Genomic DNA, 72,089 nt, shown 5'->3' on the forward strand with positions numbered 1-72,089 from the left:
TGCATGCGTCCCATTCATACACCGAAAAATGACTACTTCCGACCAAGCGGTCACTTCTCTCGACTGTACGTCCACAGTCTATCTGTAATTGTCAACACAACTGACGAGATGTCTATCGTCTCTCTGATAGGTTGCTTACACACACAGTAACTTCCGACCAGCGTCCGTTACTCACGCACTCACTCTTACGTTCCCCCTATCTCGGTCTCTCGGGTGATCAATGGTACCTCATGACCCCCTTCACACTAGTTGACAATTACTCTGGGTGTCCGATACACCCGAACCACTTAAGCTCTCCTTGAACTTAAGATTTCCACCGGTTGCGCGCGCTCACAACCTGTTCCACAGTCTCTCTACAGACATTCAACTCCGCCAGACATTACAACATAGATACAATACAAAACACCGCAATCTAACACGCATAACCCTTTATACTCACTCTCGACCGATACTGCTGCTTTTTCTGTCTCACGTCATCCGGATCTTCCTCAGCGGGCTGTTCTTCCGATCATCGATCTCTAGGGGCCTTGGGGTAAGCTAACCTGGCCTAGGTCACCGTCCTCAAGAAGGCAACCATCCTCTATAGCTACCAACTGAAAGGGCGAGATTTTGATCGATACCTTATATCTATTGATCCAAACCTCGATCTGGTCGACTGAACCTTTATTGCCTGTCTGTGAGGAAAGAAAGTGCACCTATTTCCAAGTTAGTTCACCCAATAAAGGACTCTACTCCCAAAGACCACAAACAACTTCTAGCTTTCAAAAGTTTATTGTAAAGATATGATAAGCTGCAAATACAGGCATCTCAGAATGAGATTCACGAGATACACAGGTCCAATTACATACATGTGCTCTCGAAAAGCCCTCAAACGAGCAACAGAAATCACTAACACAAGTTCTAAGAATAATAAAGCTATCAGCATTGACGCATATCTCTCCTTCATTTAGGTTGGAGGAAAACGCAAAGGTTAGGCTGTCCCTACCCTGCTCTAGATGGTATCCCTACTTAACCAAATCCCAACCTAACAAAGGTGTCAGCAGTGAATGACCCCCAAGGGAAGTCACTCACTCTAAGTTTCTTGGTGAAAACCTATAGTTCTCCAATCATGACCCCTCTCTGCCTACCCATCCGCTCTCTAAAGGGTCCTCAGGTATCTGCTCTAACTCCACCCAGGGGTGCTGTCCCTAATACAAAACAGTCAACAACATTTGAGACGCCCCTTGCGGAACGCCCCTCACGTGGTGCAACTTCTGGCTTTTTCCATGATGCTTTGTCTTGGGCCTCATACATTAGAGTTGACCTTGCTTCTCAGACTCTTCTCCGGCCCGCTGATACCCCTCAAACATTCCAGAACCCTCCTCCATGTCTGGGCCGTCTACTGAACAGGCCTCTATTCATTCATTTATAATTGGATCCCCCCTTTTCCTTTGCAGACAGATATCTGTAGCCAAGAACCCAACTCTCATAGACTTCTAAAAAGAAAAAACTTGCAACATTTCTCAGCCCAGACATGTACGTGTAAATCAATGCTAAAACATTTCAGGCCTACAATATTTCTCATTATGATTATAGCATTCAACTTCTTCATTTAATTAAAGCATGTTAATACTCTTATTCTATTATTTAATAAACATTTCTATAAATCATGGCCTATTTAATGCAATGGCCAAAACATTAATACAATCTGTGTCGTGAAAAGAAACACCTTCCCTTTTAGCTCTGGCCCTGAGGCCTACCACATTCTGCGTTTAACCGCATACCATCTTATGTTTTAACAGCTACACGACATGGATTCAAAAATAAACACATCTACTAAAATCATATAATGTCACACATTTCTGTATTAGTTCCACTTCTACTTAAATCTCTACATTATCTATACATTCAGAATATAATTGCAGATACTATTAGCACTCATGGCATTTCTCCTCATGATTTGTGCTTACTACAGGTAAGTGTGATGTACTCATACATTTAAGTCAGTTTGCGCTCTCTCACTGCTGTTTGGGGAGCAATAAAAGGGATTATGCATAATATTGGCTTCCAGGCCTTGCTATAAAATCGCGAATGTTACTCTTTAACTCCTCAAGTTTGAAACACACCTGGATTTTGGGTGACTTCTTTTCACTGATTGGACTTCCCATGTTCGTTTCAGGAACCACAGCCTTCGCCACATACTCGTCTGTTGTTTTTTCACTTTGGCGCTTTAATCAACAGTTATTCTCTCTGTTGCACGGTGTACCAATATTTTCAACCACAGTTTATACTTTCTTTTGATCATGCGTTCACCCAACTCACCAACGAGTTCACCCATACATTGTTGAAGAATCAGTTTATTATCGCATGTTGTTTCCTCATTGTATGTCACATCATATTTCATTTTACTTTGTACTACAGGTTTATCCCCTGAAGAATGGCGGCAAGCCCAAAAGACATTGGGATGTGTAGAACTCTGGATAATGTAATCCACGCTTGACTTTTAAATTTCTGGTGCAATGCATCATGGAGATTATAGTCTTCTGGATTAAGATCTCAATCTGATTTTGAAAAATGAATGCATCATTGTGAAGATAACAATACATTCAGATGTTCATAAACATTTTTTTTCAAATCCCTGACAACTGTGGTCACTTTTGAGTTCAGTCATCATTAATGAAACCCTATCCAGGATAGGACTGGTGCCTAGGGGGACACACCCCAATTTAAGGGGGGGCTACATTGCTTCATTTTCTCCACGCTCTGATTTAGAGAGTGATATCCCGGGAGCATCTTACACACTAACAAAGGCCTAAATACTTTTCTCAAGAAAAAAATGTGAATACTAGCTGTGCACGGACTTCAACCTTTTTGTTATGCTACTATGCCTGTACCACATTAGTTAAGATAGGCAGGGCTGAGTCACCATTGTGCCCCAAAGGATGTAGTCGGGAGGGTATGTTTTTCCACATGCTGTGGGACTGCCTGGTACTCGGGGCTTACTGGGTTGCCGTAACCTACAGTATTATGGCAATGTGTGGAGCGGACATGGTGGTCTCGGCAAAGTGGTGCCTATTAAACGTATGGGAGACAACAGATCTACAGTTGCAGATAGGCTCTGGGTTACACTAAGCTTCATTGTAGTCAAACGTAATACAGCTAAGATGTGAAGGGCAGCGCCCCCCTGACTTTGGGGGAATGGAAGGCGGATATGGATTGGTGACTGCAGGCAGAAAAGTTGGTGTATGAGGGCAGAGGATAGACAAAGGTCTGGGAGAGGTGGAATGAAAGCAGGGGAAAGTTGTGCACACCTATTGCTAGAGTCGATCCCAGGGAACTGGATTGAGGGCTGCTACATGGAGGGTCCTGCCACTGTATTATTGTAGCACAGACCATGCAAATTTAATTATATGAAGACTATATGGAACTCATCTACTGGTATAATGTATGTCAACAGCTTGTATACAAAGAGCTGTTGTCATCGCTGTTATATGCATATTCACGGCAATAAATAAAGTCGTAAAAAAAAAAGAATGAGTAAATCGTCAGTGTATTGGATCATGGGGAGTCTGTAAGATCCGATATTAGATGGAATTGTATTTGCCTTAGCAAGTGTGCGGCCTATGCTGGAAGTGTAAAGGTGGAACAACATAGGAGCTAAGATGCCCCCTTTTTTTAATCCCCAACTATTCAGAATTTGAATAGTGGCAAAGTTCTCTTTACCTGTGTTAATGCGAACTCATATATCTGAGTAGAGAGAGATCATTGCCTTGAGTAAGGTAGAGGGGATTCCCCACTCAAATCTACTGAATAATCCACAAAATGCGTAAAGAGGGGCAGTCGAGAGGGTTAGAAGGCACATTACACCAGTTATGACGTAGTGATGGTGTTATCAATAGTAGAAGAATGTTGTCTGAATCCTGTTTGAAAAAACAATATTATGTTTGTTTCGGATGCCCATGGCTCAAGTTCTTGTATTAAAAATGTTGCTTTTTTTTGCCTTGACATTTAGTAATACAATTAGATGATAACTGCCTGGATAGCATTACTCCCTTTTTATGTAGATTGAATTAAGGATCAGTGGTGTAGCTGGGGGCGTGGGGACGGTCCTCCTCGGACTGCACTCTTTTGGGGGGTGGCAGTAGGTCAGAAGGGTTGACCCCTTCCAAAATTGCGGGACCACAGTATATTGGACACTGCCCACATATAGGGGAGTAAGCAGGTCAGCCCAAAAATCTGTGTCTGCTTTTAACAATGATCCCAGTAAGCTGTTAGGGCCAGGCGCCCCATTGGCTCTCATGGATTTAATTGCCTTGTCGACAGTTTCCCTATTGAAAACCTCAGAGCAGTGCTTCTTGTGTTCATCACTGAGTGCTGCCATCTGTAATCACATTTATACTGCCCCACAGGTCTTCTTCAGCGTAGAGCAGCAGGACATATTCAATCCATTTCCCCTTTAGTACTCCATTCCCTCTGATGGTAGAATATATTGTTTAAAGTGTTGATGTATAACCAAAATGTGCCCTGATTTTTGCAGGCGTGAAGGGAATGTACATGTAGCCAGCCGCGGTCCCTGCAGGTTGGGCAGTGGGGCCGAGTTAGGGGAGATTTTGAGGGACAATGCAGAGGGAAAATTAAATAAATAATGAATTTTCCCTCAGCATCGTCTCTCGAAATCCCCCTTTATATGGCCCCACCGCTGTTGCCTGCACGGTTCGCGGTTGCATGTAGCTATTCTGATTCCACATATTTCACTTTTTGTATTTAACAACAGGATGTAATAAGCTGTTTAGGGCTCGGGCCTACGTCACACTGCTTCAGCAGTGTGGGCGGAGCCCAAGAGTCCTGTAGTTAGCGTTTCCAAAAAGCAACCTAAAAATTCCTGGCTGCTCGTGAATTTTTCGTCCTTTGTTTTGGCAGCTGCATTTCAATTGGGCTTCTCTTGCGTGTCTTTTCGGAAGAGAGCACGCAATAGGCTATAGTCGGTAGAGTATCTCCGCCTATTGCATATTCCTTGCGGACACGCGCAGGAGAAGGGCATATTTCTTCAATTATCGCGGCTGTCAGGGGCCGTGGTAATTAAAGACAGATACTGGATGCGCTTGCACCAGTCTCGAGTTTTTAGGGCTCGGGGCTACGGGCGCGCACCACTGCTAATTGTTTTTTATTCTGACTTTCGCCCTCCCTCGTCAGTGCGATCCTTCAAGGTGCATTACTTATATTTCTTCACTGTCCCGCCCCTCAAACACCACTTGCGGCAATTGAGGGCGCTTCTTGTGTTTATTTCCTGTGTGTTTTATCTTTAACACGGCGCCCGCATTTACATCCACACAACACGGGCGCACACAATGATGGCGCTGTGGCTCACAGCCCCTCATACCCGTCCCGCCCTCTGGCGCTGCGCTTAATGTTTCAGCACTGCGCCCGTGTACAATGGGTCACAGACACTATCAGCTCTTTTTATGTGTCTTCCTGAGCCTCGGTTCACTGCTCTCCCCGGGCCACCCTGATGCAACCGTGTTACTTTCGTGACTCGAGCGTGGCGCCAATAAATGACCCCACGCTTTTTGTTTCAGAAACACTCCTCGATTTACGGCCGGCCGCCGGTGCTATGAGCAAATTAGTTGTACACTGTCCTCTATTTGATGGTAAGCCAGCCTTCTCATGGAATTGGGTGGATCAGGGATAACACACAAGCGGAATACAAGAAACGTCACATCTCACAATGCGGAGCTTCCAGTTCCATTGTAACATTTTCGGTCTATTTCCATGTATGGGGGAGCTGCTCCGGAGCCCTACGTACCATGCAGGTCTGCGCACAGACCAGTGGTCACCTTGCCTCTTACAAGGAGGCTGACTGTCGCAGCTCTGTAGAGTTACTGTCCGGGGGCTCCCGAGACAAGGGCTGAAGGCCGGGAGAATGGAGTGGAGATTAACTCGAAGGCACAGGTCATCTTTGCATCAGTTCATGCGCTTGAAATAGAAAGAAGGAATGGCACCTAGCCCACAGATGCCTACTAAATTAATCCTCACTGTTACTCGACCTGGAGTCAATCCTGAGGTCCTAACCCTTTCCCTCTTGTTGGCGCCGCCGGAACTCTTCATAAATCACTTTGTCATTTCTATCGCTCGCTGCACTGTGCTGCCTTCAGGTCTACAAATATATAAATAAATACAAATCCTTAGCACTGCTGAAGGTTACAGGTGGTCTACAACTTCTGCCGCTGCGCCGGTCTGAAGTGAGAAATATGACAAACTAATTTTGCTTTTAACTCACACTTGTACAGCGCACAGTGATTTCAGAGGGCGGGCATCCCTGCAGCCATGGTGTGACTGTTTCCAAATGCCTCCATCACAGACCGGAGCCTGATTAGGATTTGTGGAGGTTGTGCGGGCGCTAAAATGAGTGTGTGTGCTTAAATCCGTTTTAATTGTTGGTGGGTGGGAGAGAGGGGATTGGTGTACTAAACTGCTTACAGGAGCCCATTAGCCGTCGATGCATATATGTGTTACGTTGTTGATGATAGCAACTGCTATTTAATGCATAGCTGCCAAGGTCTCAGATTGCCATGTGTGACATTTTCTGAATTTCCATGTTATTAAGAGTGATATTTGAAGGACTATGAGTGACACTTTCTCGTGAGCAAAATGAAGCAATGAAGATGAGGGAAACATATTATATCACAAATTACAACCATTTGTGCAATGAGACACTATACTAGGTCATCAGGAAACCCCTGCTGCCCTCTGTTGCAGGGGGTACAATGTCTAGTAGGCATTACTGCACTGTGTGAGGTGGACATCAGTGAAGTTTGAATGGGAGCATCTGAAGGCTGTGAAAGGCCTAGCGTTAGGAAGCGCTGATGTGCACACTCCAAAAGAGCGACAAAGAGGCAAAATGCGTGGATTGAGACACTCTGGGACATATATACAGTAACAGACGCGTTTTTACAGACACTGGGATTTAGAGAGAAAGACATGGGGGCATAAAGACATGAGCAGACTGTCACTACAACTTAATACAGACACAGGATGGAAAGGTACAGGGAACTCACACCAAAAGGTAGGGACGCATTAATGGGGCATAAAGGTATGGGTGACTTGGCACTGACAATTACAGAAAGATAGAAACAAACTTAGAGAAACTGAAAGAGACCGATAACGGGGTAAAAGGCTTAATAAATGAATGCGGCCTTCCGGTAGTGAAAAATGAGGACATGATGCCAAAATCAACTGCATGACTATTGATTGCCCAGACCCAGTAACACGAGCCGTTTTGTTTAATCATCACATGAGGCAGCACTTCCTAGGCTAATGTTTACCCAATGTCACCAGACAATTATGCTACCAAAAGTCACAAAACAATACATTGTTTACTAGCGACACAGCCAAACACTTCTCAAAGTAAGGGAATAGGTAAATCTTAAAGCAGTCAGATACATCGCTCACCTGACTGGAAAGCGGAGTTCCAACTTCTGTTAATACTACAGCTGCTGGAAATGGTTTAGAGATGGTAATGGGGTATGTAATCGGCAGCCCCTCGCTTACTTACACTCCATCTGCCGTGTCTCGACCTTTCTCCTTGGCTCTGTCCATGAGGCCTCAGCACCTTAAGCTGATTTGATTCCCACATATTTGGGCCTTAGCATAACACAGTATGTAGACAATGCGCGCTCGGCAGGCTATGAGGTAATTGGACCTGCAAAACATTCAGATACCCTACTCTGCCCGGGCCTAAAAACTGGTGCTACTTTAAGTGTTTATTCAGTTCAGGCTTACACAGTAAAATGGAAAACTGTAAATGAAACAGTTTAAAAGATTTTTCAGCACTGCAGCAGCCCTTTGTGTTAATCGAAACTCGGGTGGGTGGCTGGTACTTACTTCGAGTCTTTACCTGACCCGCCTCCTTAGTCCAGGGCTATCTGCTGTTGTCCAGTGTCAGATACTGTCCTGGGCTACCTCTGCAACTGCCGGTCACAAGCTCCATGTGAGCTCCTCGGCAATTAATAATTGAATTCACCGCAGGCATACAAGTCCTGTACTGTACTTGATGGCGGCCCAGCCAGGTGGGAAGCAGCAGCAGGCCGTGCTGCGAGCTCTCCGGCGCCATGCTGAGTTGGGCTGCCAGGCCTTCCAACGCAGTTAATATAGCGCTGCGCAGCCTAGGGCACTAATGAGATTCATAATTCCGACGCGGACAGCACACAGTGACTTCTGCCAGTGCCCGGCACGCCTCCACGAGTCCCCGCAGATTCCTGAATCCTATCCGGCCTTGCCTTCCTTCCAGACCAGGACGTGGGGTCACATCCCCCGGTGGCGCCAGCCAGTACTCAACCACTGATGAGAGCAGGCCCCGCCCAGGTTTTTCGGTATTCGGCCTAGCACTGCCTGGGCCGGGTGATGTCAGCACGCACATTAACATACATTGTAGCAGGCTGCAGCACTGATCATTAACCATTACTGTGCCTGTGCTGGTGGCAGGCCCCGGGTGAGAAAGTTTGCAAGGAGAAGCAGGGCCCGCGCACAGATGTCACAGGCGTCTGCACGGGCGCTAAGAGACTGAGACAATGGCATTAAAATGCGTGACAATGCATTTCAGTGCGGTGTTGCGAAACACCACACTGAAATGCGTTAGTGTCACGTTTGATGCGTGATACTTGACAGTTCTGTTAATGCCTTAATCACCAGTTAATTCAAATGCAGACACTCTTGGGTGTATGTTAACAACTATGCGGCTGTTTCGTCTCTGCAGCTTTTTACCATCTCTCTCTTCCCTCTCTGTCAGAAGGGGGAGGCACGACAACCTCTGGCAGACACTCTTTGATTGCATTGCGAACAGAGGGACAGCAGTGTGTGACTTTGAACGGCTTGTTGGACTAGCCGGTGGCCTCCCCCTCCTCCAGCAAGAAGGGAGCGAGAAGGCCAAACAAGGCCAGAAATACCTTAATGCAAGTCTGGAATATTACTGAATAGGACATGAAAACACTGACCACATAGAAGCAGCAGGGCAGTGATACCCTACACTAATTGTTTATGGACGTGACTGAGCATAAAGGCAAGACCAAGCCTATGCCAGGCCAGCTAAAAAGTATCAATATAATAAATACTACATCGCAAACACTCAAAGGCCCATTACAAGGACGCTTTGCTCTTCTTTAATCGGATCGTGTTATCATGGTAGCTCTCCCATTCCAGTGGAGAAGGTGTCATTGTGAACGCCTTCGCTTTCCCACTTAGTGCTGTCACTTTAGGTGTAATACTAGACCTGGCCATCAGGTGTCCCCCTTACAATAGAATGGGCTGTCCCTCACCCTTGTTGCAGGGTTTCTGTACTCACACAGAACTGTGCACAGAGGAGTGGAACCTCGGCAAATTAGGGTGTCCCAAAACTTACCTTAGCAACCAACTCACCCCTTACCGAGCTAGCTACAGTGTCTCATTGGACATATCAAACTCCCAATGTTTAGACAAACCAGAACATGAACTTACAGTACCTCAGGGTACGTGGGACTCATGAACACTCTTTTGTTATATTATCATTACAAACCAGAACATGGAGTAAAGAAGACACATGTGCATTTGAAATGTTTATTTACTAATGCCGTCTTCTCAGGCGCAGTATCTTAGATAATACAAGTATACTTATTATCAGTATCAAAATTATCAGCATAGTTACTAAGACATAAAAAGCGAATGGTGACAGCATGTTAACATGCTGTAATGAATAAGAGTTAACAACACTTATCTCTCACCCTCCCTAACACATATATTATATTATTAGCTAAGAAGGTCTCTTTGGGTTGTTTTAGGGCGGGCCCATACCTTAGTGTCCTAGCATGAAGGAATCACATCAGCATACACCAGCTCTCTCTGCATGTGCACCGCATCAAGTGTGTTAACAATTCTCGTGCAAAGCAATATCAATCCCGCCTCAAGCCCAAGTTGGCAAAGGCTGCACTTGTGTTATGACTATGAAGGCGTGGAGATCAGACCTCATAACAATTCCATATCGTGTTGCTCCTGAAACTTCAGCACTCTCCGTGCAGACATGGTTTATTAAACAAAACTGATATCAGAGCAATAACATATTATTCTCACATACACCACGGCAAACCACTAGGTTGAAAGCTAAGTCAACAATTAAGGGTCGTGTGCAGAAGTTGCAAGAAAGGAAAAATGGTATTTAAATCTCAAATGTACCTATGCTAACTTAACACGATATAAGGATATATAGGAGCTATACAACACCCCCCCATGATCCGAGAACGGACTAAATAAGATAACAGAAGTGCCATCACATGAGAGCAGAATCCAATTATAAACGAGCATGAATAAAAATTCAATTATAAAAACTAATGCTAAAAAATAGCCCACAAGTATAATGTGGCTCAAGCCAATAGGCAAGCAAAAATAAAATGTCTTGACCAAAAGTCAATAAAATCAAGGAAATGCTATCAATCAGCATGTCAATTTGAGGCAGTGTCTATGATAAGACTGTATATGAAAAGTAAGCCGCAACAGCCTCCAGGAGGAAGTCACTGTCCTCATCCGAAAACAGTTCAGCCATCCAATTTAAAAGATGAAAGGAACATACGTGATCTTCCAGCACCGGATCCTCTATAACCATCAGAGGACAGCTCGGTGGGTTCTCAAGAAAACTTCGTTCCAAGAAATTTCGCGCTGCCGACAACACATCCCAGGGACCCATTAGTCCATGTGCCACCGCCAAGGCCATAATCCTTTCGTCAGAACAAACCAACTCGTGAGCAATGATAGGACTCATCAGTTGATCAAAATCGACGTCAGAAGATATTGGTCCGCAGAGACACAAATCAATGGCCCAAAGGAAATCACAGGTCAGGCAGCGAAATACAGGCTGGACACAGGTGAAATAGGAGAACCGAAAAGATAATCCAAACGCCGTGCTTAGAGTCGCCAACGGCAGTGTGCCATAATAATCAAGCATGCGGTTGCGAAACCGCGTCAGTAGCAGCCGAGCGTGGTCTTGCACAGGAAGGGCATCCATATTTAAAAAGGCAGAAAACCACCAATGCGCCAGCCGCTAATGCAAGTAAAAACGGGAACCCTCCAAATAAGGATGAAAAAATAGAATGGAAGAAGGCAGGGATGACTCCAAAAATCTTCTCAAAGGAAGTCACGAGACCACCGCTAACAACTTTAAAAAAATGTGCTAGGCCCGTTGTGGAGGATGCGTTAAAGATAGAACGGACCATGGCTCCGAAATGCAAAGGCAAATCAGTATTTAAAAGAGCCTGAACCTCCGTACGGGTGTTAGCAATGTGAAGCACGAAAGTTTCACGGGCCGAGCTCAAGGCCACCTCTTTCTGGGACAATAGAGCTCTTATTCTAGCCATGCCGCTGAATTCTGCTCCCAAGGTCGGTATCTGTGGCCAAATGGAAGACTCCCTATGTTCACGTGTGGGAGGATAAAGAACATTTCTGCAGCAAATAACTCGCTCACTAACCGTTACTATGAAAGCTATACCTTTAATTAAACCACAACAGTTTTCATTATTGAGCATTAAATAACTACCATTCTCTAACAATTTAAACGTGGGGATGATAGCAGGAACTGGCGTGCCCTGTAAAACGCAAGCCATATTCGGTCGGTCCTTGTTACATGAACCGTGTAACTGTATGTGTCTGCACATTAAAGAATGATCTGGCGTCTCAGTACACTCATCCCCTGTTAGATAAACTTCTTGTTCATCCTTGAAACATCTGTATGTGTATGGGAGTGACCAGACCTCATGAAGAAAACCGCTACCTAAGGGTTCAAAACGACCTATTGGCACATATTTCATACAATTTGAAAACTTATATAAAGCAAAAGGCAGTGTTATTAAACCGTGGATAAGCCACGTAGCAGCAGTGGCTTCTGCCACAGAAAAAGGTAAAGACTCCAATCTTTCAATATGGAGCATAGAAAAGGAAGCATCACGCATTGAAAGCAAGCGTTGTTTGTCTGTCAAATTAAACGGGGAAAATAAAGAGGAAACGTTCATGTATCCCCAGGGAACTTTACCCATTTTCAGAGTTTGAAGTGTCCATGCAAACTGCATGATTGACCGTAATTGATTTTGACCATGGTATAATACTGACACTTCATCATGCACAATATCAACAACAGACGACACAATATTATCTAATGTGTAAATTCTAGAGGAAAGCACGTTAATGCTATTGTCAACAACTGCAAGCACTTTCTCAAGATTCGCCTGATCAATAGCCCTAAGGCGTGAAGCGGCCTCAATCTGTGAGAGTTTCCAAATTTCATTGTAAACCCCATATAACCACCTTTTCGACCTGCCACTAGCTGGGCCTTTAATGAAATCATTCAAATCCACGTCTGCATTCAGTTTGGAAAGGTGATACTTAACCGCAGGTAAAGTTGAATGTTTCAGCCAAGCTTGACACAGCTTGCCCACAGAGTAAGAGGTGACAGTATGACTCAAATCAAACCGGGGATCAGATCTAACAGTCTTAAAACCGTCAGATATATTTAAAAACCTTTTTTGGCAAGAATCAGCACTACGGTGCCAAAGCAGCCAACCCCTGGGATTCATACTGGAAATGTTAAAGGAGGAATTAAGAAGCAGAGCCTGTATATCTTTAATGGACAATTGAGTAAAATTACTCCAATTCTCATATTCCTCCAACTCCGGGAAAGACGGGGTGTTTAACCTTTTAGATGTAGCCAATCCAAAGCATGTGGTCTGGGAAATGGTTTCATTTAAAAACAACATATGATTCGGGATGAGACATGCACGGTGCAAAGCCTCAGTGCCTCGTACCTGCCAGGCCCTTGAACCCCAAACCGATTTAAGGTCTATTGTTTCCTTCCATAACTCATAGCCCCCAGTAACTAATTGATCTAGGAAGGCCTTCGAATACAACAATTTCGTATCGGTAAGTCTAACCTTGGACAGTGGCTGTTTTTGAAATTTAAAATAAAAGGACTCGGGATTGGACTGATTAAAGTCAGTGAAATAAGTATACTTTTTAAGAAACGTTTCTGAACTCCCTTGTGTAGGTGCCGGGCAATGTTCCCACTGAGTAAAATTAACAGCATCCCTTCGGGAAGATGTTTTGTGTAAGAAGTGATTGCCATAATGTTGGTAACAGAACAATTCACCATAATTAGCAGATTCTAAATATAAATCCTCAGCATCAAAAGCAGCATAGTATTTCAAATCAGAAAACAAACTTTCCACAGCATTAACATCCCAATCATCAGAACGAATGTTTTGTTTCACCACATCCCCCATATTAACTCTTAGTACATTAGGAACATTAACGACTTCCGTTGGGCCATGAATCTGAAAACGAACTGCATCCCACGCGATTCCATCCAGAACAGGCCATGCTGTGATGTTAACCAAAGTCAAGTCTCTTTTTAATCTGTGTGTAGAATGTGAAGAGGAAAGTGGTGCCAATGTTCCATTTAAATGAGTAATGCAAGTTCTCTCCTCGACATAGTGTCCATTCATAATTCGAAAAAAATAAAACACAAAACCAATTGACATAAAAAGGTAAACCGAAAAAAGGACCAGCCAAATGTATATCCAAGGAGGTATCAAAAAATGTTTTTTAAACAGGCTAGCATATACTGCAATTCGAGAGGGTTTTTTCGAGGCAAGGGAAGCAGAGTCAAATGAAAATCTGGATTCCGTGGCTAAACGAGCTTGCAGGTCAGGCATGGACAAATCAGTTGGGTATGTATAGTCTGTCTCATCCATGTTAGTTCCGGGCAAATTATTTAATAATGGACTGGAAACAGCAGGTAATTCGATGGCCACTTCAGGTTCAATATTAGAGGCAGTGGGCATAATTGAATTTCTCACAATGGAAGGACAGGAAACAGCCGGTGTCATGCTAAGAAGAATCGGCCACTCTGTGTATCTTGACATTGTCAATAGAAATAAACCTGTTTTCCTTACGACCTGGAAGTGGTGGTAAAATGACTGTTCTTGTGCCCTTCACTCCAAGCACTGGGACCGGAGCTCGATAGGAGGGACCAAACTCTTTCTTGTTGTCGATCTTCTCTCGAACCAGTTCTCCAACTTGGGGTAGCCAGCCAACTACCGGGATATGCAACGCATCATCCGAAGTGGAGGGCAAATGTTCCTTTGCAAGACTGTCTCTGGTCTTTTGTAGATTCTGTAAAACATTGCAATGTTCATCTGCGTCAAAGGAAGTGGCGCGAACCACAGAGTCTAGACCGTCAAGGTCAGGGACGTACATCTTGATGCCAAAGAGCATTTCGTATGGGGTCCGCCCACCCAGAGACCTTCTAGGGAGATTATTAAGAGCACGCTGCACGCCATAGAGGTGAGCCAGCCAGTTTCTGCCAGTGCCTATAACTCGGGCTGTCAAAGATTGCTTTAAATCACGGTTCATTCGTTCAACTACACTATTACCCTCAGGTCTGTAGGGTGACGAAAACTTGACTTGGACCCCCATCGAAATCATGGCATCCTTATACGCCTTAGAGGCGAAAGCCGGACCCTGATCCGAATGGAAGGTACCACAGGCAAAAATCCCTATAAAGATACGCAAATCTCTAATGACAGTCCGTGAATCAGCGCTGCGATGTGGCCATACCCACACAAAGCGTGTGCATGAGTCAACTGCTACTAAGATGTACTTATACGCAGTATCAGATGAAAAAGGACCGCAGTGATCTAAATAAACACAGCCTAGTGGTTTATTAGAAATGTACAACTGAGTCTGTGGCGGACGCGTAGCAGTTGAAGGTTTAATCTGCTGGCATATGTCACAAAGAAGGACATAATCACGCGTCTGTTTGTACAGTCCCCGCCACCAGAAACGTTGTTGTAGTTGCGTTACAGTGGCTGAGACGCCCGCATGCGCAGACGCCACACCTTCATGAGCCGCTGTAATCAAGTCTGTTCTGCGATCCGAGTTGGGAATCAGCCGTTCCCCAACATCAGGAATTGTCACAAAAGGAACCTTTTCGGGACTTAAGTGGTATTTATACTTCGAAGGGAATCCAGCAGGATGTTTACTTCCCTTCTCAGAGGCAGCAATCGCTGCCAAGATGTCGCTATCAATCTTGGTTTTAGACCTAGTAACTGCTGCAACTAAGTATGTAGATACTGCTGATTTCGCTGCTTCATCAGCAAGCGAGTTGCCAACAGCGTGAACTCCTACGCGCTGATGACCGAGAGTATGAATCACATAAACGAGTGGCAACATAGCCTTAAGCTCTGCCACTCGAACCCAGATCATTTTATGTTTTATTGTGCTACCCTTGGAATCATGAAAATCATTTTGAATCCAAAAGAACAAGTTTTCATTGTAAGACTGGACACAGTAGTAAGAATCACTTACAATTAGAGTAGTAACACTTGGATCTGCGTACTCCAGAGCTAGTAAGAGAGCACGAAGCTCTGCCAATTGTGCGGTGCAATCGCCCAGGGGCAACGTGTGTACCTCCCTGGAAATGAACTCATCATTCAACATAGCACCGACCACAATGGCGCATGCGGAAACGTAGGCATGTTTAGAGCCATGCGCAACCTGCGCCGACCCATCAGTGTAAATGATGCAATGGAAGTCCTCCAAAGGTCGCATCGCCAGAGGAGCAGGATGAACGAATTCATACTGCAAGTACTCTTGCGACCGTAAGGAAGCGTCAAAAATAAACATGACATCCGTGGATGACAATGATGCAGCCCACTGAATCCACCGAGGGTGCAAAGCCTTTGAATTTGGTACACTGGCTTTCGTGACTGCCTCCAAATGAGGACAGGGTGTTACCACTAGCATGCGTTTCCCCTGTGACAGAGCTCGTTCTTTTAGAATTGCCATCTGCACAGCAGTTAAAACTTTTTCCACTGTGGGAAACCGCATCTCAGCCGAAGTGTACAAGTGTGACTTGTAAGCGATAGGTACTGTGTCACCTTCATTAAAAGTGAGGTATGTGAAACCCACCGTCCCGGGAATTATTCTTATTACCAGGTTGGTGTGGTTATCACGAGTCAGTAAATATTTAGAAGCGAGCAGATCAGCCTGCAAGGATAGCAAAATGGCTGAATGCTCAGGCAGCCAGCATGATTTTGAGAAAGTTGGTTGTATCAAAGCATACAAAGGCTTGATACGCTGGGCATATTCCGGAATGTAAGTTCTGCCGAAATTCAAAAAGCCCAGTAAAGACTGTAATTTTTTCAGTGTTGTTGGAGCGCGCAATTGTGCGCACTTCTCTAAGAAGTGAGGAGCCAAACCTCTACCTTCATTGTTGAGCTCATAGCCCAAAAACAACACTGTGTGTTCAGCAATGTGCGATTTTGCAAAGTTAAATTTGTAACCCATGTCTGCGAAGTTGCAAACAACAGAATTTACACGACACAGATGCTCCCAAATATCGTCGTCTGTGAGATATATGTCATCCACATACGAAAAAGCATCAGGGTCGAGTGCCTCCAGAATAGAGACAATTCGAGCGGTAAATATACCAGGACTATTCTTGTAGCCCATTGGAAGACGCCGGAATTGCTTTTGGACTCCAGCGCTCGTAAAACTGGTCCATTGGGAGCTAAAGCTGTCCAATCTGTGGGCATAAAAACCATTGGATATGTCAAGCGTTGTCTTGAAACGCTTACGCACGAGACTATCCACTAGGGCAGAGCCGTGGGTATTCTGTACAGCACAGTTACGGCAATGCGAGTTTAAATGCCGGTAATCCAAAACCAAACGATATGATCCGTCAGGTTTGTTCACAGTAAAAAGGGGATTATTCATCGGTGACACACACGTTTCAATAACTCCCTGATATTCCAATTGTTCAAGGATTTCCGCGACGGAAGATTTTGCTTCACGCCGAATGGGATATTGAGGTTGAGGCTGCGGCTGAGACCGCAACGGAATTTCGTGGCAAGGCGACAATCTATCCCAACCACATTGGTTACGGTACAGAGCCGGCGCGAGAGCCCGAGCCCACTCTTCTGCAAAATGCTGCGCATGCTCTTTCGAGACAGTGTTCGCGAAACTGGGTAGGATCACCTCCTCCCCTCGCGGCGCCGCGAGCACAAAAGGTGGGGGCCAGTCAGCCTCCGAAAGTAAAATATCATATGTAGAAGACAGATTCTCCCAAAATACACCTTTAACGGTACGCTGTATGTCACCTTCAATTAACAGGACAATTTCATAAAGTCTTTCAGGGGGAGCAAGTCTCGTATCCGCTGTTTCTATCACAACGTAGACATCAGTCGCTGTCACCCTCAGTAGTGGACGCAGCGCCTCTCTGACTATGGTTATCTCCGCCGCGCTGTCCAGCAAGGTCAGAGCCCACGTCAGATTCCGAAGCCGCGTTCTCACTATCTGTGGCATATCGATGCGCTGTTAAGGCTGCGACTTTCTTTTTCGCAAACTGCGGACGCCTAGGCGTAGAATCCTCCTGCTTCACTGCGCCGTCCGTCTGGCGGGACTGACCACGTCCTTGTTGGCCACCACGTCCACGTCCACCCCCTCCTCCTCCACCGGTCTTCGGGGCCGATGTGTCCTGAAAGGAACGAGGAGAGCGTTGATCAGAACCCTGAAAACGATCAGGCGATTTAATCATCGCGCGGTCGCGCAAATCATAAACTTTTTCGGGTGGCGCAGGAGCTTGTATTGCAGGAAAAGTACCCTGAGTCTGCGTTGTCTGCTTCCCCTGTGTCTGTTTTTTAGGCCAATTCGGTTTCTTGGACTTGGGCTGGGCATCTGTCACTGCAGATTGTCCCTGTGGTTGTTTTTTCTCCTTTACTGGAAAATATTTTAGACCTCTACTTGTGCGGCCAATCGTTTTATAAGCGGCCACTACAATCTTTGCTAACTGGCGGGGCTTGTCGGCATCGGGCAGAGCAGCCAAAGCATTCGACACCTGAAAGTTAACTGCATCTCCTTTAACATTGGAGAGAATGAGATCACTTACAATCTCAAAAGAACCACACAGGCGCATACCCAATTCAACCGCTGCCTCTGGACCGTGATCATTCTGAACACGTCTAATGATATCAGGCAGGGCAGTCATAGACGGGGTGCCGAAGCACCTTGTATAAACTGCCGCAAATGTTTTTCCCCAGCTTTCACAGTCAGCAAGTTCAGGAGTAATATCCTTCGGTAGAGTAATCGTTAACATTCTATGTTTATCAGCAGGAGTAGAATTCGGAAAAACCGCCTCCAGTTGATCAAACTTCTCTGCTAGCCAGAATGGGAAGTCATCGTTGTCAACAGGACGCGCACCAAAAACCGAATTTACCATCACTGGATTGAGACGCATTCCGCCTCGTTCCATGGGAGCGGCTGCACCCCCCTGGGGACCACCAGGAAGATGTCGACCGATGTATTGCACTAAAGCACGAATCACGGAAATGGAAACTACATGTAGCCTGCGAATTTCTGCCAGGGTACAAGCCCCGTGATTCGGGTGCGGGGTAAAGCCACCCAACGCAGGCCAATTAGTACCTGGAATTGAGAGTGGACCTAACCTCGCAGGGGACAAAGAGTGGGGGAGGGCGCCATCAAACCAAACTCGATGCTGCCAATGATCAATAGGTATTTCCAATGCCCTGTACGGCGTATATTCAGCCGGGACATCCGAGGCGGTGTAGGAGTGGAACAAACCAGAATTAGCGTCCACAGCCGGAAACGTAACCCAAGAGTAAAACAACTCGTAAGGAAACGCCGGATCTGCACAAACCACGAAAATCACAGCCATCCCATCTACTGGGACTTGGTACGTCTGAAGATGGTTGCGTACCGCTACGCGACTATGCTGCGCAATAGCCACCGCCGCCATGACAACACTGGAAACAAGAAAACACAAAGAATACTTTGTAGCACAACTGGGTAGTAATTCAAAGAAACCGTTTAAGAAAGAATCAAGCTTGAATAAAGACCTATTTCAAAAAATAGGTAGGTTTCACCGACACCCCGTTTTCCGGAAACGGATGTGAAGGGGTTAAGGCATGAACGATAAACTACTCGAGTGTCATGATATAAGTCCACCGAAAACGTTGGGCGCCATGTTGCAGGGTTTCTGTACTCACACAGAACTGTGCACAGAGGAGTGGAACCTCGGCAAATTAGGGTGTCCCAAAACTTACCTTAGCAACCAACTCACCCCTTACCGAGCTAGCTACAGTGTCTCATTGGACATATCAAACTCCCAATGTTTAGACAAACCAGAACATGAACTTACAGTACCTCAGGGTACGTGGGACTCATGAACACTCTTTTGTTATATTATCATTACAAACCAGAACATGGAGTAAAGAAGACACATGTGCATTTGAAATGTTTATTTACTAATGCCGTCTTCTCAGGCGCAGTATCTTAGATAATACAAGTATACTTATTATCAGTATCAAAATTATCAGCATAGTTACTAAGACATAAAAAGCGAATGGTGACAGCATGTTAACATGCTGTAATGAATAAGAGTTAACAACACTTATCTCTCACCCTCCCTAACACATATATTATATTATTAGCTAAGAAGGTCTCTTTGGGTTGTTTTAGGGCGGGCCCATACCTTAGTGTCCTAGCATGAAGGAATCACATCAGCATACACCAGCTCTCTCTGCATGTGCACCGCATCAAGTGTGTTAACAATTCTCGTGCAAAGCAATATCAATCCCGCCTCAAGCCCAAGTTGGCAAAGGCTGCACTTGTGTTATGACTATGAAGGCGTGGAGATCAGACCTCATAACAATTCCATATCGTGTTGCTCCTGAAACTTCAGCACTCTCCGTGCAGACATGGTTTATTAAACAAAACTGATATCAGAGCAATAACATATTATTCTCACATACACCACGGCAAACCACTAGGTTGAAAGCTAAGTCAACAATTAAGGGTCGTGTGCAGAAGTTGCAAGAAAGGAAAAATGGTATTTAAATCTCAAATGTACCTATGCTAACTTAACACGATATAAGGATATATAGGAGCTATACAACACCCTAGAGCGGCTACGTCAACATTCAGCCCTGAAGGGATATGCCATTGTAGAGAGTTACATAAACAAAAGGAATCCTACTCAAAGTGGACAAGGACAGATGTGGGAACACTCAGTGTTTTGTAAAATACCCCTCACACACCAACAGGCCCCTTGGTGTCATGCTTTATCATTGGGGTCTTCGCACCCCTCTAACGGTATGCGGCGTGCTACGACCTACGACTACGCGGGAGCACTGAAAGTATAGACTATGTGTGGTGTGTGTGGTGCAAGTGATGGGGTATTTTAATGTGAGTGGTGGGATATAGTGAAGGTTTAAAAAGTACCTGGCTCGTAGGTATTCAGGAAAACATTTTTTATTCACAACCCCGGGCTGGTACTGTTAAAAGAAGTGCAGTTTGAGGTAGTTAATTGTCGTAACTATGGACAGTACCTCTGGTGTGCGTCAACATGTTTCGGAGCTTGTGCTCCTTCTTCAGGACGGGGGCACAACTTCTCCACCTTACTCACGTTTTTCTAATTAAAGTGTAAATAATCAAAAGTGCAGGACTATTTACAGTGTTTCAATGATAAATTAAGGCTACAATGTGCCTACAGCGGTATAAGAACATGCAGTTGCATGATCTGAAAAACAAAAACCAAAAAAGTAAATTGTTTACCCTCATTAGGGTGGCTCAAATAGGTGCAGTCACCTGGAACACCAATAGTACACTGGCTCTGTAAAGGAAAAAGACACACAGAACACACAACGAAAATAACACACATAAAGTTAATGGAAAAACCATTGGTCATACTCATTGTGTAAGGTTGTCTTGCTTCATGAGCATTTCAAGAAACGTCTGGGGTTGATTGCTAATTTCGCAATCTAGATGAATAAAGAATCGGTTTCAGTATTTTGTACTCACTTTTTGGGTGGGGAATGGTGTTTTTGTGTACCCAATACTTACAGACTCGGGTCGAGTTTTCCTCTGTGTTACCCCATACGCTGCTCCGCTGGTAATGGCTGTCGAGGCTAGCCCTGTCATATTTATGCTCGAGTTCTGTAATTGATTTGGTAATCATTGGCTAATTGTCGGATGCGCACTAAGCCCATACATGGACCATCCGTTCAGTGACTGGTTAAATTGCACACCTTATTTGGTATGTCAGGTTCGCGTAAGCAATCCGCTTCGATGTAGTGAGGGTGGCTTGAGAAGCGCATGCGTGAAGGTACATCGATGTGCGCATGCGTATGCGAAGTAGCCACTTATACCTGCAGCGTCTCGAGAGGCGCATGCGTTTAAAGACGGAGCACAAGCTCCGAAACATGTCGACGCACACCAGAGGTACTGTCCATAGTTACGACAGTTAACTACCTCAAACTGCACTTCTTTTAACAGTACCAGCCCGGGGTTGTGAATAAATTTTTTTTTCCTGAATACCTATGAGCCAGGTACTTTTTAAACCTTCACTATATCCCACCACTCACATTAAAATACCCCATCACTTGCACCACACACACCACACATAGTCTATACTTTCAGTGCTCCCGCGTAGTCGTAGGTTGTAGCACGCCGCATCCCGTTAGAGGGGTGCGAAGACCCCAATGATGAAGCATTACACCAAGGGGCCTGTTGGTGTGTGAGGGGTATTTTACAAAACACTGAGTGTTCCCACATCTGTGGTTAACACTATCCTTGTCCACTTTGAGTAGGATTCCTTTTGTTTATGTAAACAGTGCCCGTGGAGTAAGAATCTTATCTCTGTACTCTACCTCCCCTCTGTTGTTATTTTCTTCATTGTAGAGAGTTACACTACTGAATATTGTAGAATCATGAAATCCCGACCCTGTTCCAAATTGTTTCCACTGCATTGCAGCAGCCAGTCATTCCACTGCGGTTATTGAGGGGAGCAGCCAGAAAAAATGCGGACAGTAAGTATTTAATTAAAAAATATATTTTTGGGCACTCTCCAAGAACATCCCTCTAGACCCTTTCATTCAATTTAAAATACAAGATTGACTGTGCTTTCAGCAGCAGATTGTAACATAAAAAGGATCAGAAAATCTTCTGAATATGTTCATAATTGTGCCACCAAAAGATCCACAGAGTCGCAGTGTTTGTCAAGTCCACTTAAACAATGCTGCCTGACCCCCGTTTCCCCTTCTACCTCAGTGTCAGTATTGCTGCTACTTCTTTCTTTCTTCCTGCTGATGCTGGTTTTTTTCGTTTTTTCCTTCTTTCCACTCACCCTCCCATTGTCTGTGTTAATTCTTTACCCTAGCTCTCACTCTGCCATTGTGTTACTCCCAACCATAAATAAAACAAGCATTTGCAATGTGTTAGGTCTCTCATTTGCGAAATTTTGTGCTATTGGCATTGTAAATGACAATGCCTTTTATTATTGTGTGTTTTTTAAACATATAAATGGATTTGACAATGTTTATCCTAACTGGCAAACCAGTATTTACACTTAAGGAAATATCTCGAAAGACGTACTTATTCTGGGATGCTCTCCTTTGCTCAGCCCAGGTGATTAAAGGATAAGGAAAAATAGGCAACTGTTAGCAACCTCATGAGAAATGGTACTTGTGTATAACAGTTGAATACAATCAGAAAACAGCAGAAAAATAATACAAATGACATCAACACAGTGCATACAAATATGTTACATTTTTATGTCTGCAGTCCTTGCAAATAAAGTAAAGCAACAAAATATTATTCATTTGCTTATTCTCGTTCACAAAATTCCTCTGTTTTGCATCTGCAAAATGATATACAGAAAAATGATGTGATCAGGGAAGGCCCTCTAGCACCTAATTCACAGATATAGAGACTCTTCACTGTGCACTGTGAGTGTGACTGCAGAGTGAGTGCAGAGTGAGTGCAGAGTGAGTGCAGAGTGAGTGCAGAGTGAGAGTGACTGCAGTGTGAGTGCAGAGTGAGTGAGAGTGAGTGAGAGTGAGTGAAGTGTGAGTGCAGAGTGAGTGCAGAGTAAGTGCAGAGTGAGAGTGAGTGCAGAGTGTGAGTGAGTGCAGAGTGAGTGAAGAGTTAGAGTGCAGAGTCAGTGCAGAGTCAGTGCAGAGTCAGTGCAGAGTGAGTGCAGAGTGAGAGTGAGTGAGAGTGAGTAAAGTGTGAGTGCAGAGTGAGTGCAGAGTGAGTGCGTGTGCGAGTGCAGAGTGAGTGCAGAGTGAGTGTGCAGAGTGAGAGTGCAGAGTGAGTGCAGAGTGAGAGTGCAGAGTGAGAGTGCAGAGTGAGAGTGCAGAGTGAGTGCAGAGTGAGTGCAGAGTAAGTGCAGAATGAGTGCAGAGTGAGTGTAGAGTGAGTGCGAGTGAGAGTGCAGAGGGAGTGCAGAGTGAGTGAAGAGTGAGTGCAGAGTGAGTGCAAGTGTGAGTGCAGAGTGAGTGTGAGTGCCAGTGTGAGTGCAGAGTGAGTGCAGAGTGAGTGCAGAGTGAGTGCAGAGTGAGTGCGAGTGCAGAGTGAGTACTAGTGCAGAGTGAGTGCAGAGTGAGTGTGCAGAGTGAGTGCAGAGTGAGAGTGCAGAGTGAGAGTGCAGAGTGAGAATGCAGAGTGAGTGCAGAGTGAGTGCAGAGTGAGTGCAGAATGAGTGCAGAGTGAGTGTAGAGTGAGTGCGAGTGAGAGTGCAGAGTGAGTGCAGAGTGAGTGAAGAGTGAGTACAGAGTGAGTACAGAGTGAGTGCAGAGTGAGTGCAGAGTGAGTGCAGAGTGAGTGCAGAGTGTGAGTGCAGAGTGTGAGTGCAGAGTGTGAGTGCAGAGTGTGAGTTCAGAGTGTATGCAGAGTGCACTGGTTCCAGCAGTACAGAAGCACGCAGTGTGTGAGTGTGCAGGGTGAGCAGAGTGTGAGTATGCAGGGTGAGCAGCGTGTGAGTATGTAGGGTGAGCAGAGGGTGAGTATGCAGGGTGAGCAGAGTGTGAGTATGCAGGGTGATCAGTATGTGGGTGTCCAGGGCCAGCAGTATGTGAGTGTGCAGGGTGAGCAGTGTGTGAGTATGCAAGGTGAGCAGTGTTTCAATATGCAGGGTAATCAGTATGTGAGTATGCAGGGTAATCAGCTTTTCACCAACCTCACACACACCACCAGCCGTCACTGCATGCTTTCACCAGGGGCACACACACACACCACCAACCATCAGTGCACACTTTCACCAGGCATAAACACACCACCAGCCGTCAGTGCACGCTTTCACCAGGCATACACACACCACCAGCCGTCAGTGCACACCAACAGCCATCACTACACACATCAATTGTTAACGAATCCACAACTAACTATTGTACCAATAGCAGTATTGCAAACTTTACTTTTAAACATAATCATCTAAAGCTCAGCATGCTACCATTGCTACAATTCCAATCCAAACCACATAATTCCATTACACACTACATACATGCACTCCATAACGCATGGCGAAAAGACATTGCCATTTACAATGATATTTCCTCTAATTCAAATAAATCCGAGACCTATTGCATTTCTAATTCTTGTTTTTTTTTACTCAGCTGCTGTTATGCAGCCTGGTTTACTTTATTTTTGCTATATTTTCTGACTGCTGTATTTAAGGCTGCTTTGTTTTTCTTTAGCTCAGTAATATACCAGTGATCCTTGAATTTCCAGACCGATGGTGGGCTACAATTTCACTTTCTCTCTAAGTTACAGTATACTGAGGGGGATATTTACAACAGAAGCAGCGGAGCGTGATTTTGGGGCAAAATGGCTGGATTTTGGGGCAAGATGGCCGCTGTGCTCACCCTAACCTGCTCCTATGATTACGGCACTAAGATATGTTTTGCTAAGAGGACAGAAAGACAGGCTGTGTGCCCACTTACCTAAGGAGTCCCAGCATGAGACAGATTTCTTGCGGCAGGCTTTACATGCTCCTGGGCTTTCTCGTCTACTTCAAGAGAGCTCGTTGAGTAACTGCGCTGCTGTATGGCTGTATGGTTATCGATCATAGTTTGTCCAATCTATTGCGTTACCAGCCTGCTTGACTTTCTTTTAGTAACAAGGCTGTATTTTCTTGACCCTTTATGTTGTTTACTGCAAGTGCATTAAGAGTCGTCCAGAAACATTTCTGGCTCTGGACTTGTGAGGTTAATACATTTTTCCATGTTTCCACAATTGGTTTCACAATGGTATCCTGTCTCTTAAATAAGCTATGAGACTTTGTGCCCATGACTATTGTGTGTTTTTCTGGGTGTAATGGCAGCTACTCCCTGTGTCTCCCTGTTTTTAATAAGCTCTCCAATGCATGCCCACCAGGGTTATTAATAATATTGTCACTAGCTTTGGTTATTGATGGGACATTGCATGTTAATGACAAGACACACTGTTTTTTGCAGAGCGGTGCGCCTTTCCTGAGCTGTCGCCAGGTAGAGGTGTGGTATATTACCCAGCAGCAGCGGGAAAGGCATTTTTTGTGTGTCTAATTTTCGAATTACTACACAGTACCAATAATTGAATGTGTGCTATATGCTTATAAATGACCAGTTTGAATAACATTTCTTAACATGCTTCCTCTTTGATTACAGGTAATTCTTCCTGATGGAACAGACAGATTAGACATTATTTCTGTCCCTGTATCCGTTTTCGTTTCCTCACTTACACTTATTTAGCAGCAGCATCATAGGTCCTGACAAAAGCCCAGCCTCAACTTAAGGCTAAAACATGTTGACCATCACTGTGTATCTCACCATCGTGGTTAAATCCATACCACTGGTGCACTGTTTATTAATCCTGGAAAGGTGCTCATCTCAATAAAGCATATTTTTACGCTCCTTAGCTAGTTTTATCTTCACTATCCTCACTTGTTTATGTTTCTTTGCGATGTGCCCTTATTCACACAGTCGTCTCTTCATTTGTGGATTTAGACTATCCTACCAGCTACTCAGAACCTCCCTGACCTCCTCTCTCTCAGAGAGGGAGTGGTAGCCCCCAGAGGAACTAGGGGGCATATTATCAAGGGGGTTTATCTCCGCTTTTTTGGCTTTAAAAGCCAAGAAAGCGGAGATAAAATTATCTCCCTATTACCTAGCTGTCGCTAACACCAGTTAGCGACAGCTAGTAGGAGATAGCGACCATCTTGGGCCCCACTTTGCATGTCAGTGATATTTATCACTAATGACATGCAAAGTGGGCGTGCCAAGATGTTAGCGACTGGAAACAGTCGCTAACATCGCTATCTCCTATTACCAACTTTTGGAGATATTCGCGCTAAGCGCGAATATCTCCAAAAACTAACACCTGCCCTGAGCAGTTCTTAGCCATGTTATCCAATGGGAGGTGGATAACATGGCTAAGAGCATTAGCTCGGTAATGCATGAATATCGCTGACTTTTCAGCGATATTCATGCATTGCGGCCGTTTTTTATCGCATTTGCGATAAACCTTGATAATAGCAAGGTCTATCTGCGATAATTTCCGACGATGCTTAGCGTTAAAAAATTCGTTGTTAAGCATCGTTAGCGATACATATTGCTTAACGTTGGTAATATGCCCCTAGGTTTTTCCTCTGGGAGAAGAATCCCAAATGATGAAGCATGTCACCTCTGGTGAGTGAGGGATTTCGTCTTTAAAAGGGAAATTCTCACAGTAGCTCTGGGGCATGTAGTTATTGGTTCTGTATTACTTGGATTCTGGTTTACAAACTTCTTAGTAGTGGTTGTCCACACTTCTAAATCTGTGTTATAAACCCAAGGATTTTGTACTGTTAGTGAGTTACTGTTGGGGATTAAATCCTTTGTGGTCTTTAAAATTATCCCTAGGACCTTCCGGCTTTGAACCTGATTTTGTTTTGTAACTATAAATCTATTCCCCACCTTGCATTTGGGTGGCCTGAGAAACAGACCAAGTAGGCAGACCTCCACTGAGTGATCAAGTGTCTGACCTAACGTAGCGTTAATCTTGGCCAGGACCGCTATCCAGAAGCCCCGTAGTGTCCCACAGCTGCAAGTCATGCGGAGAATGTCTGCGTTCAGTTGGCTGCACCTCAGGCAACCTCTTGGTTCTCCCCCAAAAGCAGCCAGAAGACAGTGAGGGGTCATATACGGCATGTGTATATAATTGAATTGTAAGTATTTTAATCAGGTTTTGAGAGAGACTTTCTTGGGAGATTCTAGTAGTCTGCTCCATTCTGCATCGGTAAGTCCCCTGTCCAGGAATCTCTCCCATCTACCCCTTAGCTACAATAGCAGGGCCAAGGACGCCTCAAGGAGGGATGCATAGAACCAAGTTATTTGGTGCCCTTCCGTACCCAATGTGAGTAGGGAGCGGAGGACCACATGCGTGGCTGACTCCTCCCTCCTTGCCCCCCATAGTCACCCAAATGCCCGTATAAGCACCTCATATGTAAGAAATTGACCTGGCAAGAGTCCACACCCGTCAACCAGCTCAGCAAAAGGAAGTAAGCATTTATCGTGGTAACAGTCCCCTGTCATATCAATCCCTGCCCCTGGACAAGGCTCTAATTTCTCTTTCCCCAAAATTGTTTGCGGCAACCCCACCAACAGTAGTGTCGGGGAGTATCTCTGGACATCCGGAAGTTTTGCCATACAATCTTTCCAACACTGTAGGTACGTGGACTGTAACGTTGAGGTGTATGGGACCCTTGTGGACTGCTTTACCAGTTTTGCCAGCACTAAGCGTGGATGCTGCCCTGGTTCCGTCAGGTAGGTCCCCTCTTGGTTCACACATTACAGCCATTGATCCACCCACTGCAACTGCGCGGCCAATTGGTAAAATTCAAAGACCGGCACCCCCAGTCTCTCCTCCCTCATAGGGCATTGTAGGATTTGTAAGGACACTCTGCATCTCCCGTCCCCCCAAACAAGGTCTCATACTAATGCAGTCAGCAGTCGCAACTAGCAGGTATCAGCACCGGCAGGTTAGTAAAAAATACAGAAGGTGGGGTAACATGACCATTTCGGTCAGGGTGACTCCGGCCATCAGGGGTAGCCGCAGGGAGTCCCAAAAGGCAAAACTAGCGCAAAGTTAATGGAGGGCCCACCCAAGTTGCCCTCCTGCATGTCATCCAGTGAGTGAAAGATCTGGATACCTAAGTACTTAAAGGCATCAGCAGTCCAGTTATGTTCAGCAGGGCGTTCCTGTGGCCTGGGGGAAGATCCCGGCAGCCGGAAACAGATATGTTTTGTGCTGATTAACCCGAAGGACTGGTAGGGCCCCAAAATTCTCCAGTAGCCCAAAGGCATTTTCCGCCCCCTCACTACATCCCCCAAGTAAATCAACAGGTCATCTGCATACAAAAAAATCACACATGTTCTGCCATTCAAATTCAGTCCCAGACCCTCTCCACCCTGGCAAAAGAGGTCTCTATCGCCAAAGCAAACAAACGTGGGGACAGGGGGCATCCCTGCAGAGTACCATGTGTTATCATGTACTCTGAAGAGATAGTCCTGCCTGTCTTGACTCGTGCAGTTGGGAGGGTGTATAATAGCTTTACCCACTTCAACCAGCTCATCCACAGCCCCATTCTCTGCATAACCTCAAGCAGATAGTCCCAACTATCTGTATCAAACACCTTTTCCAGATCAACTGAGAGAAAGGCAGCCTGTATAAGAGACCTGACATTTGAGTGGTAAAGCACTGAATATAATCTGCGCAGGTTATACGAGAGATTGCGGGAGAGGATGAACCCATTCTGGTCGGGGTGAACCAGATGGTTCATATGTGGAGTTAGACTAAGCGCTAGAATTTTACTTAATAATTTAAAGTCAGTATTGAACATGGACAGAGGCCTATAGTCTTTCACCCCAGCGTCGGGGCCCGTAGTCTTAGGAAGTGGGATCACTAATGCTGTTTGCCTAGAGGCTGGTAAGTGTCCTAGTCGCAGAGCCTCATTATACATAGTCATCAGGTGAGGAGCCAGTCCTGCACCATATTTTGCTTAGAGCTCGGCCGGGAGGCCGTCTGGACCCGGTGTTTGACTGCCAGCCATCAAAGCAATAGCACCCCCGATTACCTGTAAAGTAACGGGGCCACCCATCTCCTCCGCCATTTCGTCATCCTCTGTGCGAAGGTCCAGCTGGGCCAAAAAAGCACAGAGCTCCACCTGTGAGGTACCCTGTGGGGTGGTGTATAATTGTTCATAATACCTCTGGAAGAGACCATTAATCTTACCCGGGTCAAATTCAGTTGTGCCTGTGTCAGTCTTAATGCAGGTTGTTTGGGAACTCCAGGACTCTGGCTTGATTAGCCACGCCAGAAGACGTCTAGCCTTCCCTTTCTCATTCTGCTCTCTGTCCATATACGACTTATTGTCGTGGGAGCAAAGTCGCTCCAGAGCCTCTTCATATTGTTTCCGACAACAGTGCATGGGCCTGTGTCACCTGACCCTGCATATTAATCAGTGTACACAGTTCTCCCTCCATGGCCAGAAGCTCCCGGTGGAATTCCCTCTGTATTCCAGTAGTCTGTCCAATGCAGTGCCCCCTCACTACCACCTTGAATGCCTACCCTTCGGCCAATGCTGAATATGCTGAATTTGCGATCTCGGTAAAATATCTATCAACTAAGGAGTGCAGGGATTCCGCAAATGGTGCTTCCTCCAACGATATTGGGTTAAGCCTTCACGTAGGGATTGGGGGTCTTTGCCCATAGGGCTAATCCAATATTAACAGGGGGCTATGATCGGAGAATGTCCTACCAAGATATTCAGTGTATTTAATAGAACTGCTAATGGTTGGGGAGCACCAGAATGCATCCAGTCTGGTATGGAGATGGTGTATATGGGAGTAGAAGGAGTACTCCCTGTCTCCACTGTATTAAAGCCTCCATACGTCTTGTAGTTCCCAGTGTGCCATCCACCCCCGTAACCCAGCTGCTGCCTTATGGACTTGTGACCCCGAGTGGGGAGGATGAGAGTGATCCAGCTGCGCTTCGGCCACACAATTAAAATCCCCCCCAGCACCATCTGTCCCACTCCAGCAATATGAGTGGAGAGAGAATCCAAATAGGCTGTTTGGTCTTGGTTGGGGGCATAACAACAGCCCAGCGTAATCTCTTGGCCTAGCAGTTGCCCCTCTAGTACGATATATCTGCCCTCTGCATCAATTAGTTTACGTGTTGCTTTGAAAGGGACCCCTGGACGAATCCATATTAGCACCTACCGGGCATATGGTGAGAATGTGATAGCAAAGATCTGCCCTCTCCATCACTGGCAAAATTTCCCACTTCACCCTTGGTGAGATGCGTCTCCTGCAGGAGCGCTATCTGTACATTCCGATGTTTCAGGTAGGTGAGTATGTTGTGGCACTTAGATATTGACCCCATCCCCCTAATATTCTATTTGAGTAACTTCAGGTCCTCATGTGTAACCGACATCTTGCATGGTTCCAAGCTCCTCGTGCTTTCCACCATGCCCAGGTCATTACAAATTATAAGAGGGATATCCCCACATGCATGAGGAACAGAACAAATCAAACACAAAAAGTCCCAACATTCAACAACTCCCCAGCCACAGAGCTTGCTGGCAACGGCCATCAGCCCAAACTCCAAATATATCTTGGTGTGAAACAATAAAGGTTCAAACCAGTCACAGTAAGAGCCTTCAGGGGTTCACGGTCGTACAAATCAGCACGCTGTGGTGTGTACTATGAAGAGCATTGTGACGTACAGCGGTGCCTCAAGCACTGGCCCAAGAGTTTGTCCAGCCAGGGGAGATCATTCAGTAAGTCAGGGTAGGGTCGGCCCCCCACAGGGTCCAGGCAAATCCCCGTCCATGGCAGGGGTGCTGATTATATGAGTTCATCTGCGGTTTTCGGGGTCACCACCGGTAGCTCCAGGCTAATCCTGGCTGAGGTGTCCGAGTTCGAGCCCTCGGTCCCCTTCATGGAAAATGATCCTGCACCGGACAGTGAACAACCCTTCCGAGCGATCTCAGCTGCTGCTCTCTCCCACTCCGTCTGTGAGGAACTTGGTTTCTTTGCCATTAAGCGATCAGATCTGCGCTTGGATAGCTTCCTCGGTCCACAGCCTCCTGTTACTTGGTGAAGCTTTAGTGTCGATGTAGGGTTCTCAGTGCGATATGCCTCTATCCAATCCCAGGCCTCTTTGGGGTCATCGCAGAAATGAGTCTTACCATCTAAGGCAATTCGGAGCCGTTCAGAGAACATAAGAGAGTACTGGAGGCCCTCCTCTCTAAGCGCTCTCTTTACTTCCAGGAACAAGGCACGTTTCCGTTGGACCTCTAGGGTGTAATTAGGGAGCATCACTTTGGCATTGTCTACCACAAAAGGGCCATCTGCACAAGCTTTCTGTAGCAGGATATCTCAGTCTCTGTAATTCAATATTTTGGCCACCACAGGCCGCTTGCGGCGGCCCGGCACCGGGGGGTGGGTAGGCACCCAGTGTGCTCTTTCCAGAGTATAGAACGGTGTGAGGGCCCTCGGGGCCACCACCTACCTGAGCCACTGCTCCAGGTATGCCACCATTTTGCCATTCTCGATCCCTTCCAGTAGGCCCAGGATCCGTATGTTATTATGACGAATATGTCCTTCTCCATCCTTCGCTCGACGTTTTCGGATCCGGACCCTGTCAGTTAGCTCCGCTACCTGAAGCGTAAGAGCCTTTTGCGAATGGGATAACTCGTAAATAACTCACACCCCTACCTTCACTCTTTCATCTAACTTTTGATGTTCCGCTTGGAGGAGTCCATGACCCACCAACACTGTGCTGATGTCCTGATGGATTGTAGCTTTTGTGTCCGAGATAGCCTCCAATATCTTAGACAATTGCTGTTGAATGGGGTCTATGTTCTGGTGGCTTTCAAGACTGCCCCTTGCCTGTTCATGCAGGTCCTCCTCATGCTCTGGGGTATTCCCCGTGTGCTTCACCCGTGCTTTGCCCATTGCCGTGACTGCAGAGGAATTCAGCTCACCTGGGGCCGCCTGACTGAACTCTATGTGCTTACTCCAACCAGGTCCAGGGGTCTGCTCCTCCAACACACCAAGCCCACACTGTCTTCCACCAGGGCTCTTACATACCAGGGGTCAGCAAAGAGAGTCCAATGCCCCCCGTGTGACCTGTTCTAGCCACCCCAGTTCCTGTATGCTCTCGTCATGGGTGGGGGGCATCCCAGTCTACTGTAGTCAAACAGGAGTCCCCTAGGTGCCGGAGGTGAGCTCAGGCTCTGGCTGATCACAACACCTCTGTATGGCGCCACTCCAATGCCCTGCTTTTCATGCCGCTATAGTGCTAGTCTCGCACCAGGAGTTTATGGCCAACGGTTCATTCACCCCTATGCCATCGCTTCAGTGCTGGTCCTCGGTTTGCCTCGGGCCAGTCAATATATCATGGGCCCCTTACTTCAGCCCCGTCTGCACCTCTGGGCCTGACTCCTCCGTGAAACCCCACCACTCTTTTACTCCATGCAGCCTCTGGGAGATTCACCAGCAGGGGGCCTATCAAGCCCCTCCTCCTAAGTACTCCAACTCCAACAGCCCCGTGGCCCACGCACTGATTGTAGACTTCTTGTGCACCCCCGGTAACTTGTATTGGCAGTGTCCCGGAGTTCGGGGGTGCCACACTTGTACCAGTCTCTCTCTTAGAGGCCACACACCCAGTCAATCCACCTGGTCCCCAATGCCATGCCAGGTCTTTCAATCACGCACAGCATCGCTTCCACACCCCCAGGGCCGCAGAAGGCCGGGCCCGGTCAGCACACCTCAACCCCAGCGGGGGCAACAAAAGTATAGCGGTCGCACTCACCGCTCCACGACCACCATGGGGCACCTTCCTCGTTGGGGCCTAGTCGATGTACCACTTCCTCGCAGGGCTGCTCCTCAGCGGCCCGCCCGTGCCATGCATCATCGAATTTGGGACCTACCGGTCCCTGCGTGCCTCCAGGGGTCGCCACCCTCTGCTCAGCACAAGGGCAGCGACAGGGCTTGGCCAGCAGGGTAAGTCCGCTGCCTCGTCTCTGAATGCCAGCAGCTCTGTGAGGTCCTCGATAAGCCACACCCAGGAACCTCCACCTCTTCTGGCACTCAAGGCCAAGGCCCAGGGCCTGGCCGGCACACAGTGCCACCAGTGCAGCGTCAGCAGCGGCCACGGCCTCTTCTGTTGCAGCGGCTCCAGCGCCCCGAGGCCAGCCCCACCGACTCAGACCGTTCAGGCTATTCTGTGCCCCGATAATGGACAGATAAGTGGCAGGCCAGTGTGGAGCTTGTCGCTCATGAGTACGCCATCTTTGGTTAGCATGCCACTCCCCTGGGGTAAGATCTATTGTGGTAGGAAACCAAAAGTCTATAGTGCTCTCACTGATCTGCTGAGTAGTCATGGGCTGATTGATGTGTGGAGGGAAAATATGAAGGCAGACCCTGCGTTCACTTTTTTTTCCTGCTCATAGGGTCCATGTTAATTAGATATTTTTTTGCTTCAAAAAGTCTGGTGCCAAAGTCACAAATATCGAAGTTTCTCCTGGTTATGTCGGATCAAAAGCTTCTTGTGCTCGAGATCAAAAAGAGTCCACTTTCTAAACTGGACTGGTCTTGGTAATTTGAAAGGATACTCCTTTTGGACGCACAGTATGTAAGTCATATCCAGGCTTGGATCCCTCAGTTTATGTTGGACAACCATGGCAGTGCTTCAATCAGTGTTTACTGGGATTTATTCAAGACTTGTTTGCAGGGCGAGACATTGAGGTATAGCCTAGAGAAGCAGAAAAGAGAAAAACTGCTAATCGAGGGGTTATATGCAAACTTAGCCAGAGATGAGTTAAAATTGATAGACATAATCTCATCGTGTGTGCAGCTGAGGTGGCTCTTTTGGAAATAGCCACTGCTTAGGCAAAGATTATGCATATATCTATCAAAAAAGCAGCTTTTAAATATTTAGTCGGCGGGAGAAAATGTATGAGTACAATGAGAAGGTGGGACGACCACTGTCTTTTAGAGCAAGGCAGACGGCAGTAGGGTGGGGATTACGGAAATTAGGGTTCCACTATTTGGTGTGAAATCTGACCCAGTTGATATGAGGTCTGCATTACAGAGTTTTACCAGCAAATGTATTCCAAAGAGAAAAATGATTCAACTAACATAATGGGAGAATTTCTACTGGCTACATGTGAAGAAACCCTTGAGGTAGATAATAGGCAGATGCTGGAGCAGCCCATCTCAGCAAAAGAAATAGGATGCTCAAAAAGTATTTGGCGAATCTGTTCAAGGTGTTTCAAAAAAGGAGCACCCCCCCAAGGGGCTGGGCTATGGCTAAGATAGCGGTATTTCAAAAGAAGAATAAATCACCTAAGGAGCTGGGCTCATATTGGCCAATCACGGCTATTAATAGCGACTCTAAGATTTACTTAAAAAGTTTGTCCACACGTCTTTTGGTGGTTATCAGTCGGCTTACGTCCCCTGTTCAGCATGGTTTTATCCAGGGTAAGGGAACCACTGACCATATTCGTCGAGTCATCACCCTCTTAGGTTCAGCCAGAGTAACACAAGATCCTATGGCGTTAATTTTGTTGGACGTGGAAAAAGCTTTCCCTAGGGTCTCATTGCCGTATCTCTGGGCTGTGATGTTGAAGAAGGGGTTCTGACAGGGATTCATTAGCTCAGTGAAGGCCCTCTACATTATTCCTAGAGCAAAGATCTCTTTAATAGGAGGCCCGTTGGATGAAGTAGTTATAGAACGGGGTCCCAGGTAGGGCTCCCCATGCTCCCTCCTTTTATTTGCATTATATATTAACCCGCTAATCAGGCAAATTCAATGAAATGTGGCAATTATACCAATGAAGTGGTTGGGGGGAGAGACTAAAATCCTCGCTTATGCCAATGATTAGGCTATCGTTAGCCCCGAACCCAGTAGTGCCCTTCTGGAAATTGAAAAGGAAGCTAAGATATTTGGGTTATTTTCTGGTTATCTAATAAATCAGGAGAAAACTCGGATCCTAATTAATGAAGAGAAGTTCATCTTGGATGGGCGGGTTACTTAAGAAGCATTATACTTCAGTGTTATTAGTAAGTCAGAGGTCGGAAAAAAAGTAGAAACCAACCTGATACCTTTAATACAGAAGACTAAGCAGGACTTCGGGAGATGGAATAACCTGAGACTCTCGCTGATTGGGTGGAGTAATTTGATTAAAATTATATTTCTACCCAAAGTACTGTATCTCTTTAGGGCTATCTTGTTGGAGTTTGGTAATAATTGGTTCAAAATACTCGATAGGATATTAACATGATTTCTTTTGGCTTATGCTAACCCTAGGAGAGCTTTAAGATATATGACCCTGTCGACAGAAAGTCGTGGGTTAGCAGGGCTGCCTGCTTCGGGAAATTGAATTTGGGTACTGCAAGAGAATTTGGTTTAAGGTTTTAATGGCGGCATTTACTATATGGAGTAAACTCCGTAAAAGACTAGGCCTGGGAAGACTTAACCACAGTGCTCTAATACAGAATTATACTCCTTTACCTGCATTTTTTCAAGATTTGTATATTAGTAAAGGGGTGACGCATGGAGTTTCTACACTGGGTGACATTATTTGTACAAATTTGATAAAGACATTTGATATTATTCGTCAAAACTTTAGGCTTGACCATAAGGATCTGACATAAAAATATTAAAAAGACAAGAGGCAAGTACACAGCCTTGTTTAAGGCCATTACAGGTTTTAATTTTTTGAGACCAAGTAAAACCATTACCTAGCTTAACCTGAACCCAAGTATTGGTATATAGGAGTATTATTGCATCCAGCATCTTTTGGGAAATGCCCATCCTGCATGTTTTTGCAATAATAATACTTGTGGTACTGAATCAAAAGCAGCTTTTAAATCGATAAAACAAATAGATAGATTTTGTTTTTTTAAAATAGCCTGCTCAGCTAATACAGTAAGGGTCAAAAAATAGTAACTGTAGATTGGCCCTTACGAAATCCTGTCTGGTTAATTGGGTTTATTTCCTGCAATGCTGCCCAATTTTCCAGATCAATCAATAAACGGGAAGCAAAGACCTTAGCTTCTATATCAGTTAAGGCACTTAACCAATAATTTGAAGGAGTATCTACTGGGGCACTTTTAAAAATTGCCTCTACAATACTTCTTTGCCAGAACTCGGGGGCAATATTTAATGTCAACACCTCATTAAGCATTGGAGTCAGCACTTCTACCCACATATCAGCATTGGCATGGAATATTGCATTAGGGAGCCCATTTGGGCCAGGAGCCCTGTTGGATCTAAGCCGATGCAGTTTATGAATCCCAGGTCTGGCTCCGGATTGGGAGTACTTACTTTCTCTTTAAATAACTTGCTAGTTTTCACACCGTAGTGACTCACATCTGGCCTATTTGTATCAGAAGAACAATCACCATACAGGTTGGTAATTAAACTTATCCAATCCTCCTCCATATTATTAACACTGTAGGCCCTATTACCTCCCCTTTCCAACTCATTAATGACACCCCAAAAAGATTTTGCATGTTTTAGCTTAGTGGCAGTTAATAATCTGTGCCACAGCCCTGTTTTTTAATGTGATTTCACCAGCCACACGTTTGCCTATATGACCTTCTTAATGCCCTCAGTTTATCCTCACAAACATGGTAAGATTGCCAATATCGATGGATAAAAAATTCCCATGAAGCCCTATTGAGTGACTGTTTTAATTTAAGCAACTTAGATGTATACCACTTATTAGTGGTGGGTAATAATGGATTCGCTTTTGCTGGGTTTCGAGCTGTAAATTTTCCAATCAATGATGAAGTGATATAATTCCACTTCACTTATCCATCATTGATTCTAGTCCCACCAAACCTTGATCACTATGATTAACTTTAGCAAACTTCATTATTTCAACTTGTTTTGTTTTTCTGAGTTCCATAGCAGCCTTTTCAAATTATATGAAGAATGGACAATATTTTGAAGCATATTGACTTTGGGATTACAGCTTATTGGCAAAAGTAGAGGTAATAACTGAGAATTATGATCACTTTGACTCTAGGAGTCACTTTATATTGAACAATTTTTTAACCCAGTTTATCTGAAACAAAAGTGTAATAAATAATTGAACCATGCTTGGACTGTTTAAAGGAGGGAACAACCCCTGATTTACACAAAGATGATTCATTTAACATCGATAGCCCAAGCTTCTGCAAATTATCACGGCACATCTTAGCCATACCATTACTCAGCCCATCTAAAGAATTAAGTACGGCCAGATGTATATCAAAATCTCCAGAGATATTCAAGCCAGCTGTTGGATACCAGAGTGCTAATGTTCTCATATTATCACCACAAGGTAAATAGCTGAGGTGTCTTATTATTTTTCCTTGTACTTAAATAGACATTCAATATTAAAATTTGAGATTTGATACAGAGCATTCAGATTTGTGGTACATTAGATAAATGGGAGGACAACTGTTCAAGGAAGAAGAGTCCCAAAAAGTCCATGGGGGAACCGCCTCCGGTAGGAAAAAGGGGAGCGAGTACCACAGGTTTCCTACTATGGGAGGTACCTAGCAGGAATTATGTTCATATGCCTTGGAAAAGAAGTGATCTTGCGTCATTCAAAAATGACTTTCCACAGTTGAGAAAGAAGCCTGTGGAGTGGTATAAAAAAGTTGATAGATTTGTGAAAATGTCAATGGTGTTGTGGACTTATTTTGAAAACCTTGTTTGACATTGTTGTTCCAAGTGATTTGTGGTCTGCATGCAAGATAGCTACAGATTGGCTTGAAAGGTAGACAGATAGAAATGCAGTGAGACATGGTCCATCAGTTATTGTAATGAAAAGGTAATGACTTGGCTGAAAGCTAAGATGCCGCCACATGATATTGATTAGGTTAAAATTGATAGGATGACCCAGGAACCTAAAGAGATGGTACATGCTTTATATGAGAGATTGTTATAGGCTAGTAGTAGTATCGCGGGATGGAAATGTTGGAACTGGAACAGTTTGTGTCCAGGTTTGTGACAGGATTGAGATCCAAAATTAGTTTGATGATTCAACAGCATTTAATTTGTTGGTAGTAATAAGTCCATTAATGAGATTTTGTGTTATGCCAAGTACTGCCATCACGAGATTGAGATGAAACAGAAGAGGCTTAAGGAAAAGTTGACGACTGTGCAGATGAAGGCTGCTCAGGGGGGTAACCAGAATCAGCACTACATGGGAAATGTGTCACCTGTGCAGGGTGTTTCTCAGCAGGGAGCTCCTATTATGCAAGGTGGAGGAGGCTTCCAATTGCAGAGTCGAGGTTGAGGTATTCCTATTGACCTGAGTATTGGCATTGATGTAGCCACCTTGAAAAAGTCTAATCCATGTCTATACTGTAATAGGTTGGGGCATTGGAACCGAGAATGCCGTCTTAATCCAGCTAATCAAGGACAAAATGTAGGGGTTGCTCAGCCTCAAAAAATAACAATTTGCAATCGCCAAATGGACGGAGGCTGAAGTCCCAAAATGTCAATGCGCAACCAAGGTCTGATGAAGCAAGTCCCACAACCCCGATGCAACAGCAGAATTCTAATAATCCTAGGTTCAATTCAAATTAGATCCCAAACATGAATCAAAATTATTTCCAGAACCAAACCGTAGCTCAGCAGTTTCCTGTGTTCAAGCCAGCAGAAGGCTATGGTTATTTTATTTATTTATTATTTATTTATGCCATTTTTAGAGCGCGCTGCAACCCTACGGGCATCCTGGCGCTATGAAAAAGTGTGACTAAGAACTGAGCATCAAGGGGCAGGATGGGGGGAGTGAACAGGTTACTCTTGGGGTAGTTAGGCTTTAGGGAAGAGGCAGGTCTTTACCTTTTTGTAGAAAGGCAGCAGTTCGCTTGTTTTCCTAATTGCAATAGGAAGGCTATTCCAGAGATGGGCTGCTGCTATGCTGAAGGGTCTGCCACCGTGAGTAGCTTTCCTGATTCTAGGTATGCTAATGAGATTGGTGGATGAGGAACGGAGGGTCCGTGTGGGCTCATACCATTTGAATTTGTTTTGTAGAGGTTTGGGACCCAGACCATGTGCTGCTTTGAAGACAGTGCATAGAGATTTACAGAGGATCCTCTGATGCACGGGCAGCCAGTGTAACTCGGCTAGTGCTAGAGTGGTGGAGGATCGACGTCCTCGAGAGAGTGCCATTTTAGCTGCTGCCGCCTGGATGCTCTGGAGTCTGGAAATCAAATATGCAGGAGATTCCAGTAACAGAGCGTTGCAGTAATCCAGGCGGCTAAGAATAGTGCTCCTGACTACGGTTGCTCTGGTCTGTGTTGGAAGGAGAGGTAGCAGCTTTCGGAGGCCCCGCATTAGGGTGAAGCAGCTGCTCACCTGTTTGTTGACGTTGGTCTCCAGATTTAAGTTGTCATTAAAGCTGACCCCCAAATTCCGCACCGTCTTTACTGGTGTCAGTGGTCCATCTGAGGCTAAAGGCCAGAAGTCAAGAGGCAGGCTTCTGGCGATTCTTCCCACTTTGCATTGCATTATCTCAGTTTTACCGCTGTTAAATTGTAACGAGTTACTTTTTAGCCAAGTTGCCATTTCCAGCATGCAGGTGTGGAATGTCTCAAGTGATTCTGCATGGACACCATCAAGGGAAATCATCAGCTGCGTGTCATCCGCATAGTTGATCACGCTAATGCCGTGAGCCTTGATGATGCCCATCAGGGGTTGCATATAAACATTAAAAAGGATTGGGCTGATGGCAGACCCCTGTGGGACCCCATGTGGAACTTTAGCAAACTCAGACTGGTATGGAGGGAGTGCCACTGCCTGCCATCTATCTGTCAGGTATGAACGCAGCCAGTTGAGCGCCGCTCCTTCTACTCCAAAGGTTTCCAGCCTTGTCAGTAGGATGTCATGACTCACCGTTTCGAACGCGGCGGACAGGTCCAGAAAAATTAAGATTGCTGATTCTCCCCTGTCCGCCCTCATTCGCAGGTTGTCCAGGACCATCAGCAAAGCTGACTTCATCCCATGGGCTGGTCTAAACCCAAATTGCTCCTCTTCAAGGATGTTATTTGTTTCCAGGAAGAGGGACAGGGACCTACTGACCAGCCGTTCCATGATCTTAATTGGATACGGCAGGAGCGAGATGGGTCGGTAATTCTTGTGGCAGCTGGGGTCCAAATTCGGTTTCTTTAGCAGGGGTGTGATAACTGCCTGTTCCCATTCCCTCGGTACAATACCTGTGCCGAGGGATTGACCGCATAACTGACGGAGTACTTGAAAGAATTCAGCCCCAAATCCCTTTACCACTTTGTGGGGTAGAGGATCCAGTGGGGATCCAGATGATATGTTAAGGGCTATTTGCGCGGTCCAAGATGGCGGAGTGAGGACGCGGACAGGCGGCAGCCAAACCTGGAGCTCCCCACCTCCTCTGAAGAGAGACACCTGGGGAAAGCGAGTACCGAGTGCCGAGATACTATGTCGGCGAAATCTTGAAAAACCCTTAAAACCCTGGAAAAACGCCCGAATAAGAGACCCATAATTTATAAATTGAAACCCACCGATGCTTACCGATGCTTTGGCTTCTAAACTTTTCACGGACCTTCAGGCAAACGATCATGCATACGATCCGCAGTCTGCTTACTGACTCGGGGTTTGACTGGACAGGTCTTCAACCCGTCTCTCGTGCTTGGTGGTTTGACAAAATGTCACCGAAGAATCCTCCGAAGAATCCTTCCCGCACTACCCGTAACACTAAAGCCACTGCTCCTGCTCCCCCCCCTTCATCTACGGGTACAACGATTACGGCAGTTCCGGCATCTTCTCTCTTGACGACCGGAGCGGCAGAAACAGAAGCGGCGCCTCTGGACACTTCGTCTCTTTCGGCTTCTTCATCTCTGGGGAGAGGGGCAGCGCCAGGCGGTGTCAAAGAAAACTCCTCTGCAGCAGCGGTTTCGGGAGACAAGGGCACCGAACGAGTAAATACCGGTAAGCCTGCATTACGCTCTCCGCCCGCTTCTAGCTACTCACTTAGAAAAGCCGCGAACAATACTACTAAATTAAAGACTAAGCCAGGGGCTGCAGTAGAACTATTGACAGGAGGCGAAGTTGATGAAACTAGTGAAACTGCTTGCGTAATCCTCCCGTCAGGCTCAATCACCTCATCTGTAGCAGGTACAGCGGAAGTTACAAGAGCTGTAACAATTACAGCTTAACAATAAAGTATCAGCTCCAGCTCCAGTTCAGATACAGTCTTTCACAAACTTAAACTCCAACTCTAATATGACCTTATTTACTGAAGTAGTAACAATAACCGAGGAGAGCTCGACGGCTGAGGGCAACCTCAACTCAGATACAAATGAAGATCCAAATGAAGATCCAAACAATTCAGTAATGGTCTGTGACTTGGGAAAATCAAAAGAAATGGCAAATGATGAAATAATTAACACGGCTTTCAACGATGGTAAGAGGCAGGATGCGAGTTCCTGTTTTATAAAACTTACAGAACTACCACCTGATCTGGATCCTGGACTGGCCGCAGATGCAGCAACCGGTAATATCGGGCTATCTGACAAAGAGACACATGACAGACTAGTTGCATGTCACGTTTCTGAAGAGTTGGAACAGGAAAGCGTCGACCCGGGCTCTTATGAAGAATATGAAGCGGAGACGGAAGATGAGACGGTCGACCAGTCTGTGAATACTATAAAATCTCAGGCGACTAAAAGGTGCAAACTGAAAACCAAGCCCAAAGCTAAAAGAGGGGGGAAAGCTGGTACCACTCTAAATCGGTTGACTATAAGCAGTATCCCGACCACTAAGAAAATTCTCACCGATAAAAGCCCTCTCAGAAAGTGGATCGAGGCGAAGGGGCTTGTAAAGAACATGACATTAAGATTATCTGGGACAAGCCCTACGGATTCAGACCCCAACTTGGGTCTTCCAGGCTGCTCTACTCTCTCAGAGAATAACACTCCAAATGTACCCCTTAATGCTTCACTAACTGTAGCGCCTGAACAAGACATGACGACGCTGTCTTTGTTAGAATTCAGCCCAGCAATCCTATCAACTAACGGCTCACCGGTCTCTACTAATTCAAAGCCACTAACCATAGATGGGAAAGGGGGAACAATACTAACCACGGGATTGCCAACAAAAAAACCTTAACTTCGCCCGCTGCCTTAACCTCAATAACTTTAACCACCTCTATGACTGACAAAAGTATCCCACTACAAGATCCTGAAGATGAAGATAAACAAGAGTCTAATCCCTCCCAATTGGACACTATACTTCAAATACTAACTAATCAACGTGCAGAAGCACAAGAACACTATCTACAGCTGTGGGAGGATAACAACAAACTGCAGACCTCTCTACAAGAACTAACATCCAACTTTAATGGGGTTTCGCAGGATATCGAAGAGTTGCAGCATCGAGTAGTAGGTGTAGAGGAGGCATCCTCACGTATGAACTTTGCAGTTAGTCAACATGATACTCAGATAACGTCCCTTCAATTGAAAGTTGAAGATTTAGAAAACCGGCAGAGAAGATCAAACCTGAGACTTTTTGGGGTACCGGAAGGATCTGAAGGCTCGGACCCAAGGGCCTTTCTCGTAGGTCTAATGCAAAAAGCTTTTCCAGACTTGGCAGACTGGGACTGGGACTCTCAAATTCAGCGGGCACACCGCTTACCCTTAACTCAAAAGAAAAAAGAAAGTAAATTCCCACGTCCTTTCCTCATTTTTTTTGGCAATTTTTTGCTGAGACAGGCTGTGTGGCAGAAAGCTCGACCCAATGCCCCTATAACTATAGGGAATTTATCGTTGTTTGTTCGCTCTGATCTTAGCAAAGCCACTATGGACAGACGCTGGAAACTACGCAAACTGATCGATCCAATTAAATCTTTAGGGGGTCAGGTTTATCTTCAGGAGCCCGCTCGACTTAAAGTTATTAAAGGAGGGATCACACATTTCTTTAATGATACAAGAGAAGCCGAGCAATTCATGTCCGGCTTAAGCAAAAGTTAGATTCTAATCACTACAATAACTGATTAGCTAGAATTACAACTATGTTGACACAATAGTTAAGGAGACTACGTTTCAGGAGGTGATGGGTATTTTATTTTCCTTTTTTTTAGTTTTTAGGAACAGTTATTCTCAGGTAACTTTATTTAAAACAAAAAAAAAAAAGGAGGGGTTGGTGGGGTCCCCTCAGGTGGTTTGCCGCTACTGCTGCCTTTCCAACCGCAGCTGAAGCTGAAGGGTGGTCCCTCACCGGCTTGGGTGGGAGACAGGGGGTTGGGGGGAGGGAGCTTTCTGTTCTCCGCAGGGTGAGGGGCTTGGGGGGGTACAAATTTGAAAAAATGTGTTTTCAATCTGATGGGGAGACATGCAATTAAGGACAAAATTAGGAGCAAATATTTACTTTTGTGAGGTTTATGGATAGAAAATTTCCACTTGGCTTATTATTATGTTGTTGTTTGCTTTGCTTTTAAATGCATAAAATAAAATGTCTTGCCTGGAATGTCGCGGGGCTAAACAGTAAAAATAAAAGACGCCTTGTTTCGGAAGAACTGAGATTACACAATCCTCACCTTATGCTGCTATCCGAAATGCATATAGCTGGCAAGGATAAAAAACTACTTTGTCAATTAGGATATGACATAGTAATATGCTCTACTTTCGGGGCTTCAACTAGAGGGGTCGCAATTCTTAAAGATAAACGATTCAAGATAGAAATTTTGCAATCTGCTCCTGACAAAGATGGTAGATGGGTTATCGCTCAGGTGAACATTGAAAACCACAAATACGTTTTTTGTGCGGTGTACGGCTCAAACCAAGACGATCCTAGGGTTTTTGATCATTTAAATGTTAAACTTTTAGACTGGGAGGGGGAGCTCATTATAATGGGGGACTTTAATTGTATCATGGACTATCAATTAGATACTACTAGGTCCGGGAGTTTTCAGCGGACGCGCAAAACCAGAGCTTCTATCTTAGATTTATGCATCACTCATAATATCAGAGATGCCTGGCGGTATCTACATTTAAACACTCCTGGTTACACATATTATTCTGCGCCCCATAAACTATGCTCACAGTTGGATATGGCTTTAGCTAATGTTAATCTACTGAACATTAGTTTAATGGAGGTATGTCCTCGAATTTCTTCAGACCACAACCCCATAATGCTGATATTTGATACCCCACATACTCGTACATGCCCCAGACCATTTTCTTTTCCCAGATATTTAACATCAGATTCTGTTTACATTTCACAGCTAAAAGCTCATCTCACTGATTTTATAGAAATTAACCAGAACTCTGCCTCATGTAATGTGGTCTGGGACGCTTGCAAGGCAAGTATCCAAGGATTCACACAGGAATACGTGTTTAGACAAAACTCTGAACGCCGAAAACTAATGAATCCCTGATCTCCAATATCACTGACTTGGAAGTACAGCTGGCTTTAGCACTGCGGCTAAACTTGCCAACAACAGTAGAAATAGGTCTTAAATTAGGCCAATTAAAATCTGAAACAAAAGCAAAGTTTATTCAAAAAAATAGCGCTAATATACATAAATTTAAAATTGTACAATATGAGGGCGAGGATAAAATTGGCAAAATATTGGCTTACAAAGTAGCGGAAGATAGAGCTAGCTCGTTGATCGCTAATATCCGAGGTTCTGATAATAGGCTATATGATCAACCGCACGATATATTGGAACAATTTGTGGATTTTTATAAGACCCTGTATACTCCCGAATCTACACCGAACGATGTTATAATAAAGAACTGTCTAGATGAGACTTCTATTACTTTAGTTGATATTTCAGAAACAGACCCATTATCTGAAGACATCACTTGACAAGAACTATGTCAAGCTATTGCTGCCCTACCTGCAGGAAAAGCCGCAGGGGAAGATACCATCCCTCTTGAGATCTATAAAATCTGTTTAGAGGAACTAGTACCCTTACTATTACAGGTTATACAATCTATCGGGATGACCGGAAGGGCCCCCAATTCATGGAATAGAGCTAAAATAATATTCTTTCTTAAAAAAGGCAAACCAAAGGAAGAGAGGGGGTCATATAGACCCATTTCTCTGATCAACACCGATGCAAAAATATTTGCAAAACTTTTAGCAACTAGGCTGGCCCCTCTTATGCCCAAAATAGTTAATCCACAGCAACATGGATTTGTGACTGGGAGAGACACTACCACTCAGGTCAATATGGTTATAACAGCGTTTGACCTGGCCGAGACTGAGTCCATCCCACTCAGCATGATTTTGTTGGATGCCGAAAAGGCTTTTGACCGAGTGGGTGGGACCATCTTTGGCACGTTATGACTAAAATGGGGTTTAGCGGACATTTTTTTAAATGGATACAGGCACTATATGATAACCCCTCAGCTCATATTAGTTACGGGGGACAGACATCCTCAGACTTTATGATCTCTCGGGGCACCCGTCAAGGTTGCCCCCTATCACCCTTATTATTTGCTCTTTCACTTGAACCATTTTTACATGCCCTCCAGGCGCAACCCCAAATCGTACCTTTCAGGTCTAATGAACAGGTATTAAAAATTACGGCATATGCCGACGATATTGCTGTTTACTCTCCTGATATTATTAAGGCATTACAAGGGATCACCACCGAGGCTTGTAAATTCGGCAAAGTATCCGGTTACAAGCTTAATATACACAAAACACAAATCATAGCTAATTATACACCAGTGGTAATGGTTCCTTAAATCTGCAAAACTGCTACATACCTAGGTGTTAAAATTACATCTAAAATAAGAGAAATAAACGATATCAACTATAATGAAATAATTAAATCTACTATTTTATTGCTAAAAAAGTGGCACAGATTGCCTTTGAATCTAATCGGCAGAAATAATCTCATCAAAATGAAGGTACTACCTAAATTCTTATACCTTTTTCGCTCCATTCCACTAGCACTAAATAATTCTTTTTTTAAGCAATTAGATGGAATATTTAGTAGTTTTATTTGGGGGTACAAAAAAGCTAGAAGGTCGATGAAACTCCTTAAAAACAGTACTGATAAGGGGGGCCTAAATTTTCCCGATGTTAAGCTGTATTTTTGGTCTTCATTTGTCAGACGTCTCCGATCCTTGCTACATAACGAAGATACCTTTTTTTCCATTATTTTTTGTTAAAATCCGACTCAAATATGTTTTTACTCCGAGCTAATGACCCTAACTATTACAAGAGGGTGAAATTCAAGACCGCCAAAGATATTGTTAGGATATGGGTTCATATTTTAGCCTATTGCAATACTTCTTTCTATCATCCGAAATTGCAACTATGGGGCAACCCGGGTCTCCCGGGGATTTTCAACGATGGCATGGCCCTCAGATGGTCTGCTCGGGGAATCAACGTTTTGGGAGACCTATATGGCGCACAAGGGTTTTTAGATTTTCACACACTTCAAATTTTACATGACTCGCCGGAAACAATGAGATTTAAATACTTACAAATACAGGACTTTTTAATAAGGAAGAATCAAATACACAATATCCTAGAATGTGATATTTGGAACTGTTTATACTCTACTAAAAACAAGTCAGTGATAAGTGAGGCTTACAAACACTTTTGCGCTTTCAAAACCGATGACTGTCCAAAATTAGCCGAAAAATGGAGCAGCAAAATGGGCCTAAACATAACACCCAAACAAATAACATGTTCTCTATCCAATATTAATAATTCCGTACGATCATCTAGCTTAAGGCTGCAACAGTTTAGAACAACTTGTATGTTATATTATACACCGGAAAGGATTTCCAAGTGGTCTCTTAATAATATCCAAGGTGATCGTACTAAATGTCCTAAATGCTCCGCTGACGCAGTTGATCTGGAACACATGTTGTTTTCTTGCCCAATTTTGAAAGACTTTTGGGGGGGGGAGTACATAAAACTTTAGAAATCAAGAAGATCTTTCTACCCTCTCTTACTGCTCCAATAGTATACTTGACATACGTTATGTTATGTTATGTTAACTTTTATTTATATAGCGCACTGCTACTCAACAAGAGTGTCCCGGCGCTTTCAGAGGGCGGCTCAGCAATTAAAAAACATAACAGTAAACAAACAAGAAAGGGGAAATGGGGTAAAGAAAAAAAAAACAACCTAAAGATTAAAAAGCCAGGTCTTCAGGTTTTTCCTGAACAGAAGCAGACTAGGAATGCTGCGTATAGCAAGGGGCAATGAGTTCCATAGCTGGGGAGCCTTAAGGCTAAAGGAACGACCCCCAATGCGAGCCTTCTTCACGCGGGGCACCACGGCCATGTACAAAGATTCCGACCGCAAAGAGCGGGCCGGACAGTAGAAGGCCAGTCTGCGCTGCAAATACTTAGCTCCGGAGCCAGAAAGTGCCTTATGCACCAGCGTCAACGTTTTAAACATTATCCGCTTCCGGATAGGGAGCCAGTGAAGTGACTGTAGCACCCCAGATGTTCTTGCCCGCCTATGAAGACCGAATATGGCGTGAGCCGCAGAGTTCTGCGCCACTTGCAGCCTTTGAATCAGATACTCCGGAAGTCCTAAGTAAAGAGCATTAGCATAGTCCAGTCTAGATCCTATAAGAGCTTGGACAATGATCTTCCTATGCTCCTCTGTAAGCAGGGGTAGGAACTTCCGAAGCATCTTAAGGATGCCAAAACAGGTGCCCGTCAGACCAAGAATGTGCGATCTGAACGTAAGGCCATTATCGACCTTGACTCCCAAATTTTTAGCAGCCAAAGATGGCTAGGCAGGGGGGCACTTATCAGCTGGCCACCAATCACGCCATTCCGGTTCCGAAGCACAGCCAAATAGCAGAACCTCAGATTTACTAGAGTTGGCCTTAAGACCATTCTGCTGAAACCAATCAAAGACCCTCTTCAGGCATCCCTGGATGCTCTCCCCATCAAATGACTGGTCTTTCCTACAGGTGAAGAGGAGCTGGGTGTCATCCGCGTAGGACACGATCTGGGCCCCCGAGGTCTCCACGAGTGCCGCCAAAGGGGTCATAAAGATGTTGAAAAGTGTCGGGCTCAACACAGAACCCTGTGGAACTCCGACTCCCAGTGGCGGCATCTCAGCGGAGCTCGAAGAAGCCCAGACCGTTTGTCGGCGGTCCTCCAAAAACGATGTAAACCATTTGAACACCGTCTCCCTTCCCCAGTCTGCTCTGGTATCGACTCTTATATCTTGCGCCAAACTTACATTAGCAAGAGCATGGATTTGTCCCAATCCCCCTAACATCTGGGAATGGTGGTCATTAGTCAACGAAATCCACTCTATGGTGCTAGGGCTAGCAAAACTCAGAGGAGCCGGCTCATTATAAAAATTTGAGAAAATTTGGGGTAACTTTATATGAAGGCCTCGAGGTTATTTAACATTGTCCGTTGGATAGATACTTTGATATTGTATATAACTATATTATTTTTGCTGTTATGCTTTCTGTTTGAACAAAATGACCAGCTACATTTATTTTGTAAATAATTGTTTTCTTATCATATGTACATTGATTTGTATTCCTCATCAGCTTGTTAATAAAAAGTTAAAAAAAGGGCTATTTGCGCAAACTCTTTTTCTGCGGGAGTATCGAATTTGTCCAAGATGGCCTTTGGTCTTAGGTGCCCATCCATTCCTTCTCTCTTCTTCCCGTTCTCCACGCTGCTCTGGTGCTGTGCTTAGGAAGTGGGCGCATCCTCCATACTCTCTATTAATTTGGTAATTTTTTCCTGGAAGAAGGAGGCCAAACCATCACATAATTCCTGCGAAGGTTTGATATTGCTATTGGCGCAATTAGGGTGGGACAATTCTTTTACTATCTTGAAGATGTTGCGTGACTTATTAGAGCTTTTTAGGATAATGGCTGCAAAGTGTTCTGCTTTGGCTGTGGCAATCTCTTTTTTGTACTTAGTTATTGTCAGCCTCCAGAGTAGTCTATTCTGTTCTGTGTAATCTTTTCTCCATTGCCTTTCCGCCTTTCTACAGACGATTTTCTGGTTTTTCAGTGTTTCCGTATACCAGGGCGCAGAAGGGACTTTCTGACTTACAGTGCCTGAGAGGGGAGGAAGATTGCACACCTGGCGTAGTCCTAGAAGTAGATCAGAGTGGCCCATTTGTAGATGCAGAAGTAGATGGACACTGGTGCTACCCACTCTACTGTGAATAGTGGAGGTTCAAAACCTACCCCTCTCGGGAAGACAAATCCAAGTTGTGGGAGTAGCCAATAAGCAAATATTGAGTCTCTTGACAAAAGCGGTTCCAGTAAAAATGGGATCTTTTGCTGAAAATCATCAATTTGTGGTCTTGGATTCCAGTCCTGTGTGTTTGTTGGGACTTGATTTGATGTGCAAGTGAAATTGCATAATTTTGTGCACGCCAAAGGGCATAGAACTCCAGACTAATGATGAAGATATTGTATTTAAGATAGCAAATCAGAATTTAGTGTTACAGTGTTCCTCGTGATGACAGTTGAGGAGTTGCCCTTAGATCTCAGGGATGCTGTAAGCATGGGAGTTTCTCTGGGAACGACATTGGTCTCATCAAAGGAGTTGAGCCTGACCATTTACAAGTAAAGTCGAATGATGAGTACCCAGACACACCACAGCACAATTTGACTGCAAAACGATTGCTGGTATCACTCCTGTAAGTGCAAACATGACCCAGCAGGGGATCTTGAAAGAAATAATGGGGAGTGCCATAATTCACCCATTATGGGCCTGCAGAAACCAAGCGGTAAGTATTGCATTGTGCAGGACTTGAGGAAGATAAATAGCACTGTGGTTCCTAGTTGTTCTGTGGTTCTGAATCCAGCTGTGATATTATTTCAAATTGAAGCAGAATAGTTCACCGTCACTGACCTTTGTCAGGCATTTTTCTCGATACTGTTGCATGAGCCCAACCAGTTTCTTTTCACTTTCCGGCTCAGCATCTGTTGTTTTGGCAATATGCTGAGTTCCTCAATGGTACATGGAGAGTCCTTCCATCTTCAACCAGATCTTGATAAAGAATATAGGAGCCAGATGTACGAAGCCCATTGGGCCATTGGCGACCAGTAAAAAACTTTTTTATGTACAAACCCTATTTTGCAAGTCAGTAACCTATTACCGACTTACAAAATAGGATTTGCGAGTCACTATTTGGAAGGGGCATACCAAGAAGGCTGCTTCCTAATAGCGAGTAACATTGAGGATGTACAATTGTTTTACGACCAGAATGTGGTCACAAAACTATCACAGTTTACCACTCACTTCAAGTAGGTGGTAAGCGAGTCACAAACAGGAATGAGTCTCCAAGGGACCCCCTTCACCTTTGTGAATGGTAGCAAAAGCATTTTTTAAGAGCATGCAGTGGTCCCATGGACCATTGCCTACACTTAAAAAATGAAACAGAAACATTTCATTTTCTTTTTGAAACGTGGGCTCCATTTAAAATGAAAAAGCTGCTTTATTTAAAAGCAAACACAGACATGATGGCCTGCAGCCCCCAGGAGGCCCGCATCCCTGTGGGTGCACAGACAGAATATCGAGTTTTAAATGTCGACATACAAAAATGTTGACTTGGAAATATTGTGATGCAGAAATATCGACAGCAAGAATATTGTGGTCAAGAATATCGACTTGGAGGTAAGAAATATTGTTTTTGAAAATATCGACGGTATTAATATCGTTTGCAAAAAATATAGGGCCGCATTAGGATGGCGGGCGGATTGCCCCCGCCAGGCTGGCGGTAGCCACCGCCGGCCTGGTGGGGGCAATCCGCCCGCCATCGTTGCTGCATAGACCCCCTGCCATATTAACATGGCTGGGGGGTCCGTGGCGGACGGAAAGACCGTCCGCCGAGGGTTTCTATGGTGGCGGTGTCTATCAGACACAGCCAGCCATATTAGCATGGGCTTTTTCAGATGCCTTTCCGTGGCGGCAATGCTGCCACAGAAAGGCATGCGGAGTCTGCTTTGGGGGCCCGATGCGGGCCCCCATGGACTCGGGGGTGTGTGGGGTGCACATGGGGGGGTACCTATGGTACCCCCCAGGTGTTCCATGCACAGCATGGCAGACACCGCGCTGAGCCTGCCATGCTGTGTATGGAAGTGCACAGCATGCCTTCATGCCATTGTGGCGGGCGGTGCTGAGTGCACCACCCGCCACAATGGTAGAAATGCTGGATGCGCCCGCCACTGTGGCGGGCGCATCCTAATGCTGGCCACGGGACCCCTGCCCTTATGGCAGGCGGTCCCTTTCACCACTAGGATGACGGGCAGACAAAGTCCGCCCGTCATCCTAATGACCTCCATAGTTGTTTAAAATATCGATGTTTTAATTAGTGTTATGTCTTTTAGTATATATTTTAAAAGTATGTGAACTATTTTTTTGTATAAATAATGCTCTTGTTTTTTTAATATATGTTTTAAATTTGTAGTGGTTATTAATTTTATTTTAATTACATTTTGCACTTTTTAGTTCTGTAGCAGGTTGTGGGTTTATAGGGGAATAGGGTGGGAAGTAATTTAATTTTAATAATTTTTTATTTTTTATTTATTGAATTTGGATTTTAAAGTGTTAATTGTAGGAATTAATTTATTATTAATTAATTAATAATTGATTGTTAATTATGTTAATTGTGTCCTTTTTTTAGGAGTGGGTTGTGGGTTTGTAGGGGACTGGGTGGGAAGTAATTCAATTATAATACATTTATTTACATTTCCTATTTATTTACATTTATTTAATTTATATTTTATAGTGTTATTCGTGGGAATTAATTTATTATTAATAATGTATTAATTGCTTGCTAATTATTAATAATTAATTAATGGTAATTAATTATGTTAATTGTGTTATTTTTTAGGAGTGGGTGGTGGGGTTTATATGGTGGGAAGTAATTGATTTATGATGAATTAATGAATATTTGCTAATTAATGCTAATTAATTAATTAAATTTAAATATGGCAATTGTGTAATTATTTTGGATGTGAGTTCTGGGGTTTATAGTGGTAAAGGGTGGTAAGTATTATCATTTTTATTATGTAATAAGTTGTTAATTTATATTAATTTATTAATGTTAAATTAGTTATGGAAATTGTGAAAGGATTTTTAGGTGTGTGTTGTGGTGTTTATTGAGTAAGAGGGTGTAAAGTTATTTATGTTAAATTAATTAATAATTAGTTGGTCATTAATATTAATTAATCAATTCATAAATAATAATGGTAATTGTTTATTTTTATTTTGTGTGTGGGTTTCGGTTTTATAGGGGTAACCTTTGGGGAGTAAATACATTTTTATTTGTTTTATTTTGTTTTTAATTAATTATATTTCTTTAATTGATAATTAATTATGCTAATCATGGAGGTACATTTTTTTATTTAGTTGTGTGTTGTGAATTGTATGGTGTTATAGGGTAGGAAATAAAAAAGGTTACATTTATGTAATAAATGTTTTTGATTAAAAATTATTTCTATTAAAATAGTTATTTGTTTGTAAATTATTTTAAAATTAAAAAAAAAACATTTTCTTGGTATTTGTTAGATCTTTTTAACAATTTGTAAATATTTTGATATATGTTTTATTTTTTTTGTTTTTTAACCGCTTTGCTGCGGCGTGAATTCCGCCGCTGTGCTGGGGCATTCCAGTATTGGGCTTGGCTTGGACGGCCCCTGGCCATTGTGTTGACATGCCCACCGGGGGCCGTCATGACAACGGAAGAGGTTAAAATCTTTTGTGTTGTATATTGTAGTTGATATTTTGTATGTTTTTTAATTTTGACCTGACTCCAATGGGAATAATAATGTTTACCCCTCTGCTATCCAACACTTTCCGAACCGTTGCTCTCACTGGAGTGGTAATAGTAATTTTTATCTCTCTGCTATCCAACACTTTCCCTACTGTTGCACTCACTGGAGTGGGAATAGTAAGTTTTACCTCTCCGCTATCCCTCACTTTCCCTACTGTTTCACTCACTGGAGGGGGAATAGTACATTTTTACCCCTCCACTATCCAACATTTTCCTTATTGTTGCACTCACTGGAGTGGGAATATTAACTTTACCCCTCCGCTATCCAACACTTTCCCTACTGTTGCACTCACTGGAGAGGGAATAGTAATTTTTTTCCCTCGGCTATCTAAGATGTTCCCTACTGTTGCACTCACTGGAGTGGGAATATTAATTGTTACCAATACGCTATCCAACACTTTCCCTACTGTTGCACTGACTGGAGTGGGAATAGTACTTTTAACCCTCCCCTATCCAACACTTTCGGTACTGTTGCACTCACTGGAGTGGGAATAATAATTTTCACCCCTCCCCTATCCAACACTTTCCCTACTGTTGCACTCACTGGAGTAGTAATTGTGATTTTTACCCCTCCGCTATCAAACACTTTCTGTACTGTTGCACTCAATGGAGTGGGAATAGTATTTTTTACCCCTTTGCTATCCGACATTTTCTCTACTGTTGCCCTCACTAGAGTGCACCATTTAAGTTTAAAGACTATTAAATATTTTAATGTGTTAATTTATAATATAACTTTTTTTTATTAGATTTTTATGTTAAAGGTGTATGTATGTGTGACCAAGCTTGCTTGACAAGCGAAACACGTAACAGGGATTAAAACAGCCACTAGTGTCAGCTACAACCTCTGAGTGATCGTACTATTCTAATTTTGGAAATGATCTCAGGTCGGCGTTGCTCTGCCGATGGTGTACGATCCTCTGCAGAGGGTGAGGGAAGGCAGAAGGAGCAGCCATTGGAAAGTATATATATATATATATATATATATATATATATATATATATATATATATATATATATATATATATATATATATATATACATATATATATATATATATATATATATACATACATATATATATATATATATATATATATATATATATATATATATATATATATATATATATATATATTTTTTTTTATTTTTTTATTTTTTTTTATTTTGTAATTCAGCTCACCCCTCAAAGAGATATCAGATATTAGAACAGAGTCCAGCAATGAGATTTTCTAGAACTCTTTCTTGTCAAAAGAACTGATCTGGGATTACTAATTCATGGTATATAGATTAGGCCCATACAGGGCGTTATATCTGATCTAACAGTGGACACAACATTAGCAAGCTAAGCCCATACAGGGCGAGACAAAAGCATAGTATAGGAGTGGACAGAGATATACAATCTTTTAAAATTACTGCTATATCAACATATGATGCCTGTGCGCCAAAAAAACACTCTATCGTAATGTTGGAGAGACCTTGTTTAAGAAATGAACCTTGTTATTTCATGTTTTTAATAATGCACAAGCACTTTATTGTCACCATTTTTCCCCAAGTAAATGTTACCTTAATGTGCATAGATGAAATTTACAAACTGCACACTAGAAGATGGCCGCCGATAAGACCTTGGCGAGTGTTTAGTCCTTTCTTGATGTTTGAGGAGGGAGGGGAATATAATGGTGTAAAATACGAAAAAATGGCTGACACTGACGAAGCCTAACGGGTGAAACGCGTATGTCAAAGGGGGCAGGGGGGTCTGCCAAATAAATCATTTTTGATTAAGATACTGACTTGGAGTGCCGTCTATTCTTTACACACGACGAATCTGGAGTGGCTATATATATATATATATATATATATATATATATATATATATATTTGTCATTTCTTATACATTTATACAATTTAAAAATAAATTAAAATGAATTGTTTCTTTGATTTAAAGTAAATATATATGTATATATTTTACATTTTAAGTATGTATGTTTACATTTTTTTATTACATTTATTTCTTATATTTGTTCAAATGTATATTAAATCCAAATATTTTTTTAAGTTAATTTTATCATTTAATATATTTAACATTATTTTTTACATATATAAAAAAATCAATATAGTGTACATCAATATCTTTTACATCGATATTTTTTGCCGATATTTTTATACTTACCGGTATAAATATAGGATGTTGATATTTTTGACATCGATATTTATGACTCGATATTTGTGAATGGGGATATATTGGGTGTCAAAATTCTATCAGTGAACTTTCCCTGTGTTATTGTCTATTCCCAATGGGTCACAGATGCGACCTGCCTCATTAATATTGATGAGGCAGGTCAATTGCGGCTCCATTGGAAATCGCTAATGTGCCAGAGATACATTAGTACATGTCATTTTGCGAGTCTCTAATTCACTCCTTGTGAAAAGCTTTAAAAGAGATGGTCAAGGCCTTAAAGTCAATCCGCTCTTTAATGTGGAGCCAGTGCAAATATTTAAGAACCAGAGTCATACAGGTTCTAAGACTCGATCGCATGATAGCTCTGGCAGCCGGATTTTGAACTACTTGCAGACGCTGGGTCAGAGATTTAGGGATACCAAGTAAAGGAAAATTGACATATTCGAGCTTAGATGTCACAAGAGCCTGCACAACGATCCTTCTGCTTTCCAGCGGTAGGAGCGGCAATAATTTTTTCAGCTCTCTGAGTACACCGAAAGTGTCCCCAAACTAATTGCAGTACTGTTTGACAGTGGTCCTGTATTTAGGACACCACATTGTGAGAGGTGCAAGGAAAATGTCACAGCAAAGAATATCGACGATCATGCAGATGAATCCTCCAACAACTCAGAAAGAAGTCAGGATGTTTTGGGGAATGGTTGGCTACTGTTGCCAGTGGATACCTAACATTTCCCTAGTGGCTAAGCCTTTATAGAGGCTGACATACAAGGATGTGTGTGATCTAGAGCCCTAGGACCATGACTCTTTGGTTGCATTCCTAGCATTGAGAGAAAGCCTCTGACGTGCCCCTTCGCTATGACTGCCAGATTACAACAAAGTGTTTTTGCTTTTCTGCAGTGAAAGGGAGGGCTGCGCTCTCTCAGTGCTGACACAGAACCATGGAGACAATAGAAGACCTGTTGCCTATTTTCAGCTACATTAGACCCATAGTTGCAGCGCTGCTTGTATGTTTGAAATACTTGCCAGCCACAGGTGTCAGTATTGAAAGGTGTAGAAACATTGTGATGGATCACCAGTTGACTGTCTATGTTCTTCATTTTGTTGTCAGTTTGTTGACCTGAACACGTACACAGCACCAGACGAATAGCTGCCTCACTAGCCGCGAGCAAGTTATCCAAGTTGCAGAGATTAAACATCACGTTAAAATGGTGTGCTGTTTTGTACCCTGCCACTTTGATGCCTCTCCTTGATTGTGATGTTGATCCTGATGAAGTAGATCATGACTGTCTCGATGTTACCGAATTGTGCACCAAACCAAGACTAGATATACAAGATGAACCACTACCTGAATCTGACTATGCACTGTTTGTGGATGTCTCATGTTTGCGAGACCAAGAGGGAACTCTGAAAGCTGCGTATGCATGCTTTACTGTCTCTGGGGTAGTGGAAGCTGCCTGGTTACATGGAGTATTCACTGCCCAGGTACCTCAACTGATTGCCCTTAGTACAGCATATTGCGTTTCGGAACAGCTGAAGGTGCCATTTTTTACAGATAGATTGGGGTTAGTGTGGTGCACGACTTCAGACAGTTATGGTCTCAGAGGGGGTTCATGACCTCATCAGTTTCCCCATTCCCAATGGAGAACAAGTATGTAAGCTCTTAGAGGCTTTGCAGTTGCCTGCCCAAGTTGTGGTCGTGAAATGTTTCGCACATTGCAGGGGAGATGATTATGTGACCGTTGGCAACAGGAATGCTGATGAAGTCGCAAAATATTGTGCTGATAAGGCATGTACCTTTAATGGAGAGTATACCAATGAGGGAACAGACAAAACTGAATACAACCCTTTGCTAACAGATGCAGATACTTGAAAGGAGATTAAGAGGTTGCAAGAAGAAGTGACATAGACTGAAGAACAGTGTTGGGTAAGGGCAGTTTGTGTAAAAAGAGAGGATGACATTTGGGTTTCTAGAGATGGAAGAGCTGTGTTGCCTAATAGCTTGTTGCCACCCATGGCTAGGCAGTACAATGGACCGATACATGTAGGAAGAGATGACATGGTTAGGTTGTTTCGGCAGACGTGGTTCAATCCTAAGTTCAGGTTGATGGCTGAAGTGTCGTGTCATAGGTGTGTTGACAGATGAATGTGGAGAAAAGGACTGCATTACACTGAGTCATACAGGGAGGTCCCTTAAACAGGTTGCAGCTGGACTTTATTGAAATGCCTGTGTGCAATGGGCTGAGATACGTCTTGGTGGTGGTGTGCATTTTTTCGCGTTGCGTTGAAGCTTACCCTACTAGGAGGTTAGATAGTCTCACTGTATCTAAGCTGTAGTTGAGGGAATTCATCCCCAGGTTTGGATTTCTGACTTCTTTGGAGTCAGACTGAGGAAATTATTATAATAATGAGGTCCTGAAAATACTGTATGTAGCATTGCAAGTGGAGCAGAGGCAACACTGCAGTTATCGGTCTGAGGCCTATAGCATTGCGGAGCAGATCAAAAGAATGCTGAAGTCCAGATCGGCTGAAGTGTGTGCTTCAACATCTCTGAAATTGCCTGATGCTTTGCCCCTTGTTTTTGATGAGACTTCGCAGTGCCCCTGATCGGAGAACAGGTATGTAACCTCATAAAAATTATTATGGAGAGGGCTGTGCGATTTACATCTGTGCCTGCAAATGTTCTTGTGCATATGACAGATGATCTGATCTTAGACTACTGCAAAGAATTGGTTGATGTGGTGCGTTCTGTGTCTCACCAGGATGAAGCAGGCACCGCCCCTCCTCATCAGGAGCAGTGCCATGACCTCAGTCCCGGTGAATGGGCCTTGGTGAAGAAACATGTTCTGAGGAGTTGACTGGAACCACATTCGAGTGGCCTCTACCACGTGATTCTTGTCACCACAATTATACCTAATAGACCTTGCTATTCTGACAAGAGCTGGCCATGTGAGACATGATGTGCTGGATATGATCGACTTTTTCAATGTTAAATCTAAGAGGATTTCCTGTGGAATTGAATGAGCTGTTTCGTTCCCTTTTGGAAATAATTTCTGATAGACTGTTGTCACTGGAACATTTTGGGACTAAATGCTAATGATAAGAGGCTTTTATAGGTTGTTTGAAAGAGAATAAAAAGATGACCTAGGGAAGAAGGTTTCTCTGAGGAGAACGTGGAGTAGGGCTCATGAAGATTTGTATACAATGCTGTTGCATATTACAAACTTGATTTTCCTTTTGCACAGGTGAAGACTCTGCTGCTGCTATTCTCTAACCATTGGTCTGACTTTAGTGACGTTATGGAAACTAACTCATATCATCATAGGCATAGGTACATACTAGGGGCTACCTAGTTATTTGAAGTTGTAGTATTTATTCAATTGCTTGTAGGGTTTAATTCCCCTGTATCTAATGCTGTAGAGGATCACTAGCCACCATCCCATGGATCCACAGGACCAGAACCAGAACCAGAGGAAGATCCTTCTCTTGCCTCGGTGCCAAAACCTGGAACACCCCCCCCCCCCCACTCCACCTCAGGCAATCCGCATTGCTGTCCCAAGTAAGGAAGGACCTCAGGACCTGGATCTTCGCATGACCCCGGCTCCCAGACAGATCTGCAGCACCCCCCCAGTGCCCTGAGAACTTCATGGGTGGCTTTACAAACCCCTGATTGATTGATTGATTGATTAAGGATAAAAGTCAGTCTAAACTCAAATCATCGCATGTTGCTAATAGAAACTTTTATTAATTAGGTGATTCAGACTTACATACTGACTTATCTAGAGGAGAGTACACGTTAAACACGTACACTAGATTGCTTTATGAATATATCAACACCATGGATGCAAAGGATTGCTATGCATGTATTCAATTTCTGGTGTCAGTGACCAAAGGCATCACTTGCCACCATATACCTTTAATGTATGGTGTTTCTTGTAGTATGATACTGAGACTTTTCTATAGACAGACCCATTTCCAGTATTAATATTCAAATATGATTTAGTTCTTTCAGAAGTCCCTATGTTTAAACATTTGAATCAAAATGCATATTCCCAAATAAGTGACATTGTTGGAAGACACTTTGTCCCTGTCAAAACCTTAGACACAGCTTATGCCCATTGACATAATTTGACTTGTTTGTTGATGGATGTGGAGAAGAAGTTTATAGATTTAGTAAAAGATAGGTTCCGAGCAGTATTAGCTAATATCACTGGATTAACAAGAATATCCAATTGGTCACAAGAGGAGGTGGATTAGCAAATTGCAGGAAGTACAGGAGCATTATCCTTAGATTGACAGCATACAGGGAATGAATGTATAAAGAATGATAAGAATGAGTTGGACTCTTTGTTTGTAGGGAAGAGTGACTGTGAACTAGTTTTAAAACTAGTGCACAGTGGGAATTATACCTAGATGGAGACGATCCTGCGATTCCTGGAGTTTACTTTATTTGTGGAAAAAATTGTATGCTAGATGTAGTTTTCCCTAAGATATACAATGTAGAGAATTTTGAGCATCCTATATAGGAAAAGAAAAATAGACTCAAAAGAGAAGGAGCTAGTGCTGGAAAAATTGTTAGAGGCATATGTGGTAAAATTATTGCCAATGTAGGGGTGATATTGAATGATATTAAGATTAGAAAGTTGTCTACTGTAGTTGTTAAGCTGTCTACTAGTATGGCAAGAGCTATGTTGCTCATAGATACCGAAATGGTTGCTATTAGGCCCATGATTTTGAAGAATAGACTTAGACATCCTACTTGAGAAGGAAGGAGTCTTCAGAATGTTGAAAGTTTAGCAGTGTTGTACTTATATCCATGATAATAGCAAGGATTTACAGAAATATATTAGGAATATTACTGATTTACACTGAGATTTGACTGCGTTGACAGTGATAGGTGCGTGGGGGCAATTGGAAATTGATTGAGTGCAGTAGCTAACTGGTTTGGAAATTTGGGAAGCGGAATAGTGGGTTCTATCTTGAAGTCTATTGTGATTATTGCACTTAGTGGAATAGTTGTAGTGGTGTCTTTTAAGGTGTGTAAGAGGGTGGGGGCATGCTAACTTCTAATAAACAAGGGGGATTTCGAATGTATTACTGAAATGCTCCATGATAACCCTTAATAAAATCATTTAATGATTGCATAATAATGTGGAAGATTTTACTAGAAATGTAGTTCTAACTTTCAATCATACGGATGATTTTAATTGTAACACACAATTATATGTAACCATGATTTATTCTGCTTAATATTTCATACATGTATTCATTTGAATATACATTCACATATATTCAAACAACGTGCACTCTAATTGCTGTCTTAACTTAGCATAACCAAATGCCCTAAGCTTCTGCATATAAACGTTTAAATTTCACATGAGAATTGTTCTGCTTGAATCGTCTCTCCTCTGCAGGTGCAGATACAAGACTTCGTTAGTTAGAGCAAGGCATTGTTTATTTGTAGCGATATTAAGGTACGGGGAATGTCTTGGCAAAAAGAAGATGTGTCAACATAGTGGGAGATGAATTCTTATGGCAGGGACGGGATGTTCACAGACAATCTAATGTGCTCCTTTGAGGGTATGGCAGAAGAGCTGCATATTGCAAATTTCTACACAGGATAATGGAAATGTACTGGAAAATGACCATGTTGGTTACTTTGAATGCTTGGTGTGCTAATCGATATTGTATTGTTAGTTAGAGAGCAGAGATCTTTAGGATTTCATAAGGTACAGACCTCTTATGCGATTCCTCCCACTGTGTAGCTTCATGCTATACTCTGTAGACCTGGAGTACTTTTACAGAAGACTCCATGATGCTGAAATTTGTTCCTTGCTTCCCGTAGCTACCTAGGGTTTCCCAAAGTTAGCATAGAGTTGAATAATTTAGATTTTATCAGACCCACTAATGTCTGAGCAGATTCTGCACATAAACCTCCAGATTCCTTTTCTCATCCTTTGTATTGTAGTTACTGAGTTTTTGGTGGGTTTCTTATTGTTTTGACTGAATTTTGTTAGGAGGTTCGGAATTATTCTTGTGATACTATATTTTGACAATATGCTTATGAGACTCATTTATACCTGTTTGTTTTTGAGTCTGAAATAAAACCCTTTAACCTTCTTTAGTGGTCTTATTCTCATTGGGTGACTAATTGGTTACACTGTTATTGGATTTTGCAACTTATGTTTACTCCCTCTTACCTCTCAGGCAACTAATAAAGGTCCCCCGACCAAGGAGGGGAAGACAGTACCAGGCACCGGTGTAGCTAGGGGGGGCGGTGGGGTCCGCCCCAGGCGGCACTACTTCGAGGACGGCGGCCGCGCCGCACTGGCCCATTGCGTCTTTTGAAGTGCAAGCTCTGCGCACGTGACGTGCTGCGCGGCTGTCTTTTGCACGTGATGTCTGAGCAGCCCAGTACTTCACAGCCTCCAGCTATCAGCACTGCATACCCAAGCCTCCTTCTTCGTTTTTTCCCAGGCAAGGTATTCCCCATAAAACCCACTCCCACCACTCACACTTCCTGTTTATTATTTTGGTGTCTGAGGGGTTGGGCGCCTTACAGTATGTTTCTATTGGTGGATTGCTGTTTGGACGCACTTTTGTATAACTTTTAATCTGTACTCCGACCCTCGGCTCATCTAGATTATGAAGTATGATGCCAGATATCTTACAAGACAGAGAAGTGCAGCAGCCCACATTGCTTCCTTTATTTCTGGCTTCTACGAGTGGGGGCGCCCTCCACCCAGAGTGATACAGCAGCAAAGTGGTCACATTGTTTTGATCACATTCATGATTGGGCAGGCATTTCAGAGGCCTGCCACCTGGAGGAAAAGATTCATAAAAGGGGGTGGTGATGGACAGAGCATCTGAATTAAGCAGAACACTCCTACCCAGTCAAAAGATCAGGGCTTGATCCATCACCGTCAGGAAAAGAGCAGTGCAGCGGCCATGGTGTTTTTCTCCTGTAGTTGATTAGGGGGCCCGCCTCCCTGATTAAAGAGCTTTGTGGCAGCCCATAGGGCATAAGCTCATGTGTAAGCAAGAAAGATATTTTAGAACTCCACCGCATAGGTGAAGATAGTGCTGCAAAAGCCCGCCTGTTCTATAAGGTAACATGTTTCTTTGAGAAATATATTGCCATACCTGAGGTTCCATTGTTTTCAATATTTATTGATAAAGGGTGCAGCTCTTTATAGGGCCACTGCAGGAGATACCCTGCCATTTTATAACGATTCGAGGCTCCCCTTGTGTTGTATTTTATTCATGTATGTAGTCTCAAAAGTCCATGCTTTGATTAATGAGTTCTAATGGCCTTTACAGTTTTTTAATACAGTATCAATTTCGCTCTTGCGCTTTTTGTAGTTCTATTTTTGCTTAGTGAGTCTTTTGTGTGCAGTTTGATAATTGATTACTTACTGATTATGATTTGATTCTTGCTGAATGTGCACCCTCTCTCCCCATTTACTTATTGTATTGATAAAGTAAATGTTGAAAAGCTTTAATAAAAATTATTGGGAAAAGAAATGAAAGGGGTATTCAATTGAAAAAGAGACCTACAAAGTCAAGGGAAAACAACTCAAGTTAGAGATGGTTCGAATTAAAAGTGGAAATAGAATGGATTATTAAAGGAGTGCGGAGGCAAATTGGACAAGGAATAAAGATTTAAGGGATACTCTACCAGCCACTCATTTTACTTCAGCTTGTTCAAAGGTTTTAAACTGTTGATGTTGAGGTCTCCATGGTGTGACTTGCTTGATGTAAGGTTGACCATTGAATCGATATGTAAAGGATCGTGAGTGGGCCAGGTGGACAATTTGGTGCGGATTCCAATGAATTGAACTCTGGGTGTTAGTATGCGGGTGAAAATGTGGTTGAGTGCCTAAGACTGATTGCATGGTCTTAAATATGTCCTTGACCCTAAATTTCGCAGTGGACTGAGCATGGTAAAATTATCTAGCTGGCACTGTCAGTAGTGATAGTATATGGCACATCTCAGTTCTCTTGGATGCATGCCAGGAACTCTAATGTATGATTTGGGATGTTTTATGTAACATGCTTTGGTTCATACTGGTTTAGTCACCCCTCATAGCCAGCTACATAATTTATCTTTATGAAGGATGGTCTCTGTAATGTACTTTATGTGTTGTCTTTTGTTGACAAGTATGACGTGATGTGATAGCCAGCTGTAAGGTATGTAGTTATGTGTCTGTCTCTGCACACACTTGGTTGGCATGCTGCAGAATGTGATGAAAATGCACGGATTATTGGCACCCCTACCACCACTCCCTCATGACGGTGAGTAAATCAGCTATGGTGCCTGACAACCCGGGATAGGACCCCTTTTCTTGAAGTGTCCTATCCTACTGTGCCGCAGGCGGGGTGGTGGGTAGTGGGATTGGCACGTGGGATTGCTTTTACAGAGCTCTCATGGGGGGCTTGGGTGGAGTGAGAAGGCTTCCACTGCAGGGCTGGTACTGCCCCAACTGCAGAACTCAAGTTAGTCTAGTGATCAGGTGCATTGGACTCACCTGTAGTATCCTGAAGGTGCTGCCAGGGGAATCGTGGTCAAACCCAGTGTGGTGGACTGGTCTGCAGACATTGCTGAGGTCATGGATGGGGCAGATAGGGGACAGGGGACAAGGGTCCTGCACAAGCTGTGATGTTATGACTGAGATGTCACAAACAGGGTTGGTAGAACTGATGTAAGTTTTGGATTTCCTTCTGCTTTTCCTTCAGTGGTGTAGCTAGGTGGGGGCGGTCTGCCCCAGGTGGCACTATTTTGGGACGGGGGCTGTCTAGCCTTGGACCGTGTCATGTATGTACATGTAACCTGCATGATCGAAGTAACTATTAGCAGCGATACTACGTGTCTCTCGGACCTCTGTCAGATGCTCGCCATCATTTTTCCCCAGCACCCCCCCAAGGGGGGCGGCAATCTGAAGGATAGCCCTGGGCGCCACAAGCTCTAGCTACGCCTCTGGTTCCAGGATTAGACTGTTCTCACTCTTGACCTCTCCCCATCTCTGGAACATTCACACCATCGCTTAATAAGAATCTCTGCATCACTGCTCCGAATCTGAATTCTAAAATGGAACATTAAGCCCATTAACACCTCATTTCTGTACCAATTGGGTTTGGGGCTATCATACACTTTCCTTAATGCTTTTTCCATTTAGCTTCAACCGAGTCACTGCAATATTTTTCCATACTGTAAGGTCTAATGCACCTTCTTTGTGCAAGCTCTGTACCACATAAAGTATAACTTTAAAATACACATCCCTTCGAGGAGTGACTAACAGCTCCAGCCAAGTCCATGGACTAATGCCCATGAATGTTGGAGAATGTGTAACATGCCTATGGTGTGACATGAACCTGAAAGTTTTCCTCGCCACTGTCGACTGATAGTATATATAAGGGTATGACTTTGGGTGATGTCAGATACAGAGCTGACAAGGACCTAAAGTAGGTATCTAGCGGGTTAGCACCTTTGGCGAAGTGAGTAAAAGGGAAGGAATTCTGCAGCAGCTTTAGTGCCTGGAGGGACTACGGCTTTGTCTGATTATGCTTGTGCCCCCAACAGTGTGTGACTACAAGGGTCACCCTCTCGGAGCTTCCATGTTGTGGGGGAGTACCGCAGAACAAGTATGTATTTCAAGATAATCACTAGCCTTAATGCACTTGTAACGCTAAGGTAATGCTATGGTTCTCCACACCACCATTTTTGTAGATCTGTTCATGTAAACTTTAAGCCTGAACGTTTTCATGAGAATCATGTTTCACACATCTCACTGCCAATAAGAGTTTACATATTGACTTAATGTGCAAACATGCCTGCATTCTGCATTGTCAAAATAATGTAATTAAACTCACTATATGAAATTCATTGTGGTGGGGAAGTAACAAAGTCAATAAGATACTTCTCAAAGGAACGCGGATATTCCAGCATGTTGGGAATGCAGTGCATCATTTAAACACGCTGCAAGTGCATGGGCTATGCTCCACATATCAAATGACTACCATATAACTATGTCCTTTTCATTTACCACAGAAACTCTAGAAAAGTGACACAACAATCGTAATTTACAAACTGTCATATAAATACGGCATGCCTTAGTCTGCATACGTTAATGGTCCTGAAGAAAGTCATACACGACCTACTGGCATTCAAACTAAAATGGCTGAAACATGTAGAGCTGGGATGTCCATCACTGTCCCTAACCACATCCACCACAGTTTTTATACCTTGCCCTAGGTTACCATCATTAAAATTACCTAGATGATGTCTCCCCAATTGAGACTCACCAAACAAAACCAGCTCTGCTGTAATCAGGCATCGCAGCACACCCAGAAACACTAGGCATCTAGGGTGGGAACCCTATGATGAAGCATGCCACGTTAGTGGGTGAAGGTTCTTTTAAAAAACCTAAGAGTTTTTTCCAAACACAGATGTGAGAAGGGCATATAAAATAGGGTATGGATCATGCTAGTGAGCTTGTTTTTCATTGTTACTGTAAGATCTCATCAACAGGCTTGCTCTGTGTGCAGAAGACACCCTGTGTGATTTGGCTGCTAAACTCTGGTCTTAGTCTATACATAAAGGATGCTAGGATCCTTCCCATGTTGTCTCCCAGCGGATCATTCATCCCACTATGCTCTCTATATGCCTGCATAAGTCTTTCAAAATATGCATGTACTCTACTGATTCCTTTGGTTCTTGAGAGGTTTGGAAAATCTTAGATCAATTCATTTCCTTCTGGTGAACCTTGGTCTTCAGGTCTTTTTGACCTCATCGTACTCAGTTTTGGCAGTGGGTGAAGGGGCATCGGTCCCTGCCACCTGGGGCGGTTCCTGTGTAGGCCAATCTACTGCCCTCTTACACTCTGCCCACAGATCTTTTAGGACTGCCACCTCAAATAACATATCCAGGTCTTCCCACAAAACCTTGGAAATAGTCACAATCTGTTCCATCTGAGTATACCATTTATCAGAATTCTCTCTAAGCTTTGGAAGAATGTTTGCAAAATGGAAAAGGTCTGATCGTGACCATGGGACATGTATGTAGGCTCCTCCCTGCACTTCATACAAGGGGAATTCCTTCACCCCTTTCCCCTGTATATCCTGCCTCCTCATCTTTTGACCCTTCTCACTTTTCTTTTAATTTGACCTTCTCTTTTTACACCCATAATTCCTCCAAATGTTCTGGATCATTCAATTCTCTGATGTTTTCAACCAGTTCACGCACATGGGTCCTCAGCACTCCCAACTGCAACAATTGTAGCTCCTTTTCAGTCACTGCTATCCTAGCATTTTTCAGCAACTTCTTCCACAGGGTTATGTCCATTTCACATTCATCCACTACCATCTCCATCCTTGCTTGTGCCTCTCTTGCCACTCTTGTGGCTTCCGTGCTCCCCATAATATCCTAGCAAATCCATTCCCACATTTCCCTTCAGCATTTATTCAAATTCCGTCTTCCGTTGCACACGTTTTATTCGCTGTGAGATCTGCCCTACGCCTGGAGAATTTCCTGTCAGGTCGGTGCACATAGTTTGACCTCCTATCCTGCCACAAACTGAGTTATCTTCTTTTAGAGGAACGAATGCCATTCCTCGAGGCCTTTGTGCTGATTCCTGAGGTATACTTGAGATAGGATGGTACTAATGAATGCCTCAGCAGGGGGAGTGATCAGAGCACTTGACAAAGGCAGGGTGTTTATTGCGACAGACACAGGGGTCCGGGTAACAGGAGAAATAGCACTTTCTGAATAATTTGCGGATGCGCGAGCCTCAGTTGAGGGTTCCGCAACCATTCCAGTCTCGATCAATACTAGGACAGTGGCATATGGTGCAGGGACTGACTTTTTACATGGTGGCAGTCTTATGCTAAGGAGCTCATCTATGAAGGGGTCTTCCTCCTCAGTCTCTGTTTCTGGCTCCTTCTTTGATTTTTCCTTTTCCTTCTCTTTACTTTCTAGTGGGGGGTAGGCCAGCAACGGTCTCTATAACTTCCTCTCTCCACTTCCTCTGCCTTTCCTCATCTTGTGCACATCTCTAAGAATGAGCTCTACTCTGAATTTAAAGTTCAAACTTCTTTCTTTTCTTTTCAATTGGCGTCTATTCCCAAAGGTTTAGGGCTTCAAATTGCCTGGGCCTAGGCTGTGGTTTCAAATCGTACATCCTCCTTCTCAAATTCTCTATTCAAGAGATGAGGAAAGCACCATTCAATGGAAATCGGAGTTCCTCATCTTTTGATGTATATTTGCGCCTTAGGTTAAGCCACATATACGTGTGTAACCCTTTCTTCGCCGCCATTACCCTACCTGGATTGCCTTCAGTAGTATATTTATCTTTCTTATTTATGTCTTTCTCCTTCTTTCACAAGGAATTCCGTATTCTAGCACTATCTCACTCACTCCTCACTTCAATCTCTTGCTCTGTCCACACAAACAAGCTTGTGATCAATCCACCAATACTAGCGCATCTCTGTTAAAGGCCGCCCTATCACAGCCCTATTACCGTGTCGACCAGCCACCCTGTGCAGCACCTTTGTGATGCAACATTCTAATACCTCCAGATCGCTTCAGAACCACTTTTACAATTGTTTTTGTCATTGGCCTGCTTTGACTACACAAAGGTTTCCATACTAATAAGAAAGCTACCTACTTTCAGGCAATAGTTAGCTCTTCTTGACCTGCGAAAGTTATTATACTCAGCATGCCTGCTCCCTGTGCACCAAGGAACAAACCACACCATGCTCAATTCATGCACCCAGGAAAGAAGATTTACAGCTCTAACTTGGTGTAACTGATAACTCCTCACAGTACACTTCACCTAGCAGACAAGTTCAGCAACTGACCGTTCTGAGGGCCCTTGCTTCAAAATTCCACAAATACCATCAGGAATGTAATAATGATTACATCAACAAATCTGACTATCAAAGAGGTATAAGAATTGCTCTCAAATATCTTCCACTGCATCTCACTTCTACACCCCTACTACAACTCCCAACATGCACCGTTCCTGGACAACTTCATTTTCGTGTGCAATCTCTATTTATACTCATGTCGTCATTCTACTTCTGCCCTCTTGTCTCTCCATGACCTGGATCAGATTGGGACTGAGTCAGTTTAGCTCTCGGGCAAACAAGCTGGACCATTAAGGTGCAGTATTCGGTTCTATGGCCCATTAGTTTGTATATGTTGTTGGCTCCAATCGGAACCATCTCCTCTGCTACAAGATCTGTTGTGCAGAATATATTACTTTAAATCTAGCTCAGTGGGCGCACCAACAACTAGGACCAGGAGCGGTGTAGTCCCAATACGGACTTTGGTTCTCCCTGCTGCGGTTCAATCAATTTAGTTTTGTAGCAGATGTTAAACATTCTTTTAAGAATGACAGATGAGGATTGAAGTTTCAAAATTTTATGTAAGAAATTATAGGCAGATTAAAGAGCATGTGCCATTTGCAAATCTAGTGGCAAAGCATATAATTCAGAAGTACAAAGAATTCAGTACAGTTCTACGTGAAATCTGGCATAGATTGGCCTTCTAAGAGTGGGGAAAGGGGTCTCCCCTGTAGAACTCTTCATGCCCTTTTATAGGACTTTAGAGACAAGGCATTCATACATTCTACATGGGTACATGATTCTCATGAAATGCACCAATAGGGAACAAGCAATAAGAAATTTACAACAGAATACATTTGAAAATTCTCTCATAGAAGTACTACAGTAAAGTTCCAGTTAGTTCGATAATTCAATTGATACTTTGCATGATGATAGCTTGGAACAGTGGAACGTTCTTGGTTGGGTACAGAGAGAAAAAGGCCTCTGGAAACATCTCTCAGTTGGTTAATGTGGGCTTTACAGTTCTTTATTTGGAACACGAAGAACAAGAACAATTACCAAGTGATATGGATGACATTAATATAAGATAGACATTGTAAACACAAATCTAATTAGTGTAAGCCTTAATTTGCGATGCGTTTTAGGTGAAAGCAAATCAGTTATCACAGTATTCAATATTCAAGCATATTACTATGTTACCATAAAAGAGAAAGAATGGTCAATGCACTAAAATCCCGCACTTTGCAACAGAGGTTTAAAACAAAATACAATTGTTCTTGGTGGTGCAATGAACCAGGAGTACCACCCTTCTATAGTCTTAAATAGAAAGAACTTTCCGAAACAGACTAACAGAGTAGTGGTTCAGCACCCAAAAATTAGTGGAGACATGTGTTGAAATGCATCTATTTTATGCATACATTTCTATGTCAGACAAGATTACTATGTTAAGCTTCAGTCATAAATGAGGACTTTCACCTGTTTCACTAGCTGTGTAGAAGAGAGTTTGTTGTACTGAAGGACAGTGAGAGAAAAAAATAAAATAGCCATGACATTTTACCTCGTGTAAACTAATCTATGGTACTTTCCCCAGTGCTGTTTGTCACCACCTTTTACCCAATTTCTCCTGAGAGTACATGGCAGCCACTGGGACCACCTACGCCCTGCACTCACAAGGCACTTAATATAAATTGCCCCTCATTCTGAAAAGGTTAGCTACACCGTTGGCATTTAATTTTTCAATCACAGCATCATTTTAGGTGATTTGAGTTTACAAAGGTGCAGAATTCACAGTCAGCACCTGTATTCTTTCAACTTAACAATGGTGAATAAATTAAAACTATGAAAAAGATAGGCATTGGTAAAACTTTGATTGATGAAGATTTTCCTTTTACATTTTGATGTTCTTCAAGATAATAAAGGGTACATGGGTCTAATGTTGCCAACTTCAGAGTTACTACAAACTTGAGGATTTGTTATGTTTTATATGACCTACACGTGCTTTCCTTTAGCTCTGATACAATAAACTCCCACACTTAGAGACACAAAGGGGCATATATACAAGGGGATTGTCACTTTTTACGATGTTGTGTTAGCGCAATGCCCTGCACCATATTTATAAAGTGGCGTTAAGCCACTCAGTGTGGCATAACGCCTCTTTGTAAATATGGTACCCTTTCAAGCAGTTTTTTGCGTGAAAGGGGCGTGCAATGGGTGTTGCTGTGCGTGTTTCTCTGCAACACCCATTGCTTTTTGATGCTGCCCTAGATTCACAAGGATCTGTAAGTCTGAGGGATCACCAAAAGTTGGCATTACATTGTTGCAACGAGGAGAAATACTATTATCTCCCTATGTTTATGTTTTTTCTATGTGTGTTGCATTCTGCGACACACACCAAAAGAGCAAAACACCTTTCATGATTGTTTATATGCAGGAGTTGTCCCTTCCTGCACATAAACTATCATTTCCTGCAACGCAGTTACTCTTGCACTATGAGGAAAGGGTGTCTGTGTTGGCGCTAGGCAGCTATTTTTGGCATAAGAGAAAACACAGGGGTGCATCGTATTGTTATAAATACAGAGCAGCACTGTGTTTTTTAAATGACGCAGTGCAGCGCAGCAAAATTGGCAACTTGCCGCCCCATTTTCTTGAAGATATGCCCCATTAAGAACTAAAACGTGGCTCAAAGTTGCGGTTATTTCAGAATCTGACTGGGAGGGATTCAATGGATAATCTTTGAAACCAGTGCTGTATTTTGATGTATTTTAAACACCCTCATAACTTGCTGAGATAAGAGAGACAGTGTATGGGCTCCTGTGAATGCTTTTGTGGGACGTTTTTAGAATCAAATTGAAGACCAACTAGCATTTTGGTCAAGATATTTATTTCCTTGTGCACTTGACAAATACAAATCAGAATTTTAAAAAACCCAAAAAAACTTCTCCTTTAATAAATAAAAATACCGCGCCTGATTTAAATCTTTTATAACCGCAAGGGACAAAACCAAGGCCACAACCACCATGCTGGTTAACATATGTGTGCCCGCATGCGCAAGTTTACATAAAAATGACATTTTGCATCCCATTTTATATTTAAAGGGACGTTTGACAGTGCTTCTTTGAACATAATTAAACATGCAGCAATTTCATGCATTTTGAAGATTTGTAAGGCTTTCTTACTAAGAGAATATTCAGTGGGATGGAGCATCTATGCGACATAGCTCAATTCTGGGTAGCACAGTCCTCAATCGGTGCATCATCAGCCTGTGTCTCCATCTTATACAAGCTCGTCTCCCTCCCCTCCTTCTGTTCATCGCCCCGCCTCCTTCACTACGTCACCCCAGGCCTCGCGGACCTTACCTAAGCAGCCTGTTCGCTGAGCCCATTATTAATACCATATTAGACACAGGCACAGTCGGCAGAGGTGAGCAGCTCGGGGACAGTTCAGATGAATATTAATTTAAACACTGACACTTAGCGGTGAAATAAAGAGCCTCTCTTCCCCCAGGACCCGGCCATCTGGTCGCAGCGTCCGCGAGCCACACGCAGCGCGAGCCCGTCCATCCTTTCCTCCTTGAGAGGATGCTGAACCTCCGCCAGGTGCTGTCAGAAGATAGCGTGCTGTTCAATCCCCTGCTGCCGTCTGATTTAGAGATTTCTGAAAGGCCAGTTTTAATGGCTGCCCACGGCTTGGTGAGCTTTCCACCTGACATATCGAACGCGACTGCAGCTCAGTTTACCGAGCTACAAAGGAGACATTTCAGATTGAAACCAGTCAGGCAGGACTTTGGGGAGAGGATGATGCGCGCCAGAGCTCCGCGCTGCCGACTTTGGATTCGAGTCATGGGGTGGGCTCAACAGCCTGTGATTCTGGGCAAATCACGTAATCTCCCCGTGCCTACCAAAAAAAGATAATGCTCTTCTGTAATGTAACTGGTGCTCATGTAAAGCGCTCTAATACAGTGTGGGTCCTAGGTCTTTTGGAGCCCTGGGCGGAAAGGTAATGTGCAAGGCCCCCCTAATTTGCATACAACGTGATATCACGGATATTTACATCATAGGAAGTGTCATCAATTGCCTAAGGTTGAGCTACTTTGTAAGAAGCAACTTTCATGGTGCGAATACCAGTAAAACTAAAACATAAATATGAACACAGATATAATAGGAACATATATTTCAAATTTCAGTTAACTGGAAATATATTGCATTAGTCGCACCGGATGAAAAGGTTTGGCCTAGGTATCTCCAAAACGTATAAGTTCAATCAAATGTTAACAATTTGTTTCCTGATTAGTGCATTAGGTATGCATATGTGCATGCAGTATTTATATACGCTAGGGAATGGCCCCCTTGAATCATGCAGTACTTGACCATGTCTGTGAGGCCCACGGAAAAGCCAACCTTTCCCCGAGCCTTTCCCACCA

The sequence above is a fragment of the Lissotriton helveticus genome, chromosome 10 (assembly GCF_964261635.1).
Source record: "Lissotriton helveticus chromosome 10, aLisHel1.1, whole genome shotgun sequence".
NCBI classification, from domain to species: domain Eukaryota; kingdom Metazoa; phylum Chordata; class Amphibia; order Caudata; family Salamandridae; genus Lissotriton; species Lissotriton helveticus.